The 72,089-nt window shown below is 41.2% G+C and overlaps 1 protein-coding gene across 2 annotated transcripts; it reads right to left on the reverse strand.

The window, feature by feature from the left end:
* Positions 1 to 6,627: 6,627 nt before the first annotated feature.
* Positions 6,628 to 54,897, reverse strand: LOC132824634 (epiphycan-like). Of its 2 annotated transcripts, none has more exons than XM_060839253.1 (7): positions 54,738 to 54,897; positions 53,280 to 53,495; positions 25,937 to 26,084; positions 15,834 to 15,992; positions 13,505 to 13,707; positions 12,129 to 12,224; positions 6,628 to 7,278 (listed from the first exon to the last, which is right to left on the reverse strand). In XM_060839253.1, the coding sequence occupies exons 2-7, from the start codon at positions 53,484 to 53,486 to the stop codon at positions 7,111 to 7,113; spliced, it is 981 nt and encodes a 326-aa protein (XP_060695236.1). In that variant the 5' UTR covers positions 53,487 to 53,495; positions 54,738 to 54,897; the 3' UTR covers positions 6,628 to 7,110. The 2 variants fall into 2 exon arrangements, with proteins under 2 accessions (XP_060695236.1, XP_060695237.1); XM_060839254.1 differs by lacking the exon at positions 54,738 to 54,897 and adding an exon at positions 53,710 to 53,784.
* Between the last annotated feature and the right edge of the window lie 17,192 nt (positions 54,898 to 72,089).

Genomic DNA, 72,089 nt, shown 5'->3' on the forward strand with positions numbered 1-72,089 from the left:
AATTGTAAAACAGAGTATCATGGTGGATCTGGATATACCAAACCGACAATATTGTTTTCAGAAAATGATACTGGTTGAATTGAATCTTTGCTTCGGACTTCACTTAATGTTAAAGCTGCTGCATTTCCTTTGTTAGTATGGAGTGCCAGTCGTAGCTTTATTCATTGCCAATTTCCCTTCCTCACTGAGAGCTGAAGTGTCAGTTCAACATTATCTTGCAAAAAAAAATCATGTAACAAAAGTTAAGACACTCTTGTAAATATCTGTGTCTTTGGGTTCGTCATTGTGCATATGAAGCATCCCTACATGACTTATATTAATGCTGCCGCAGTCATTTCACAGCCCCCAGGATTATAAATGAGCAATGGCTGATCAGAACTACTTTAAAAAAACAAATTGGGGATTTAAATGGAAAGACTAAAACCAGGATATTATAACGGAGTTCAGAGTTGGAAACTGTGCACATTCTACACTTTAGCATTGGATTTTGATTAAATGAATTTCCAGTTTATATTGAAGACTCTTAACAAAACTCCTACTCGATAAAAAACAATTTGTGATTTGGTCAGCTCAGTGGAATATTCATGTAATTGAACAATCCTACTACAATTTCATATATACTACACTAAGCAGATTTGAATCATTTCTGTGACTTTTAAATCTGTTCGTTCTTACTACCTCACAGTGTGATGCCTAGTCACTTGTTCAGTTTCCATCTCATTAAATATTCTTATTACTCAATATTTCAAAATAATTATCTTGAGCTGCATTATCTCAGTTAATTAATTGGCAAGGCTTTATATCTTTCCACATTGTCAGTGATCTGTGTCATTGCCTCATGGATACTTTAAAGCATGGCTGCATTGATTAATATTCAATTGGTGACAGAAGTTATGGCAAGATGAGGAAATATGTCAGTAGCAAAGCAAGTGAAGAACCGTTAAGGGCAAGTGAGATTTTGTGTTCCTCATGCATAGCACTGGCACTGAAACAAGAGGTTGAATAACCTTCTTTGTCTTAGCCACTTTTATTTTTACTCGATAAGTTGACTAGGAGTAAGACAAATCTAATTGATGATATTCTTTACACTACTATTCTGGACAGGATGGAGGCAATATTTCTCTTAGATGTTGAAATTGGATACAGTAATGGCATGTTAAAAAAGGGAACAGGAGAAACAGCATAAAGAAGCTAAAGCTGAATAAGATAAACAAGAGGGGCTAAAGCAACAAAGCTGTAGAGAGAACCTAAGCACTCCTTGGGATTTCGAGCTCAGGTCTGGTGTACCAACCCTGGTTGAGAAGGGAGGGAATGATACCGAAGTAGAGGGGGAATGGGGAGTGTACTGGTGCTTCCCATTGAGCCACCTGTGACTCCATCCCTGCCGCTGTACCCGAGTTCTGAGACAACCTGTATAGCTGATCGGGTTAAGATGTGCTCTAGGAAACCCTGTTAGCTTTGCACTGGAGTTCACCATCTCCATGCCACCCCCCCCCTCCCAAAACTATGCTCCCCCTAAAGATAGCTACTGAACCCCAAGACAGATGAAGAAGATGAACCACCTATTATCGGGTCCATGTCCCTTGGAGACCCCAAGAGATGATCGTGAGAATGAAGCAGGCTCTGGATTGATAAAGATAAACCTGCCCAATTCGTCTAATATGTCCGGTGCACAATTCAGATGGACAATGCAACACCCTAGGATCCATTTGCCCTCTGTTGTGTGGTCTCATCATCAGAAGAAGTTACTAAGTGGCAGGAACAAATTGGTATGGGTACAGGAAGGGACCAGTCCACACTTATGATGATTTAAATGACAGATTCAAAAAGGACACCTCGAATGTCACAGACATATAACATGGATTGGTCTGAAAACACCAGGACACAGATGAAGAGAGCCCTTATTTATTACTGGGATGGCCAGAACGACCCTAAGTCATGCTCTAAAGGTCATACAATAATTGAGTTTGTTCAGTGCCCCACGATCACAATGCACTTTCAGCCAGTACTGATGAATTCCATTGGGATTGGAATACCATAGACCTGCCACTTTGAACATGCGGACTTCACTTTTTATGTGGATGGCAACTCCTTTATTTCACCCACAGGTCAGTGATGCCCCAGATATGCGATTTCTACGGATTCTGAAGTGGTTGAACGTGCAGGCTTTGAGACTCCCCTGTCAGCACAGAAGGCTGAATTGTTTGTCCTCATTCGGGCTTGCATTCTGGCGGAAGGGAGTTGGGCTAATATTTATGCAGACTCTCACTATGCTTTTGGCGTTGCCCATGACTATAGCGTCTTATGGGAGCATAGGGGATCTTTAACCTCCACAGGGTAACGCTGTTTCTGTGCATAATCATTTGCAGGCCTCGCAATTACCGTCCAGCCTAGTAGTGATCAAATGTTCAGCTCACACTGGTGCTGCTGACAGAACCCCCAAGGGCAACACTCGAGTAGATGCCTCCACCAAGCAGGCAGCCTTATACCCCGCCTTCCTGGTTCCGTTGGGCTCACAGCAACACCTTGTTACAAAAAGTATGAGGACAGGTATTCCAGACTTGGGTGAGATACGTCAATTACTGGGGGACACGCCTGCAGAGGAACACAGACTGTGGGTCACAGATGGGGTGTACCCTTGATGTTCATACCAAACTGTGGGACAGGTCTGTGTCTCTCCTATGCTTTTACCAATCTTGGTGGATTATGTCCATAACTGTACACACCCAGGCAGGGAGGGAATGGTCAGCACTTTGCTGCAAACCTGGTGGCACCCTGATGCCCAAAACAATGGCTGAGAAACGAGCCAAAGCATGCTTGATCTGCAAAAAGACAAATGCTGGAAAAGGGATGCCTTGCGGTTCTGGGACTACCCCCTTATCTGGTGGACCTGTCAATTGTCTACAACTAGATTTCATGGAATTACCCAGGGTACAATGGTATAAATATTGTTTGGTAATAGTAAATGACTTCAATTGATGGATTGAGGCAATCCCAACAAGGGACAACATGGCTGCAACAGTGGTAAAATATTGTTGAAGGAAATAATTCCCCGCTATGGACTCCCAGAGACAATGGGCTACACTTCGTGGCTAAAATTTACCAGGGGATCTGCAGGGAGCTAGCAATAAAACAACAATTCCACTGCACACACTACCTAAAAGCGACTAGAGTGGTGGAACAAACAAATGGTACCCTAAAAAATAAGCTGGCAAAGTTAAAACAGGAAACAAGCCTAAGTTGGTGAAAGGTCCTACCGTTGGCCCTGTTCCATGTGAGGGTTACCCCTTCAAGCAAAACTGGTTGATCTTCTGCTGAGGTGGTTTACGGGAAGCCCATGAGGACCTCATGGGAACCTGGGATAGTCCAAACCCTCCACCCCAGGCCCCCGTCCCTGAGAGACTAGATATGAACACCCTGGGAGAGGAGGTGAGGGCATATCTGCAGGGGCTAACCAAATCTCTCCAAAGTTTAGATTCGCAGGTGTGCCAGGCTTACCGAGAGAGTGACGATCTGCCTGAAGAGGGTTACCCTGCTGCCGAGCCAGGGGACTTCGTCCTGATAAAGGACTGGGAACGAAAGAAGCTGGGACCAAGATGGAAAGGACCATTCCAGATTTCCTGATGAAGGGCTTTTGCCCAAAATGTCGATTTTCCTGCTCAAAGTTTGTGAGATCATTTGTAGCTCGGGTGATCATTGTTGTGGTTCTGTTCGCTGAGCTGGGAATTTGTGTTGCAGGCGTTTCGTACCCTGTCTAGGTGACATCCTCAGTGCTTGGGAGTCTCCTGTGAAGTCCTTCTGTGTTGTTTCCTCTGGCATTTATAGTGGTTTGTCTCTGCCGCTTCCGGTTGTCAGTTCCAGCTGTCCGCTACAGTGGCCGGTATATTGGGTCCAGGTCGATGTGTTTGTTGATATCAACACTGAGGATGTCACCTAGACGGGACAAAACATCTGCAACACAAATTCCCAGCTTGGCGAACAGAACCACAACATTTTCCTGCTCCTCAGATGCTGCCTAACCTGTTGTGCTTTTCCAGTATCACTCTAATCTCCAGCACCTCCAGTACCTACTTCTGCCCATTCCAGGTGCTGCTGACCACTCACACGGCTGTGAAAGTACAAGGGCAGCCCCAGTGGATACACAGAACCAACTGCAAAAGAATCAGCATGGAAGCCGACACCAACTGAGGGCAAAGATGTTTTCCATACTTGTGATTTTGGTGACTTTGGAAATGGGGCCTTGGGAACAGATGGATTATAAACTGATACCCCTAGGCATAATACCTTTTTGCACCAACCTATCAGACAGCCCGTGTAATGGGGAGAGACACCCGCTATTGATTATGTGCTCACATGCCACCCCTCTTGGGGGTTGCGGAGGGGGGAATCCCTTTGTGGCCCATACCTTTCTGCTAGCACGAAATGGCTGAATTGATACTGCATCGAAGCCTTTCCAGTGATCTTGCTAACACCGATGATGCATGGGATTGGCAGTTGGCAGTGTATAACCTGACCTCATTCAGGGACTGGTATCGCCCTAATTACAATCGCATAGGCCACCCTCCCTTGTTGTTCTCAACAACACCATTAACTACACCATTTGTTTCAGGTGGGAAGGGAAGCCCTCTAAAGATACTCATGGGAACGAGTGAATGCACCTTTGCCATCCCCTGCGCCAAACCTATTCAGAATTTAAACAGAACCTCAGGCCACCTCTGTAATAACCCTGCTCCCAGGCTGCGGGGATGGGGGCTGCAGTTTGCACCTTGACAGCTTACAATGGCACATACTTTATTTGCCGGTTAAAAGCCTACCCGGGCTTCCCTCCGATTGTAGGGGGTCATGTTACACGGGGTATGTTGTACCCTGCATTCGCTTTTTGGACAACTTACCTTCACCCCAAGACCCAAAAGATCCCTCAATGGGTTCCTCACCTGGTTGGGAATATTCTCTCCCCTGGCAGGTGTCTATTTGCATGCCAAAGAACTTAGCTTGGGACCATATAGGAAAGGGTTGCCAATGATATGGCTAGTGCTTTACCTGAAATTAACATAGAACTGCTTGCAATTAGGACTATGGCCCTCCAGAATCATTTGGCCCTGAACTTCCTCCTAGCCAAGGAGGGTGGTACCTGTGCTATTATTGGGGCAGAGTGCTGCACCTATATCCCTGACGAGTCCACTAACATCACTGACCTCTCTAAACACATCACATGGGAAATCCAGACTGTCCAACCTATTGACAAGGGGATTAGCAATGGCATGGAAGGGTGGTCACTGGAGGGCATCCTCGGAGGTCTGGGAGGCCTGCTAGTACATATCAGAATTACATTACTATTTGTAATATCCTGCATTCTAATGCTGCGGTGCTTATGGCCACTGTTGTCTGAATGTTTTCGCTATAGGCTCTGAGTGGACCTGTTGATCATTGAATGATCAATAGGAGGGAATGAGTAAGTTAGAAAACCACAAAGGGATCAGTTTCATGTTTTACTTCTCTTTAAAGGCATACTGGGGCCCAAGGGTTAAACATTCCACTACCAAAGAGACTCACCACAATATCAATTGCATGTCTGTCCTCTTACAGAATAGACAGAACATCTCAGTAGGGAGGAGGCTGACTGAATCTTAGAGAAGGAATTCACTGGAGGCACACATGTGGATTCCTCTGCAGCCTCAGGCAAAGGTATTTGACCTTCCCAGAAATGACTGATCGCCTTGGCCACAACCCTATTAAACTGCCTCCTGCTTCCATTATCTTGTTTCCCCTCTGTATTAGCTTAGCTATGTGAATCCCTCATTAAGAACAGGCAAAATCCTTCTGTTTTACTCTCTTCCCATCAACACATGATCATGAAGAACACAATAATCAGTCCCTGTAATCCATTCACTTGTTATCATAGGACATCGACATTCACCCGCTTTGTAAGTTTATAATTGCCGATTTTAAACTATGTAACGGCAATCGATCATATGACTGATAGACTTTTTGTTTAATTCCTATAAAAAATACTGTCTTTGTGTGTAAAGCAGAGTATTGTGGAGAAGTGTCACCACAAGTTGACACATGACTGCTTCTGGGGACATTGAGAATTTCTCACCGGCTATCCAAAAATAAAGCATCTACCATTGTACTGAAACTTGTGTCGTCTGGATTTGTGGAACAAAATATACATCAATAACCATGCACCCACCTGCCTCAAATACTATTCGTCCATTGCAGTTTTGCTGCTCTGGCTCAAATTGCAGTGTATTTTAGATCAAGAAAGCAGTTAAATGAGACCTAATAGTTAAACAAAATGTTTTAAATTTTAATTTACATAAATAAATGAATGAACTTAACATCATAAGCTAGATTCCACATCAGTGGTGGGTTTTAAAAATGCAAATCAAAGAAATGATTACCACAAATACGTTTTACTGTTGTTTCAGCTTGCTTGTCCCACCTTAATCAACACCAAAAAGTTCATCCTGATGATTATTGTGTTACCATTGTGTAGTTACAACTAAGTTTTATATTTTTTCCTGTAGGATACAACAAAATTCAATATTTTTCATATTAAGAGGCTTTAAAAATAACATTAATGAGACATTTATTCATGCTGCAAGTACAATTAGGAATAATGTTTACAAGGCAGACGGGGTTCATTATAAATCTAACAATAATGTTAAATGCTTCAAAGAAATGGAAAGGCAAAATAAATTTTTCTTTTTATAGCATCAGGCTTATAACATGAAGGTAAGTTGAAAATGCATTGATGGAGCACATATATTGCTTAACGAATAACAAAATGTTTTTTTAACCAGATCATATTTATTTTATTTGGCAGATTCAATACAGATTGGATTTCGAAGTAGGTTTTCTTATTAAACATTTACAACTTTTCTTTCCTCTTGCTTTACTGCCGAACATTTCAAATAGTTGAATATGTTCTTCCTTTACAGAAATGATTCAATCACTCATTAGAACAAGAGAAATACCATGAATATAGCATTTAATCAGATTCATTGAAAAGGAAGTATTTGCTGTTGAAAATCCTAAGCACAATAGTAAAAGGCTTTGGCCCACTGTGATTTCTTTTGTGTACACTGGGAATAGAAATGGAGATCTTTAATAATTGCCATAGGGCACGTGTGGGAGACAGATATAGGCACTAGGTGTTTTGCTAAGATTAATGGGATTTCCATCCAGTCGAATGAGCTCCAGTGCCTTGCGAACATAATGTATGTCCTTTGAGTTACAGAAAGTGTCGTCATTAATCTGCCGAACATTGTTGTTCTGAAAAGATGAGAAAAATGGCACTTTAGTTTAATAGAATAAGGTTTTATTGTCACGTGTACTCAAGTACAAATAATACAGGAGTACGGTGAAAAATGTACAAAGTTGCAATTTTCTGGCCCTTGTATTCAATGTGATCAGCCGCTGATCTTGGGCTTCAATGCCATTTTCTATCTGCTCTCTGTAGAGGTCAGCCAGGTGGACCTCAAAGAATACGAGTTCCCCAACTGAGGCTGTTAATCTGATCCAATCAGGGAGCCTTGGCTGACTGATATAAACAGGAATGTGCAACACCCTGGAGTTGTTCAGGGAGAGGTGGGCGCCGCAGGGAGTGGAGTGCATTATTTCCCCCTCCAACTCTATTTTGATTTAGTCCCTGCCCTCCCCTTCACTGTTTGTTCACACAGCATTGCCTTTTGACGTGAAGGGCACTGCTTGTCACAGGCCACTCGGGTGTTTTCCTACTTTTCCTGGTGGTGGAAATTGAATAAAGATTTGTACACCTTGTCTCTCACTGTGTCTCACAGCTGCACACACACCATGGGTGCTGGGGATAAAAATAATAAGCACTACCGCTGTTAGGCGGTAGTGTGGGATTTAATAAGAAAAAAAATCTAAAAAAAAGAAAAAAAAGAAAAAAAAATTTAACCAGGAGGTTGATCACAGAGCATTGCCCTTTGATGCGGAAAAAAAAAACAGGAATGTGCAACACCCTGGAGTTGTTCAGGGAGAGGTGGGCCCCGCACGGAGTGGAGTGCATTATTTCCCCCTCCAACTCTATTTTGATTTAGTCCCTGCCCTCCCCTTCACTGTTTGATCACACAGCATTGCCTTTTGATGTGAAGGGCACTGCTTGTCACTGGCCACTCGGGTGTTTTCCTATCTTCCTGGTGGTGGAAATTGAATAAAGGTTTGTGCACTTTGTGTCTCTCACTGTGTCTCACACCTGCACACACATACCATGAATGCTGTAGAAAAATAAGCACTACCGCAGTTAGGCGGTAGTGTGGGGGTTAATAAAAAAAAGAAAAAATAAACAGGAGATTCTCACTGGCCACTAGGGTGCTTTCTTTTGAGAGCTGGATTAGTGTCAGTGTCAGTATGTGCATGTGCAAGGACTGTCCTCGGAAAAAATGGAGAAAAACAAAATAAACAGGAGTGTCCAACACCCTGGAGTTGTTCAGGGAGAGGTGGGCGCCACAGGGAGTGGAGTGCATTATTTCCCCCTCCCAACTCTATTTTGATTTAGTCCCTGCCCTCCCCTTCACTGTTTGATCACACAGCATTGCCTTTTGACGTGAAGGGCACTGCTTGTCACTGGCCACTCGGGTGTTTTCCTATCTTCCTGGTGGTGGAAATTGAATAAAGATTCGTGCACTTTGTGTCTCTCACTGTGTCTCACACCTGCACACACACACCATGGATGCTGTGGAAAAATAAGCACTACCGCAGTTAGTATGGGGATTAATTTATTTTTTTAAAAAAAGAAAAAAATAAAATAAAAAAAATAAACAGTAGTGTCAGAGGTTCCGCTTACTCTGAGAGCTGGCTCTGAAGGAGCTGGCTGAGAGTAAATTACTATGCACGAGTAAATAAAAGGTGATTTGCTGATGGAATACCAGCCACTACAGAGTTATTTCACTCCTCATATCCCTTGGTCTCCCAAGGGACCAAAAGCTTGACTCTTCTGGCTTTAAATTTATTCAATGATGAAGATTTCAGATCTCTCTGGGGTGGAAATTTCACAATCCTTTGAGTGAAATAATTTCTCCTTCTGTTATCCTGAGACTTAGAACATAGAACAGTACAGCACAGTACAGGCCCTTTGGCCCTCACTGTTGTGCCAACCATTTATCCTACTCTTAAGATCAAACTAACCTACATCCCTTCATTTTACTATCATCCATATGCCTATGCAAGAGTCACTTAAGTGTCCCAAATGTATCTGATGATACTTCTACAAGTGGTAGTGCATTACATGCACCCACACCTCTCTGTGTAAAGAACCAATCTTTGACATCTCTCCTAAATCTTCCTCCAATCACCTTAAAATTAGGCCACTTGTGATAGCCATTTATACCTAAGCCAGAAGACTAATTCTCTGACTACTCACTCTATTTATGCCTCTCATCGTCTTATCACCTCAAGTCGCCTTCTTCACTCCAACGGAATAGCCTTAACTCCCTCAACCTTTTTTTAATAAGACATGCACTTCATTCTGGGCAGCATCCTGGTAAATCTCCTCTGCACCCTCTCTAAACCTTTCACATCCTACCTATAATTAGGCAACCAGAACTGAATACAATATTCCAGTGTGGTCTAACCATGACTGTATAGAGCTGTAGCGTAACCTTGTGGCTCTTAAACTCAATCCCCTTGTGAATGAAAGCCAACACACCATATGCCTTCTTAACAACCCTATTAACTTGGATGGCAACTTTGAGAGATTGATAGACATAGACCCCAAGATCCCTCTGTTCCTCCACACTGCCAAGAATCCTGCCTTTAACTCTGTATTCTGAATTCAAATTCAACCTTCCAAATTGAATCACTTCACACTTTTCTCGGTTGAACTCCATCTGCCATTTATCAGCTCTGTTCTGCATTCTGTCAATGTCCCGTTGCAACATACAACAGCCCTCCGCACTATCCACAGCTCCACCAACCTTTGTGTCATCAGCAAACTTACTAACCCACCCTTCCACTTTCTCATCCAAGTCATTTATAAAAATCACAAAGAGCAGAGGTCTGAGAACAGATCCTTGTGGAACACCACTGGTAACCGAAATCCAGACCAAATGCTTTCCATCTACAACCACTCTCTGTCTTCCATGGACCAGCCAATTCTGTATCTAGGCAACAGAATTTCCCTGTATCCCATGCCTCCTTAATTTCTGAATGAACCTACCATGGAGAACTTTATCAAGCTCCTTACTAAAATCTATGTGCAGCACATCCACAGCTCTACTCTCATCAACGTGCTTTTTCACATCCTCAAAGAATTCAAAAAGGCTTCTGAGGCATGACCTGCCTCGCCCCCCGCCCGATTCAGGAAAAGTAGAGAATTGCTCAAGATCGTGTACTGTATAGGAGAACTCTTGGGGGAAAATAAAATTTGAATGGAAGGTAACCTGTTGAGATTTCTGGGCACATAGAATAAATGTTATGAAATAAAGCATCAAGTTAGTAGTATTTACTTCCCAATACCGTAAAAGTTTGCTTGAAATATGAAATCAAGTGGTGTAACTCTTTCCGTTAATAACTGAGCATTTGATTTTTTTTTAAAGTTATTGATTGCCCTAAAGATGATAACATAGGGTAGATACTGAAAAGTTGTTTCCCATCACTGATAAATCTAGAAAAGAGGAACAGAGTCTCAAGGTAAGAGGCAGATCATAGGAACGTAAGATTTAGAAGCAGGATAAAGGCCTTTCAGCCCTTCAATCCTGTTGTGACATTTAATAAGATTGTAGTTGATCTGGTTGTAGTCATAATTCCATTTTTCTGTCTCCCCTCAAGAACCCATGACTCATTATTCGTCAAAACCCATCTGACTTTGCTTCAAAGATCCAGCCTGCATTGCTCTCTGGGGAAGAGAATTTCACTGATTGACAGTCTTTTGAGAGAAAAAAAAATTGACCTAATTTCTGTCGTAAAATTGTCACATGATTCTCTCCAGTAAAGGACAATATCCTCTCAGAATCCATCCTGTCAAGATTCCTTAGGATCTTCTGTGATTTACTCGTTTAGGACTGAGATGAGTGTTTCTTTACTCAAATTGTTCTGAATTTTGGAATTCTCTGACTCCAAAGGTTGTGGATACTTCATTATTAGATACTTATAGGGCTTAGACAGAGATCTTTAGTGTCTTAGAGAATCAAGGGATACAGGCAGTAGGTGAGAAAGTAGAGGTAAGGCCAAGTATCAGCCAGAATCAATATGAACAGTGAAACAGGCTTGATTGGGCTGGATATAGTCTACTGTATTTCCTATGCTCTTCTACAATGTATGGAACATATGTATAATTAAAAGGTGTAAGAATTATCATTATATGATTAGCAGAATGAGAATATTATTGATGCTACATATGGTATGTTTATTTGTTTGTGTAACAGCTAAACTATTTGAAGTCGGTATATGTATGGAAGTTTGAAGTGATGGGCAGGCAGGCATCTATCCTATTATTGATGTGGTACGCTAGGAGAATTATTGGTCACTGAGATTTGAAATAAGTGAGGAAAATGGAACAGTATTTAACTGAGCAGTATTTTCTCTCTTTCTTTCTCTGTTTATGGACTGCTCTCTAGATTCACACTGAGCAATATAACATGTTTTTCTTTATTCTTTCATGGGATGAGGGCATCACTGGTAAAGTCAGTATGTATTTCCCTTCTCTAATTGCCATTGAACTGAAAACTTTTTGCCAGCCATTTTAGAGGACAGTTAAGAGTCAACCATATTATTAGAGTCTAGAGTCACATGTAGGTCAGGCCGGGAAAAGATGGCAGATTTTTTTTCCTGAATGGAATAAGTGTGTCAGTTTTTTTTGTAATGACAATTGATGATAGTTTTATGGTTGCCATTACTGATACTAGCTTTCTCCTCAAGATTTTTGTTAATTGAATTTATATTTCACCAGCTGTCATGGTGAGATTTGAACTTTGAACTCATGTTTATGGTCTCTTGATTATTAGTCTATTGGCATCTCCCTATATGTTTTGCTAAATTTCCTAAGCTGATACTTGAATTTGACACCTGGTCCCTAGCTGTGTTATTTTTGGAGGATGTGGAAATATTAGGTTATCAGGTTTAGCATAATATATAAACAACTTGAGTGGTGTGTGTTATACCTGTAGGTTAATGGAACGAAGGCTCTCAGGCAGAGGAAGTGGAACATAATTCAGTGAATTGCCAGCTAGATATAGGTATTCAAGGTTATTCATGTCCTGTGAATTCAAAAGAAAAGAAGGAACAATGAGAAACAAAGAATCACCAATTATTGAACATTACCAATGAAAACAATGTGATGGGAAAATTGCAGAGACTGTCATCTATGTTTGAGATTGATACTGGGAGCAAAGAACATCTAACCAATTCCTAAGTGCAAGATTATGAAAGCTTCAGTTTTTACCGTTGTGGAGTTCTCACCAAACAGCAATTTTGCTTTAAAATTCATAAAGTTGAAGGTTAATGTAATTGGAGAATTTTCTTTAGACTGCCCTGAATTGGATTGCAGCCACAAAGTACAAGAGCTCACTAGCATTTTGGTATGTAACATTAAATTATGTGAATAGAATAACAAAAGCAAAATCAAGATAATCCTTTAACCAGCACTATGCAAAAAGCTGTAGTCTGAAGTCTCCTCTGCTGCAGATGTGTATCATAACATGTCTGAACAGTTAACTAAAAATATGTACAAACCTAGGGGTTTGAGTTCTATCCCACCTGCCCTCAAGGTGTCTCATAACATGTTGATTAAAATAACAACAATCCAAATTTTATTACTGTTGAGTTTGATCACGATAGATATAGGTATTTTTAATCAACCTATCCAGAGCTCTTATTCCTGGAGCAAGTGGGACTTAAACTGGGGTTTCTTGGACTACAGATAGGGACACTACTGCTTCACCCTAAGAGCCCCTTCAGGGCAGCTATATTATGGGCAGCTAAATTTATATCACTTACTTTATGCTATTTCCCAGATTCTGAATTACCCTCATTAAGACAGGGTCAGGACCATATCTATATGAAGTGGATTTGAGAGCAAATATTTACCATAAAACAAAACTTAAGTGATTGAAAAAAATTGCCCTAGTTCTTCTGCTTGCTTCTTCTGCTTTCTATTTGGGGAAAACAAAACAAGGAATGCACTAACCTGTCACAAACTGCTCTGAAAGCTACTCCAAAAAGTATTTGTGATCGGGTAATAACTACAACATAGTTTAATAGGTAAATTACTTTATAATGGCACTCATAAATGAGAAAATTAACACAAATAGTATGAAAAACACATGAAAAAAATAACCACACCGTGTAAAGAAGTGTGTATAGACGAAAAAGATTTTTAAAGAAACATATCTGCAATATTAAAGGACCAATGATCTGCTGTATTAAAGAAGTTCAATCAACTCTCAAACTAATTAGACCTTGCATCCATATTTGAAAGTTGACCATGCAAGACATTTGTCAAAAAGCATGTACTAAAGTGTATAATGATGGGTCTTACTTTGAATGCTTCATTTTTTATCCCACTGCTGTTCAGTTTATTGTAACTGGCATCAATGCTGACCATAGTTTTGGGTAGCTCTGGAAGCTGCACAAGTTCATTTGAAGCAACCATCAGATCAACCAGTTCAGGCAACTGCCTTAAAGCATCTTCATCAATTGAAGAAATCCTATTACCTGTCACATCAATCCTCTTTAGGTGATCTAGGATGATAATTATTTGCAATTAATATATTTAGGAACAAATAATACCATAATAATTCTATTACTTGTTGTGTCAATTGACTTTCAGTGATCTAAGATGATCATTACTCACAATTAATAAACTTGGAAACAAATAATAAACATAATAGCCCTCTGTTAATATCCATATAGTCCTAACAGTTGCCTGATCGAAGTAAGCAATTTGTAATGTGAAATTTGAACTCGGCGTAATACTGAGATAATGCGCTGGAGTAGAGTGGTGCTGGAAAAGCACAGCAGTTCAGGCTGCATCCGATGAGCAGGAAAATCGACGTTTTGGGCAAAAATCCTTCATCATCCTGTATTCCTGATGAAGGGCTTTTGCCCGAAACGTCGATTTTCCTGCTCCTCGGATGCTGCATGAACTGCTGTGCTTTTCCAGCACCACTCTACCCCAGAATCTGGTTTCCAGCATCTACAGTCATTAGTTTTAACCTAAGATAATGCGCTTCTAAAAAGAATAGATTACACATTTGCAATATTATATGTAATCAGAGTTACCATGCCAAGTATGGACATTTATGTAACTCTTTCTCCCTGTTGTAGAGCTCCTGACCTTTCTCTTTGCTTCCTGAATTTTCTCCTTCCATGCCACATCCAACCCTGCTTCCTTGTTCCACATTACAACCCTGCATACCTCCTTAATTTTGATGATTCTGTGGGTCTAAGAAAAGTGACAAGAGTATTCAGTAACACTGTCTCCAGCAGCGATACACAGAATTGAGTCAATCTGAGTTCTGACATTTTCAGTTGAGAACCCCTGCCACTGTCCCTCCCTATCCCCAACTTTAACAGCTTTTCCACTGGCCTCTACATATCAATTTCCCGCTGAGTCTGCGTTCCCTTGGTAACAGGCAATGGCCTGCCCAGTGGAACTCATCATCCTAGAGCATTACGAAGCAGACTCAAGGATGGATCTGCAGAACCATCTGTTTCAGACTGGGACTAGCTTTTGTATGCCACAAGCAATGGCTCTATTTTAGTGTTCAACAATAATCAATAAATCCCTTACAGTAAGGCTTCCTGAGTTGTTACAACCAATGAATGACCTGGCTCAAATCTTAAGACTATGCTGCCTCCATGATGTTCTTTTAGGATCATAACAACAGGAGCCTGCCATTTAATCCCTGAAACCCATGCAGTCAGGCCAGATAGCTCTTCAAGCCTTCAAGTTCTGTTATTTAATGGAATTGCACCTGATCTGGATATTAACTCTATACCCAATGGCCTTAGGTGAGTAAAATCTATTAACAACCAATTTAACATTACGAAGAGATCTACAAGCTATTGTGTTTTTGTGTGAAAGGAATTGCATATTTCTACCAACTGTTGTGCACTGAAGTGTTTCCTAGTTTCTTTCTTGAGTTGATGACCATAATTTTAAGATTATGCCCCTTAAGTAGCTTCTCCAATGACAAAAGAAGATTATCTGTATATGCTGTAACTGTACCTTTCAATATCTTGAAAACATGTAGTCACAGTTCAGTTGGACCAGGGCTGAGTTGTGGCAGTCAGCCAGCTCAATTGGCCAAATGGCTAAAATGTAATGCTACATAACATTCATGGTGTGTCTTCAATCTTCTAGCTACCTGACAAAGGAGCAGCGTTCCAAAAGCTTGTACTTTCAAATAAACTTGTTAGACTGTAATTTGGTGTTGCGTGATTTTAAACTTTGCCCATCCCAGTCCAATACCAGGATCTCCACATTCTATTTCCATGTTATTCATGTGGCTGCCTCCTTTTCTGCCTATGCTTAATATGAAGTGTCACTCCCCAAGCTATGTAGCCACTTGTCTCTCTCTAACAGAATGAGATATCCATGATTCCTTGTGGACTGTGGATATTATCACCTGATTTGTATCTTAACTCCATTTACATCAGTTATAGCAAATGTTATGAGCTCCTGCACTCAAAACTTTACTTTGTTTACATTCACATTTTTACTCTCATTATACTGCAACCAAGCAAAGCAATCTGATGGTCGCGCAAGATTTCCAAAATAGAACAAGAACACATGTTCCACACAAAGAAATTAACATTGTCTTTCCTTTCTATAATAATAAGGCTGAACGTTCACATTGTCATACTTAGCCCAGAAAAATCTCCTTTCTTTATGTTGGTGAGCTTGTTGAACCGTCCATAAAAGTGAGTGGTATCCTTGGGGAGAGCAGGTATGTTTTTGATATCTGTATCATCACAGTAAACAGATCCACTCAGGCAGGTACAGAGAAGGCAGGTTGGAAGACCTGAGAGATAAACCAGAAAATAAATATTGCCGTTGAAGTTATACTCTTGACCCTTGAACAATAATATTGTTCAATAAATAGTATTCCCTGATAGGAACAGTAAGTAGGCCAGGAAGCTTTTCAAATCTACTCTGTCATTCAGTGGGATTACACCTGACTGTATCTTAACTCACAATAACACTCAACACTGGAGCCCCCCAAAGAAGCGTCCTCGGCCCCCCACTGCACTCCCTGATCACCCATGACTGTGTTGCCAAATTATAAACAAACGCCATTTATAGTTCAACAGGATTATCAAAAATATTGTTCTGCTGAACTCACAAGCACCAGCATTAACATTGTTAGCACTAGCACATTTTACACATTGAAAATTATTTGTTGTGAATCCAGTGTGAATCCATGGTTGTTACTATAATAATTCAGTCGCCTCAATTACTTCAAATTAAGAAGTGAGATTACATAAACTGGATTTGTATGCCTGCGAACAGAAGCGTTCAAGGGGCCATTTGGTTCAGGATTTTAGGATTTTTAAAGGTGTGTTGAGGGCAGATAAAGAGAAATGCTACTGACAGTGAAGCTACATAGTTGACAAAATCTTAAAACCAGAGCAAGGCAATTCTGAAGAAACTAAAGGCCTGTTCTAAAAAAGAAACACTGGACTCAAACGTTAATGCTGCTTTCTCTCCACAGACCCTGCTAAACCTGCTGAGTTCCTCCAACAAATTTTATTTTAATTCAAGAGAATCACGCTTCCACAAAGTAATCAAAGTAATCAATTTTAGGTCAATTAATAATGCTAAATCTGTTATAAATAGATATTTACTCTCTAAGGGAATAAAGTACATGGATCCAAGACCAGTGGATATGATTGATTTGATTTATTTATTGTCATGTGTACCAAAGTACCATGAAAGGCTTTGTTTAAGACCAGTGAAGGCCGATCATAGTAAGCAAGAATGTACAGATCAAAAAGACTGAGAAAGAGGCATACAGGTTACATTGTACAGGTGTGTTAGGTGAGATCAATGTTAGGAAGATCAGCATTATTTGAGGCTAGAAAGTCCACTCATCAGTCCAATAACAGCCGGGGAGGGCTTCAGTATCTTCTGCCTGATGAGAGAGGTTGTAAGATATCATTACCGGGATGCGATGGGTCTTTAATGATGTTGGCAACCTTTCCACGGCAGCAGGCTGTGTAAATGGAGTCCTTGAATGGAAGGTTGGCTACTGTGTTGATCTGAGCTGTACACACCGCCTTCTGTAGTTTCTTATGGGCAGAGCAGTTGCAATACCAGGCCATTATGTACCCAGACAGTATGCTTTCAATGGTGCATCTGGAGATGTCCTGATGGATATGCCAAATTTCCTGAGTTGGCTGAGGAAGAAGAGGCATTGTTGTGTCTTCTTGACTGTTGCATCTACATGGGAAGTCCAGGACAGTTTGTTGGTTATCATTACTCCAAGGAACTTGAGGCTCTGCACCCTCTCAACTTAGTTCTGTTGATGTAGATGAGGGCATGTTCTCATCCTTTCATCCTGAAGTCACTGATCAGTTATTTAGTTTTGCTGATGTTGAGAGAGATGTTGTTCTCATTGCGCCACATAACCAAGCCCTCAATTTCCCCTCTGTATTTTGACTCATCATTGTTAGATATCCATCATATTACAGTGGTGTCAAAAGTTTATCAGTAAGTTATCCAGTTTATGCAATCTAACTTCTTAATTTGGAGTAATTGAGATGACTGAATTATTATAGTAACAACTGTGGATTCACACTGGATTCACAACAAATAATTTTCAATGTGTAAAATGTGCTAGTGCTAACAATGTTAATGCTGGTGCTTGTGAGTTCAGCAGAACAACATTTTTGATAGTCCTGCTGAACTATAAATTAATATAGTTGAAATTCTATACTTCCCCCTCTCTTCTCCAAACTATCAATATTAAAAGAGCCCAAAACATAAGTGCAAAAAATAAGATTGATGTATTTGCAGCAATCTTCAACCAGAAGTGTCAAATAGATGATCTATCTCAGTCTCCTCTAGTAGTTCCAAGCATCACATGTGCCAGTCTTAACAAACTTAATACACTCCACATGGTATCAAAAAACAATGGAGGCCTTGGAGACTACAAAGGCAGTAGTACTGAAGATCTGTGCTTCAGAACTCGTTGCTCCTCTAGCCAACCTCTTTCAGTATAGTTATACTACTGGCATCCACCTAACAATGTGGAAAATTGCCCACGTACATAAAAGGCAGGAGAAATCCATCTCAGCCAATAACCACCCGATCACTGTACTCTCAGCCATCAGTAAAGTATTGGAATGTGTCATCAAAAATGCTATTAAGCAGCCCTGCTCAGTGGTGTCCAGTTTGGGTTTTGCCAAGGCCACTCAACTCCAGACCTCATTATAGGAAGATGGTTATGGTTGTTGGAGTTATCTCAGGTGCAGGGCATCTCTGCAGGAGTTCCCCAGCATAGTGTCTTAAGCCCAACCATCTTCAGCTATTTCATAAATGAGCTCCCCTCCATCATAAGGTCAGAAGTGTGGGGGATGTTCGCCAATGATTGTACAATGTTCAGCACTATTCACGATGCCTCAGATACTGAGGCAGTCCATGTTCAAATGCTTCAAGATCAGGATAAAATCCAGGCTTGAGCTGACAAGTGGCAAGCAACATTCGTGTCATGAAAATGCCATGCAATGACCATCTCCTAGTAAGAGACAATCACCCCTTGATATTCAATGGTTTTATCACCACTGAATCCCCCATTCTCAACATCCTAGGGATCACTGTTGACCAGAAACTCAGCTGAACTCTCCATATAAATACAGTGGCTACAAAAGCACTTCAGCGGCTAGGAATACTGAGGTGATGAAATCTATGATCATTGAATATTTTGAAGGCAGAGGTAGATAAATTCTTGACTAACAAGGGAGTCAAATGTTATTGAGCGAAGGAGGAAATTTTGAAAAAATTTACTCGTGGACATGGACATCGCTGGCTGTGCCAGCATTTTATTGATCATCCCCTTGAAAAAAATGGTGGTGAGCTTCCTTCTTGAACTGCTGCAGTCAATGTGCTGTGGGTAGATCCACAATGCCCTGAAGGAGGGAATTCCAGGATTTTGACGATGCGATATTAAAGAAATGGCGATGTTTCTCCAAGTCAGGATTTTGTGTAGTTTGGAGAGGAACTTGCAGTTGGCAGTGTTCCCATATATATGCTGCTCCTGTCCTTCCAGCTGGAAGTAGTTGTGGTTTTTCAAGATGTCTAAGGATCTTTGATGAATTTCTGCATGCATTTTGTAGATACAGCAAACTTTTTATTAACTGGCACCTACGGGACCAGGAGCATACCAGTTGATCGAATATTTCAGTTGATCAAGAGATCCACATAATCAATGTGAAAACATATACTAAGTAGTAGAAACATTCTACAGGGGGTATACACATCACTATTGCACTTTATTTACAGCACAAATCACTTAAATCCAAAAGGTTTGAGGTTCTTGCAGCCTACATGGACAACAATAGTTTCTGCAGGCAGGATGAGCAATTTGAATTGTGGTGCAGGAAGTCATTTAAGTCAGGGGAAGGATTACCACACAGTCCATAACAAAGTTGCATTCCAATGAGTAGAAAAACACAGCAGTAAAGGTGATTCAACTATTGCTAACAAGAGAAGTTAATGATTATACTGGATCAAATGAAAAGGCTTATAAAGTGCCAAAAATGTAGCACGTCTACTCTGCTTACAAGAGTTTAGAAGCATGAAGTGATCTCATTGAAATATATAGGATTTTTAAGAGGCCTTTTTTGCACACAGAGGGTGGCTTGTATGTGGAAGGTACTGCCTGAGGAAGTGGTAGGTGCAGGTACCATTAAAATATTTAAAAGACATTGGGACAGGTCCATAAAATAGGAAAGGTTTAGACGGATATGGGCCAAAAACAGGCAAATGGGACTAGTTTAATTTGGGAAACTTGGTCTGCATGGATGATTTGGACTGTTGGGTCTGTTTGCATGCTGTATAACTCTATGGCTGTATCACTCTTTGGCTTGACAGGGTAAATGCTGAGAGGATGTTTCCCATTGTGGGAAAGTCTAGGACTAGAGGACATAGTCTTAAAATAAAGGGATGTCAATGTAAGACTGAGATGAGGGGGAATTTCTTCTATCAGGGTTCTGAGTCTTTGGAACTCCTTGCCACAGGGAGCTATGGTGTAGAGTTCTTCTGTATGTTTAAGGATGAGGTAGATAGATAGATCCTTGATTAGTAGGGGCATCAAGGTTATGGGGAAAGGTCAGGAAAGTGGATATGAAGAGTACCAGTCAGCCATGATTTTATTGAATGGCAGAGCAGGCTCAATGGACAAATGGCCTGTTCCTAATTCTTGTGGTCTTATAGTCTTAGTCTGAGGATTGGGAGTATCTTCATATTCAGCAGGGAAGAAACAAAAGTCTGATAAAGAAACGTGAAATATTATATAAAAATAAACCAGTACAAAATGAAGTTTCCAAAGGTATGTAATAAGGAATAGATTAGCAAAGAAAAATACAAATAATCAGTAAGGCGTTCAACAAGGTTCCCCATGGGAGACACGATTACATCTCATGGAATTTGGATTTGGATACAGAACTGGCACAAAGGTAGAAAACAAATAGTGGTGGTGGAGTGTTGATTTTCAGACTGTCACAAGGATCGGTGCTGGGTCCACTACATTTATATAAATGATTTGGATGTGAGCATACGTGGTACAGTTAGTAAGTTTGCAGATGACACCAAACTTGGAGGTGTAGTGGACAGCGAAGTAGGTTACCTCAGATTACAACGGAATCTTGACCAGATGGGCCAATGGGCTGATAAGTGGCAGATGGAGTTTAATTTAGGTAAATGCGAGGTGCTGCATTTTGAGAATGCAAATCTTAGCAAGGCTTATACACTTAATGGTGAGGTCCGAGACAATGTTGCTGAACAAAGAGACCTTGGAGTGCAGATTCATAGCTCCTTGAAAGTGGAGTTGCAGGTAGATAGTATAGTGAAGAAGGCGTTTGTTATGCTTTCCTTTATTGGTCAGAGGATTGAGTACAGGAAATGGGACGTCATGTTGCGGCTGTACAGGACATTGGTTAGGCCACTTTTGGAATACTGCGTGCAATTCTGGTCTCCTTCCTATCGGAAACATGTTGTGAAACTTGAAAGGGTTCAGAAAGATTTACAAGGATGTTGCCAGGGTTAGAGGATTTGAGGTATTGGGAGAGTTGAATAGGCTGGGGCTGTTTTCTCTGAAGCGTCGGAGGCTGAGTGGTGATCTTATAGAGGTTTATAAAATCATGACGGGCATGGATATGATAAATAGATAAAGTCTCTTCCAAAAGAACTAGAGGGCATAGGTTTAGGGTGAGAAGGGAAAGATATAAGAGACCTGACGGGCAACCTTTTCATGCAGAGGGCATATGTAATGAGCTGCCAGAGGAAGTGGTGGAGGCTGGTACAATTGCAACATTTAAAAGGCATCTGGATGGGTATATGAATGGGAAGGATTTGGAGGGATATGGGCTGGGTGCAGGCAGGTGGGACTAGATTGGGTTGGGATATCTGGTTGGCATGGATGAGTTGGACCGAAGGGTCTGTTTCTGTGCTGTACATCTCTATGATTCTATGACTCTAAGGCCCTTTCCAGGCAAAGCAGGACAGTTTATAATGAGGAGTTAGGAAATGGTAGAGAATATAAACAAATACTTTGTGAAGGAAGGTACAAAAAATTTCCCAGAAATACTAAATAACCAATGGAGTATAGAGCTGTACAGCATGGAGACAGACCCGGTGATCCAACTCGTTTATGTCAACCAGATATCCTAAATTAATCTAGTCCCATTTCCCAGCATTTGTACCATATCCCTTTAACCCTTCCTATTCATATAACCGTCCCGATATCTTTTAAATGTTGTAATTTTACCAGCGGCCACCAATTCCTCTGGCAGTTCATTCCATAAAACGCCACCCTTTATGTAAAAAGGTTACCCCTTAGGTCCCTTTTAAATCTTTCCTCTCTTACTCTAAACCTATGTCCTCTTGTTCTGGACTTTTGCTATTCACCCTATCCATGCCCCTCATGATTTTATAAATCTCCAAGATCATCCCTCAGCCTCCAACATTCCAGGGAAATTATCCATAGCCTATTCAGTTTCTCCCAACAGCTCAATCCCTCCAGCCCCAGCAACATCCTTGTGAATTTTTCCCGAGAATGACAAAATGAAACATTTAGTATTAGTATAAGTGAAGTTTGCAGAAATTCTTGGAACTGAAATTAGATAAATCCCTGGGACCTGATGATCTACATGCCACCCAGAGAATTGAAAGATGGGGATGTAGGCATAATGGATGCGTTATGGTTATCTCCCAAAATTCTATTGATCCTGAAATAGTTCCTGCAGATTGGAAGTTAATAAACATAAACCCACTATTTAGGACAGCAAGAAGAAGCGAAAATAGTCAGGTGAATAATCTATTATAAAGGATGTGATAACTGGACACTTCAAAAAATATGAAGAGAATTGGGCAGAGTTGACATGGATTTACAAATTATAATTGACAAGGCTGTTAGAGGTTTTTTGGGATATAACTCAGAATAAATAAGGAGGAATCAGTGGATATGCTGCATTTGGATTTTAAGACGTTTTTCAATAAGATTCCACACAGGAGGTTAGAGCACAAAATTAGAGCACATGGCATTGGAGGTAACTGAGAACTGGATAATGGAAAGAAAACAGAATACAGTACAATTAAATGGGATTTTCTTATGGTACAAGTGAGAGTGAGGTGCCAGGAGGATCAATGCTGGAGCTCCAGCTATTCATAATCTATATCAATGATTTGAATGCGGAGACTACATTTAATATTTTCAAAATTTCCTGACACAAAAATAAGTAGGAATGTGAGTTGTGAGTTGAATAGGCTGGACCAAGGCAGATAGAGTTTTGTATTGAAAACTGTGAAGTTATCCACTTTGCTAAGAAAACAGAAATTCATAAATAGTAAGAGAGTGTTAATAGCCAAAGGGACCTGTGTGTTCTTGTTCATGAGCCACTGAAAGCTAACATACAGGTGCAGCAATCAATGAGAAAGCCAGGTGGTATTTTAGTCTATTTTGCAAGAGCACTTGATGAATAAAGAAGTCTTGCTGCAATTGTATTGATCTTTGGTGGGATCAGACCAGAAGAATTGTGTACAGTTTTAGTCTCCTTACCTGAGGATGCATGCATTTGCCATTGAGGGAGTATAGCAGAGGTTTATCAGACTGAATCCTGGAATGGATGAATTGCCCTATGAGGAGAGGTAAAGGAGACTGGGCCTGTATTCTTTGGAGTTTAGAACAATGAGAGGTGGTGATCTCATTGAAACTTGCAAAGTCTTTACACATGGTAGACAACAGTAGATATGGGAAAAATGTTTCCACTAATTGGAGGATGTTCCAGATCTCAGGTACACAGTCTTAGAATGAGGTATACCATTTAGAACTGAGATAAGGAGGAATTTGTTTACTCAAGTGATAGAACATAGAACAGGCCCTTCAGCCCACGATGTTGTGCTGACCATTGATCCCCATGTAAGGTAAATCTAATGTACGAACCCTCAAATTTCTGTGGCCATATGCATGTACAGCAGTCTCATAAATATCCCCAATGACCTCGCTTCCACAACTGCTGCTGGCAACTCATTCCATGCTCTCAAAACTCTCTGCATAAAGAACCCGCCTCTGATATCCCCTCTGTACTTTCCACCAATGATTTGAATGCGGAGACTAAAACTATGACCCCTCGTGTTAACAACATCTGCCGTGGAAAAAAGGTCTATGGCTATCAACTCTATCTATGCCTCTCATTATCTTGTACACCTCAATTAGGTCCACTCTCTTCCCTTTTTTTCCAATGAAAAAAGTCCAAGCTCAGTCAACCTCTCTTCGTAAGATGAGCCCTCCATTCCACGCAGCATCCTGGTAAACCTCCTCTGAACCCTCTCCAAAGCATCCACATCTTTCCTATAATAGGGTGACCAGAACTGGACACAGTATTCCAAGTGCAGTCTAACCAAAGTTTTATAGAGCTGCAACAAGATCTCACTGCTCTTAAACTCAATCCCCCTGTTAATGAAAGCCAAAACACCATATGTTTTCTTAACAACCCTGTCCACCTGGGTGGCAATTTTAAGGGATCTGTGTACCTGCACAGCAAGATCCCGCTGTTCCTCCACACCACCAAGAATCTTGTCTTTAACCCTGAACTGAAAATGTGTTGCTGGAAAAGCGCAGCAGGTCAGGCAGTATCCAAGGAGCAGGAGAATCGACATTTCGGGCATGAGCCCTTCTTCAGGAATCCTGTACTCCTGTGTCCTGTACTTAGCTTTCAAGTTCGACCTTCCAAAATGCATCACTTCACATTTATGCAGGTTGAACTCCATCTGCCACCTCTCAGCCCATCTCTGCATCCTGTCAATATCACGTTGCAGCCTACAACAGTCCTCTATACTGTCAACGACACCTCCAACCTTTGTGTCGTCTGCAAACTTGCTAACTCATCCTTCAATATCCTCATCCAAGTCATTAATAAAAATTACAAAGAGTAGAAGTCCAAGCACAGAGCCCTGTGGAACATCACTCACCACTGACTTCCCGGCAGAATATTTTCCTTCCACTAACTTTTGCTGTCTTCTATCAACCAGCCAATTCTGTATCCAGCCAGCTAAATTTCCCTGTATCCCATTCCTCCTGACCTTCTGAACGAGCCTACCATGGGGAACCTTATAAAATGCCTTACTGAAGTCCATATACACTGCATCCACTGCTCAACCCTGATCAATTTGTCTAGTAACATCCTCAAAGAACTCAGTAAGATTTGTGAGGCATGACCTGCCCCTCACAAAGCCATGCTGACTGCCTTTAATCAAGCCATGCTCTTCCAGATGGTCATAAATACTATCCCTCAGATTCTAACACCTTGTAGACGACAGACATGAGACTGACTGGTCTGTAATTGCTGGGTCAATCTTTGTAATTTTCTACCCACAGCACAGTGAAGGCTCAGTCATTGAGTATTTTCAGGACAGAGTTTATTCCAGATTCCAGATATTAAAGGCATGGAGGGATATGTGATATGCAGTAAATTTATGTTGAGGTGGAAGATCAGTCATATCTCGCTGAATGGCTGAACAGGATCAAGGGACCATATAGCTCCTTCTGATCCATTTTCCTATGTGCCTATTTTAGATTGACCAAGCCTTCAAGGCAATCAGAGCCACTGGATTATTAATTTGGGTAACATAAACACAATTTTATGTATTTTACATTTTGTCACATTAATTTGTTTAAACAAAACAATGGAAATCTGGATGTCCCGGAGAATATCAATGATTTCATTTCATAATTGGAACAGATTTTCATACTGATCTCCCCTTTAAAACATTTGTATTGCAGGCTCAAGGAATGTAAATCTCCAAGGATTAATTCTGAATGCAATGTGGATGTTAGGTTTGAATTTCATTTGCAATGACACGCAATGGCAGAAATGTACACAAGATATAGAATTTTTGATTGAATTTAAACTCTATTGAATACTTTTTGTCTGTTGTGGTCAAACCATAGACAGCAGGAAGTTACGTGCTGTGGTGGAGCACACAGAGAAATTTTTGAGCCACCAAAATTACAATGAAAGGCAAACTACAAAAGGGCCCTTGTCATTTTTTGTAAATAAAACCATCATTCAGAAATCATGACTCGAGAAGCAAAAGAATTATTATAAACTATACTGGTTTGAAATGATTTTATATATTTACACATTAGTAAAATACTGAGAATGTAAATTGTGGCCATCATCCAAAATTCCATTCAGTGCAAACAGACCTAGATTCTGAATAGAATCTCACACTGCTCCTGCTACAAACCTTCTTTCGACTCAGGGCCAAGGAGACCCGGTACACTGGGAGCACCAGGATCCAAAGGTTCATGGGGAACATATTCTTCTTCCTCATAGTCACTGTCATAGGTAACAAGCTGACTGCTCCTAGGAGGTGTTGGACTGCCGCTCTCGATCTAGGACCAAAAAGTTACGATCCATCAGTTTTCTTTTTAATAAAGGACATTTCATGTTAGGCTAGATTTTTATGTTTATATATATTTATGTAGTTACAACTGAGGCAATGTTGAGTTAGTCTGTATGCTGTCTCCTACCACATGAGGGCACAGAAGGCTGATGTCCTTCTTGGTTTGAAAAGTTTGAAAATTTGACAGACAAATATTTGAGTAACACTTCTGACAGCTGCCGCACATTAGAAAGTGCTTTACAGCTAACGAAATAAGTGAATATCTATCATACTGGCCAATGTGCCAAAATTCTATTTAAGCATTAACGATTGGACAATATTCTTGGGAAAATGTGCAAATTTTTCTCTTATTTTCTATGTATTTTTATACCTTTTCATCAGATATTGTCATTTCCAGAAATTGTTGTAGTAACATCTTTTGGTAGACCTTAAATATTAAATTTATGAATATAACAAAATGCATTTGAAAAATATCACTTCAAAGTGGACCTTTGTTTATAGGCAGACCAGAACAAAAATTAAATCTATTGTAATTCAATTTCCAATGCAACTTGTTCAAATACTTAGAACTCTCTTTATTGGTCCTCATTGTAATAGCAATAACCTAACAACACTGTGGGTACAAATAAGGACTGCAGATGCTGGAAACCAGAGTCTAGATTAGAGTATTGCTGAAAAAGCACAGCAGGTCAGGCAGCATCAGAGGAGCTGGAAAATCGACGTTTCGGGCAAAAGCCCTTCATCAGGAATACAGGCAGGGTGCCTGAAGAGTGGAGAGATAAATGAGAGGGGGGTAGGGAGAAACTAGCAAAGAGTACAATGGGTGAATGGGGGTGGGGATGAAGGTGATAGGTCAGAAAGGAGGGTGGAGTGGATAGGTGGAAAGGAAGATAGGCAGGTAGGACAGGTCATGAGGGCAGTGCTGAGATGGAAGGCTGGAGCTGGGGTGAGGTCGGGGAAGGGGAAACGAGGAAACTGGTGAAATCCACAATGATGCCCTGAGGTTGAAGTGTTTCGAGGCGGAAGATGAGACGTTTTACTTCCAGGCATGGGGTGGTGAGGGAACGGTGGTGGGGGAGGCCCAGGACCTGCATGTCCTCGGCAGAGTGGGAGGGGGAGTTGAAATGTTGGGCCATAGGGCCATGGATTGATTGGTGTGGGTGTCCTGGAGATGTTCTCTAAAGTGCTCTGGTAGGAGGCGTCCAGTCTCCCCAGTGTAGAGGAGACTGCATCGGGAGCAACGGATACAATAAGTGATATTGGTGTCCTCCCTCACCTCCATCCTAGGCCCCAAAGCCTTCCACATCCATCAAAGTTTCACCTGCACATCCACCAATAACATTTCAACCCCATGGCATCAATGTGGATTTCACCAGTTTCCTCATTTTCCCTTTCCCCACATCACTCCAGTTCCAGCCTTCCAGCTCAGTCCCGCCCTCATGACCTGCCCGACCTGCCTATCATCCTTTCCACCTATCCACTCCACCCTCCTCTCTGACCTATCACCTTCATCCCCACCCCCATTCACCCATTGTACTCTTTGCTACCTTCCCCCTCCCTCTTCTCTGACCTATCACCTCCATCCCCACCCCCATTCACCCATTGTACTCGATGCTACTTTCAGCCACCCCTAACCCCTCTCATTTATCTGTAGGCACCCTGCCTCTATTCCTGATAAAGGGCTTTTGCCTGAAACGTCAATTTTTCTGCTCCTCAGATGCTGCCTGACCTGCTTGCTTTTCCAGCACCACTCTAATCTAAACACTGTGGGTACACCTACATTTCCTCATGAACTACAAAGATTAAAAATGGCAGCTCACCAACACTTCTCAAGATGGGTAACATAGAACATAGAACAATACAGCACAGAACAGGCCCTTCGGCCCACGATGTTGTGCCAAACATTTGTCCTAGCTTGAGCACCTATCCATGTACCTATCCAATTGCTGCTTAAAAGTCACCAATGATTCTGACTCTGCCACTCCCACAGGCAGCGCATTCCATGCCCCCACCACTCTCTGGGTAAAGAACCTACTCCTGACATCTTCCCTCTACCTTCCACCCTTCACCTTAAATTTATGTCCCCTTGTAACACTCTGTTGTACCCGGGGAAAATGTCTCTGACTGTCTACTCTATCTATTCCCCTGATCATCTTATAAACCTCTATCAAGTCACCCCTCATCCTTCACCGTTCCAATGAGAAAAGGCCTAGCACTCTCAATCTATCCTCGTACGACCTATTCTCCATTCCAGGCAACATCCTGGTAAATCTCCTCTGCACCCTCTCCAAAGCTTCCACATCTTTCCTAAAATGAGGTGACCAGAACTGCACACAGTACTCCAAATGTGGCCTTACCAAAGTCCTGTACAGCTGCAACATCACCTCACAACTCTTGAATTCAATCCCTCTGGTAATGAATGCTAATACACCATAGGCCTTCTTACAAGCTCTATCCACCTGAGTGGCAACTTTCAAAGAGCTATGAACATAGACACCGAGATCCCTCGGCTCCTCCACCTTACTGAGAACCCTACCGTTAATCCTGTATTCCGCATTCTTATTTGTCCTTCTAAAATGGACAACCTCACACTTGACAGGGCTGAACTCCATCTGCCACTCCTCAGCCCAGCTCTGCATCATTTCTAAGTCCTTTTGCAGCCGACAACAGCCCTCCTCACTGTCCAAAACTCCACCAATCTTCGTATCATCTGCAAATTTACTGACCCACCCTTCGACTCCCTCTTCCAAGTTATTAATTAACATTACAAACAGCAGAGGACCCAGAACTGATCCCTGCGGAACTCCACTTGTAACTGGGCTCCAGGCTGAATATTTACTATCTACCACCACTCTCTGACTTCGACTGGTTAGCCAGTTCTTTATCCAACTGGCCAAATTTCCCACTATCCCATGCCTCCTGACATTCTGCATAAGCCTACCATGGGGAACCTTATCAAATGCCTTACTAAAATCCATGTACACTACATCCACTGTTCTACCCTCATCCACATGCTTGGTCACCTCCTCAAAGAATTCAATAAGACTTGTAAGGCAAGACCTACCCCTCACAAATCCGTGCTGGCTGTCCCCACTCAAGCAGTGTCTTTCCAGATACTCATAAATCCTATCTCTCAGTACTCTTTCCATTACTTTGCCTACCACCGCAGTAAGACTAACTGGCCTGTAATTCCCGGGGTTATCCCTATTCCCTTTTTTGAACAGGGGCACAACATTCGTCACTCTCCAGTCCCCTGGTACCACCCCCATTGACAGTGAAGACGAAAAGATCATTGCCAACGGCTCTGCAATTTCTCCTCTTGCTTCCCACATAATCCTAGGATATATCCCGCCAGGCCCGGGGGACTTGTCTATCCTCAAGTTTTTCAAAATGCCCAACACATCTTCCTTCCTAACAAGTATCTCCTCAAACTTACCAGTCTGTTTCATACTCTCATATCCCAGTCTAGCTTGTGATGCTCACCTCCCATTATCTAATTTTCAAAAAATGTGTAGAAGGGACAATTTCCTAGGTGAAAAGGGTTAGTCATCTGGCTCGAGTGCACTATCCTGACATTTGGATGTGGATGCCAGAGATGACAATGGAATTTTTAGATGGGTAACAGTCTCTGCCCTTCAATTCTCAATATCTATTGGAACCAGGAGCATTGAAGTGCTTCTTGTCTATTATGTGAACTGCAACAATTGCTGCCCCCACCTTATTTTCTAAACTCATTTCCTAAATTTGCTGACTTAGTTTGTCCATGTGTAGCTCCAAGAGGACCAACAGCTCTCTGATGATCATACCCATTTGATAATGAATGAGACCAGACAATGAATACTGAGAAAACTATTTGGTTATCAAGCAGATCTGACTAATGCAGAGATACAATTTTCATTATGATTCATTTCCCAGCCAAGGTTTGGAGCTGCTCTGCTGTGCTGTAGAACCAACACTTACATAATTTTTGGAACATTACAGAGGCTAAAAAGGTTAAATCTCAGAACATGCATTAAAATATTTCTTAATGTGCAAATCTTTCCATAAAGATTAAATTTAACCATATGTACGCATCATTGGTAGACTGTCACATTGAATTTTAAGACATTGCCACCTGATAGAAATCATTTAGTCTCATCAAACCTCTCTCATTCAATTAGAATCAAGGCTGATTTGCATCTGAGCTCCATTCACAACTTTACTCAATTTCTCTGGATATCTTTGCCAAAGAAAATTCAATCAGATTCAGTCTTGAAAGTTCAGATTGTCCTTGGGAAGCAATTCCAAGTATTTAATGATATTTGTGAGAAAAATAGTGAATGGCCTAACTCTAACTTGAAGATTTTGTCCTTTTGTGCTAGGTTTCCCTACAAGAGGAAATAGTTTACTGAATCTATCCTAATTAATTCTTTTAAAATTTGAAATACTTCAATCATGAAGAACACAGGAGGGCACGCCAGCAATAGCACTGGCCACGTTTAAAAGAAAAATGAGGCAGTAGTCTGATGAAACTAAAACACTGAACTGCCAATTATAAACAACAGAATCAGCATATGAAAGACAGAGATAATCAATCCCCAATCAATAGATAGATCCAGGCTCTGCAGTTCTGCCACATCCACTTGCAAATTGTAATGGATAATTAAGCAGCTAACTGGAGGATCAAGGAGACCCCACAAATATTCCCAACTCTAATGATGAGGGGTGGGGTCAGCACCCAGCACATCAGTACAAAGACAAATTTGAATCATTTGTGACCATCTTTAGTCAGACATGCCAAGTTGATAATCCCATGCCATTTTTCAACCAATTTAATTCTCCAGTCTGAGTTTAAGAGGTTATTTTACTGGATAACATCACAGTGAAGTGAAACACTGTGTGGGAATGTATGCAGTCAAAACATTGCTTTTAAACTCACCTACAGCAAACTATTAATCAGGGCCAGGGAAAGGCAAGTACATTCAGAAGGAATGGTTTTAGAACTCTTGGAGTAAATTTAATAATTTTTCTGATGCCATAAACCTCACTTCTTGAAACCATTCATTCTCTCTGGTATCACACATCAGACATAGCAAACCCTGCCCAGCCTTGTTTGCTACTATTTGAGTGTGATAGCTGTTAAAAATTGACTTTTCCAGTCACTCGTTCTCTCATTGTTACATTTCAGTGAACAGAGTAAGGAATACATGTTTAAAAACACACACATCCCACCCCCCGCCACCTCCACCCTTCATTTTCCATGCTGCTGCTTGGAACTCTGAGGTCTAGGCAAGGCAGCAACTTCCTGAATCGGTCTCAATGCATTTGAACTCTGAGCAGCACGCACATATCCTCTGAGTGGCTGCTCAGTCTCATGCTTGGAGAGAACTTTGGTAATGGGTGTAACTATGAATGTGCAGATGGATCACTGTGAGCATAATAATGGCACGACTCTGTTTCCTATATTAGGAACATGCACTCAAGACATCAATGGACAGTGTTTTGCATGACATCTTCCTGGGCTGTAAAATTCTTCATGTTTTGACCAGTTTTAATGTGATTCTTTTGAGGATTTTAATCTAATTTCACCAGAAAAAAAGCATTAATTAGGTTATATGAGCTAATAACCTCCAACCAAAATGGCAGCTACATCAAGATTCCTCTGCAAGTGCCGATATGAAATCTGATCTGATAGGTGTTTGGACAGGAACTTAACGAATCATAGCTAGCTGCTAATAGTATTGCTTTCACATTTCTTAATTAGTGGATAAAATTGGATAAGTAGACAGAGTTTAGTTGAGGTATGATGTATGAATTATAGCATGAACTGCAGTTGAAGTCATGATTTATCACAGTCATACTAAAGTGCACATTGCTTTTGTTAAATATTTTCAGTAAAACATTTTGTTGGTATTTAATTTTGAATTACATTTTGGTTATTTCATTCATTGCTAAAAAGAGCCTGTGCAAAAGACAAATTTTCTATGCAGGCCACTTCTGACTTAGAGACATGGAGATGTACAGCACAGAAACAAACACTTCAGTCTAACTCATCTATGCTGACCAGATATCCTAACCTAATCTAGTCTCATTTGCCTACACTTGGTCCATATCCCTCTAAAGCCCTTCCTATTTATATACCCATCCTTTAATTGCTGTAATAGTACCAGCCTCCACCACTTTCTCTGGCAGCTTATTCCAGACATGCACCACCTTCTGCGTGAAAAAGTTTCCCCTTAGATCCCTTTTATATCTTTCCCCTCTCACCCTAAACCTATGCCCTCTAGTTCTGGACTCCCCCACCGCAGGGAAAATACCTTGTCTATTTCTCCTAACCATGCCCCTCATGATTTTATAAACCTCTGTAAGGTCACCCCTCAGCCTCCGATGCTACAGGGAAAACAGCTGTAACATAGTCATAGTGTCATAGAGATGTACAGTGTGGAAACAAACCCTTTGGTCCAACCCCTCCATGCCAAACAGCATAATCAACCTTTCTCAATAGCTCAAATCCTTCAAACCTAAGAACATCCTTATAAATCTTTTCTGAACCCTTTCAAGTTTCACAACATCCTTCTGATAGGAAGGAGACCGAATTACACGTAAAATGCCTATGACAGTTGTAGAATAGAGTGATACTGAAAGGGTTGATGTTCATGTTGCATTAACTCTATCCATTCTAATGATTTCACACAGTCTGTGGGTGGAGATAAACAGTTATGTGGGTGGCACGGTGGCACAGTGGTTAGCACTGCTGCCTCACAGCGCCAGAGACCCGGGTTCAATTCCCGCCTCAGGCGACTGTGTGGAGTTTGCACATTCTCCCCGTGTCTGCGTGGGTTTCCTCCGGGTGCTCCGGTTTCCTCCCGCAGTCCAAAGATGTGCAGGTCAGGTGAATTGGCCATGCTAAATTGCCTGTAGTGTTAGGTGAAGGGGTAAATGTATGGGTGGGTTGCGCTTCAGCAGGTCGATGTGGACTTGTTGGGCCTGTTTCCACACTGTAAGTAATCTAATCTAATAAGTTATACTCAGCTTTCAGAGAGAGAGAGCAGATGTATCTGTATCAGTTTGATAAGGCCTGAGCAACAATACATGACCAAATGTAGTTAAACTTATTGCTATCATGCAATAATCCTGCTAGTTATTTAAGTACAGACCTCTGCAGGGATATATCCTCTACCACTAATAAAAATCATCACATTCCTACTGGACAATAGGGCTACACTCGCATTGGAGAGGGATAACTGATGGTAAGTTTCATCTGTGGGTCACCATGTCTCATACAAGGGGAAAGATTGAGAATGCTTCTTGGTAACTTCGGTTGATGCAGAAATTTAACCCACACTGTTGGTGCCACACTATGTTGCAAACCAGCCATCTAGTCAACCATGCTAACCAATCCCCAGGCTATTAGTAATAGGCTCAGGACAAAGAAAAGACAAAGAATTGGTAGCAGTGAATGACATTCATCAACCTCGGAAGACTTCGCGACAGCTGGTGGGTAAGTTTGGTCGTTTATTTAATAGTTAAAAATTTAAAGTTTTCTTTCAAAAAAAGCGGTAGCAGACCCGGAAGGCGCGCTAGGTTACTTGGGTAAGGTTTTTTTCCTCCCCTTATTTAAACGCGCGCTCCGAGTTTTAGGCCTCAGTCTCTCGGAAGACTTCGCGACGGCTGGTGGGTAAGTTTGGTCGTTTATTTAATAGTTAAAATTTTAAAGTTTTCTTTCAAAAAAAGCGGTAGCAGACCCGGAAGGCGCGCTAGGTTACTTGGGTAAGGTTTTTTTCCTCCCCTTATTTAAACGCGCCGACCGAATCCTACCTAACCTACACTAGCCCAATAACTTCCAAATAACTGCGGATCATTCGGGAGGCAGAGGAGGTCATAGATCGGAGCTTTAGGCAAGTAGTTACTCCGAAAGTTCAAGATAGATGGGTGACAGTGAGGGGGAGTGGGAGGAGGAAGCCAGTGCAGGGACCCCCTGCGGTCATTCCCCTCAAGAACAAGTATACCGTTTTGGATACTTGTGGGGGGGATGACTTACCAGGGGCAAGCAACGAGGTTCAGGCCTCTGGCACGGAGCCTGGCCCCGTTGCTCAGAAGGGTAGGGTGGAGAAAGGTAGAGCAATAGTTCTTGGGGACTCGATAGTGAGGGGTACAGACAGACGGTTTTGTGGGGGCGACAGGGACTCACGTTTGGTATGTTGCCTCCCAGGTGCAAGGGTACGTGATGTCGCTGATCGTGTTTTCCGGGTCCTTAAGGGGGAGGGGGAGCAGCCCCAGATCGTGGTCCATGTTGGCACCAACGATATAGGTAGGAAGAAGGGTGAGGATGTCAGACAGGCTTTCAGGGAGCTAGGTTGGAAGCTCAGAGTTAGAACAAACAGAGTTGTAGTCTCTGGTTTGTTACCCGTGCCACGTGATAGAGAGTCGAGGAATAGGGAGAGAGAGCAGTTAAATGCGTGGCTACAGGGATGGTGCAGGAGGGAGGGATTCCGGTTTCTGGACAACTGGGGTCCTTTCTGGGGAAGGTGGGACCTCTATAAAAAGGATGGGCTACACCTGAACCTGAGGGGCACCAGTATCCTTGGGGGGAGGTTTGCTAGTGCTCTTTGGGAGGGTTTAAACTAACTCCGTGGGGGCATGGGAACCAGGACTGTAGCTTTAGGGTACAGGACCTTGAGTGTAGGGAGGTTAGGAATAATGCAGTGATCTCGAAGGAGGGTGCCTGTAACCAGAAGGGTGGATTGAAGTGTGTATACTTCAATGCCAGAAGTATAAGGAATAAGGTAGGTGAACTTGCAGCGTGGGTTGGTACCTGGGACTTCGATGTTGTGGCCATTACAGAGACGTGGGTAGAACAGGGACAAGAATGGCTGTTGCACGTTCCAGGGTTCAAATGTTTTAGTAGGATCAGACATGGGGGTAAAAAAGGGGGAGGCGTGGCATTACTTGTCAAAGATAATATCACAGCAGTGGAATGGACGATGGAAGAGGACTTGCCATCTGAGGTAGTTTGGGCTGAGGTTAGAAATAGGAAAGGTGAGGTCACCCTGTTAGGTGTTTTCTACAGGCCTCCTAATAGTCCTAGAGAAGTAGAGGATAATATTGCGAGGATGATTCGGGAAAAGAGTGAAGGTAGCAGGGTAGTTGTTATGGGGGACTTTAACTTCCCAGATATTGACTGGGAGAGCTATAGCTCGAGTTCATTAGATGGGTCGGTGTTTGTACAATGTGTGCAGGAGGGTTTCCTGACACAATATGTCGACAGGCCAACAAGAGGGGAGGCTATATTGGATTTGGTTCTAGGTAATGAACCAGGCCAGGTGTTAGACTTGGAGGTAGGTGAGCACTTCGGGGACAGTGACCACAACTCGGTGACTTTTACTTTAGTGATGGAGAGGGATAATCGTGCGCCGCAGGGCAAGAGTTATAGCTGGGGGCAGGGAAATTATGATGCAGTGAGGCATGACTTAGGATGTGTGGATTGGAAAAACAGGCTTCAAGAGAAGAACACTAATGAGATGTGGGGATTGTTCAAGGAGCAGCTACTGCGTGTCCTCGATAGGTATGTACCGGTCAGGCATGGTGTAAAGGGCCTTGTGAGGCAGCCGTGGTTTAGTAAGGAATTGGAGTCCCTTGTGAAAGGGAAGAAGGCGGCATATGTAAAGATGAGGCGTGAAGGTTCAGTAGGGGCGATTGAGAGTTATAAGGTAGCCAGGAAGGAGCTAAAGAGGGAGCTAAGAAAAGCGAGAAGGGGACATGAAAAGTCTTTAGCTGGTAGGATTAGGGAAAACCCAAAGGCTTTCTATAGGTATGTCAAGAATAAAAGGATGACTAGGGTAGGTATCGGTCCAGTCAAGGATAGTAGTGGGAAGTTGTGTGTGGAGGCGGAGGAGATTGGAGAGACATTAAATCAGTACTTTTCATCAGTATTCACTCAGGAACAGGACACTGTTGCTGATGTGAATATGGAATCACAAATAATTAGAATGGATGCCCTGGAAATATGCAGGGAAGAGGTTTTGGGAATATTGGAAAGGATGAATATAGATAAGTCTCCTGGGCCTGATGGCATTTACCCCAGGATCCTATGGGAAGCTAGGGAGGAGATAGCAGAGCCATTGGCCTGGATTTTTATGTCGTCATTGTCAACGGGAATAGTACCAGAGGACTGGAGGATAGCGAATGTGGTCCCATTGTTCAAGAAAGGGAGTAGGGATAGCCCTAGTAACTATAGGCCAGTGAGTCTGACTTCAGTGGTGGGCAAAGTCTTAGAGAGAATGGTAAGGGATAAGATTTATGAACATCTGGGTAGGAATAACGTGATCAGGGATAGCCAGCATGGTTTTGTGAAGGGCAGGTCGTGCCTCACAAACCTTATTGAGTTCTTTGAGAAGGTGACTAAGGAAGTGGACGAGGGTAAAGCAGTAGATGTTGTGTATATGGATTTTAGTAAGGCGTTCGATAAGGTTCCCCATGGTAGGCTAATGCTAAAACTACGGAGGTATGGCATTGAGGATACATTAGAGGTTTGGATTAGGAATTGGCTGGCTGGAAGGAGACAGAGGGTAGTAGTTGATGGATTATGTTCATCTTGGAGCGCAGTTACTAGCGGTGTACCACAAGGATCTGTTTTGGGACCATTGCTTTTTGTTATCTTTATAAATGATCTAGAGGAAGGACTTGAAAGCTGGGTAAGCAAGTTTGCGGATGACACAAAAGTCGGTGGAGTTGTGGATAGTGAGGAAGGAAGTGGTAGGTTACAGCGGGATATAGATAAGTTGCAGAGCTGGGCGGAAATGTGGCAAATGGAATTCAATGTAGCTAAGTGCGAAGTCGTTCACTTTGGTAGGAATAACAAGATGATGGATTACTGGGCTAATGGTAGGCTACTTGGTAGTGTGGATGAGCAGAGGGATCTTGGTGTCCATGTACATAGATCTCTGAAAGTTGCCACCCAGGTAAATAGTGCTGTGAGGAAGGCATATGGTGTACTGGGCTTTATTGGCAGAGGAATTGAGTTCCGGAGTCCTGAGGTCATGTTGCAGTTGTATAAGACTCTGGTGAGGCCTCATCTGGAGTATTGTGTGCAGTTTTGGTCGCCATACTATAGGAAGGATGTGGAAGCTTTAGAACGAGTGCAGAGGAGGTTTACCAGGATGTTGCCTGGAATGGTAGGAAAATCTTATGAGGAAAGGCTGAGGCACTTGGGGCTGTTCTCATTGGAGAAGAGAAGGTTTAGGGGAGATCTGATAGAAGTGTATAAGATGATTAGGGGTTTAGATAGGGTAGATACTAAGAACCTTTTACCGCTAATGGAGTCAGGTGTTACTAGGGGACATAGCTTTAAATTAAGGGGTGGTAGGTATAGGACAGATGTTAGGGGTAGATTCTTCACACAGCGGGTTGTGAGTTCATGGAATGCCCTGCCCGTATCAGTGGTGAACTCTCCTTCTTTATGGTCATTTAAGTGGGCATTGGATAGGCATTTGGAAGTTATTGGGCTAGTGTAGGTTAGGTAGGATTCGGTCGGCGCAACATCGAAGGCCGAAGGGCCTGTACTGCGCTGTATCCTTCTATGTTCTATGTTCTATGTAACCATCTTGATAAGCAAGGGAATGATAGGTTGTCACTGGGTTGCCAGAATGTAGAGTAATCAGATCAGCTATTATCTTATTAACTTGGAGCAGGCCCGAGGAGTTGGGTAGACTACTATTGCTCCTAATTAATATTTAAAGAAATAATGCTCTTCAACAATTTATTTGTAATTTAATCCAGTTTGTGAAACCTCTCACTCAGATATCAGCCAATGGAATGGGTGGATAAAATGTAGAGAATTGTGAAGTGATTCATTTTGATAGGGTGCTGGAGCAAAGGGATCTGTGGTGTGAGGCACAAATTATTAATGTAGCACAACAGTTTAAGAAAGCCATTAATGATGCATATGCAATTCTGGTTGGCCAGTTTTGGGCATGACACATTGGGAATGATGTGAAGGTTTACATAAAAAAAATTCCTGAATATTGTTGCAGAGATGAGGAATGTCAGTTATGTGGAGTTAGCATAATTGAAGCTATTCTCCTTAGAGAAGCAAGGAGGTTTGATTGAGGTTTTCAAGGTCATGAGAGGTCTGAATAGAATAAATAAGGAGAAACTCTTCCTATTGCTGGAAAGATTGAGAACCAGACATTGCAGATTTAAGGTGTTTGATTAAAGAAAATGGCAGCAATAAACAGAGACACATTTCTCCCCCAGTAAGTGGTAGGGAATGCACTGTCCAAGAGGAAGCAGGTTTAGTCATGTAGCTTTCAAAAAATAATGAGACATCTTTTTCAGGAAGAGAAAATTGCCAAGTAACGGGAAAAATGGTGGGGACAGTGGCACAGTTGAATTGTTCTTGCAGAGACCTGGCATGGACAGGGCAGACTGAATGGCCTTTATTTTTGCTGTCATCATTCTACAATTCTACAGAATTAGTGCAGTTTGTTTACCTTCTTTTCCTAATCTATTGAATCATTTAAAGATTTGCACTACAAATGAACATAGTTTACTTGAAAAATCTGTTTGCAATAAAAGGAATATTTTAAATGTTAAGATCTCATTTGTATTTTCCACTAGTTAATAACTACTAATTTAATGTAATAATTACTTTAAAATTGATTTATCTGTTTGAAAATATTGAATGGTTAATTTTATCATTGTATTTAAAGATTAGTCTGCTTAATCCACAAACTCGAGCCTGGGTTGAGTTCTAAATTCATGTGTGATCATAGTCATAGCAATCACTAGAATTTTTAATTTAAAAACACTTAATTCATTGTAAATTGCTTTGGGATGTCTTGAGGTCATATAAAATGCCACACATTTATTATGTACTATTTGTTTTTAGCAGTATATACCAAACTTTTAAAAAACTTTAAAATAGCTTCTTTTAACTTTTGAAACAATATTATGTATAAAAATATCAATGACCTTGGGGATAGATGGTGCCATATTGGCAATGTCACTAGACTGGTAATAGAGAGAATAGAAATGTATTGTCATGTGGTAATCTAGGAACTATTGTTTGGGGGTACGTGTACAAATCCCACTATGGCAGCTGGTAGAGTTTAAATTCAATTATAAATCTGGAATTGAAAACTAAGTTTCAGTAGCGGTTACTATGAAACCATCTTGATCAGTAATGCCCCTTATAAATGAAAAGCTGCTATCCTCCCTGGTCAGTCCTAATGTGTCTCCACACCCACAGCAATGTGGTTGACTTTTAACTGCCCCTCTGAAATGGAACTAGGGCAATGAGGGTTGGGCAATAAATTGTGGTCCTGCCAGCAATGCTTTCACCTGACGCAATAATGAATATTTTGCCACTAGTCTTATCCTATTTCTTATTATATTGAAATAGAAACATTTCTTTTGAATTCTTTGGGCACCTTGCCATGTCCTTTTTATTTAGTTCATCAGATGTGGCTGTTGATGACTTGACCAGCATTTATTGCCCATCCATAATTATCTTTGAGAAGGTGGTGATGATCTGTCTTCCAAACAGCTGCAGTCTATTGGGTGTTGGTAGAGCCATAATGTTGTTAGGGAGTTCCAAAATGATCCAGCGATACTGAAGGACTGACAATATATTTCCAAGTCAGGATATTGTATGACTTGGATGAGAGCTTGCAGATGGGGTGTTCCCATGTATCTGTTGACCTTGTCCTTTAGAGGATAAAAGTCATGGATTTGGAAGATGCTATCAGAGAAATCTTGAAGAGTTGCTGCAATGCATCCTGTAGATGTTCCGCACTGCTGCCACTGTTCTCTGGAACTGATTCCAAACCAAACAAGCTATAATTTTATGACCCCAGACCGGACCATACTACTAAATGATGCTATCATCTGGTTAGAGACCAGAAAACCTTTATTTTTAAAGCAAAGTGTAAGGTCCAGGGGTTTTGCTAAGAGAAAAAAAAACACAAATTTCAACAGTTTTGAGCAAACAACAGTAACATTTACTATGTAACCACGAACATTAGATTCAATCTATAATGTATGTACAACTTATTCCTGAAGAAGGGCTTATGCCCGAAACGTCGATTCTCTACTCCTTTGATGCTGCCTGACCTGCTGCGCTTTTCCAGCAACATTTTTGAGCTCTGATCTCCTGCATCTGCAGTCCTCACTTTCTCCTAACTTATTTCTAACACCCAATATTAGTGATAAACATGGGGAATATGCTCTGATCAAATACTCTTAAGCACACAAACAATAAATAACAAAGTTTAAAAACATGCAACACCAAGTTATAGTCCAACAGGTTTATTTGGAAACACTAACTTTCGGAGCACTGTTCCTTCATCAGGTGGTTGTGGAGTATAAAATCATAAGACACAGAATTTAAAGCAAAGGATTACAGTGTCATACAGTGATATATTGAACAAACCTGGATTGTTAAGTCTTTTGTCTTTCAGAATGTAGGTTTCAGTTCATTAATATGAATTGAGCATTGTACCACCATGATTAACACCAGAAAGTGTTCAAGGATGTCCTCATAAGAACAAGGTACGATGCTTAACTCATCGATCACCAGTTCCAATATGCCACAGCAAGAAACCGTAATGACTCCTCAGGAGACAGACACTGGTTGCAACAGATAGGGTACCGTTCATTGTCCAGTACTTCCCGTGAGTTGAAAAACTAAGCCATGTTCAGCCTGCAACACATTATCAACACCTTGCCAAAACCTTCTCAACACCTATTACTATTTCAATATTAATGAACTGAAACCTGCAATCTAAAAGATGAAAGACTAAACAATCCAGGTTTGTTCAATATATCACTGTATGACACACTAATCTTTTGCTATAAATTCTGTGTCTTACGATCTTATACTCCACAACCACCTGATGAGAGTGCTGCACTCTGAAAGCTAGTGTTTCCAAATATACCTGTTGTACTATAACCTGATGTTGTGTGATTTTTAACTTTGCCCACCCCAGTCCAACATCGGCTCCTCTACATCATAAGTAACAAGACAGATCCCAGAGATTTTTCAGTAACCCTTCCCCCCCACACCGACATTAAGACACAGTACATAATTAAATGTCATGGAACTTCAAAATAGATTACAATTCTTCACTTTTGCTGATCAGGTCTTGAAACTCCCTTCAAGAGCTATTTGTCATAGACTGTTCCTGTTCTGGTTGATCACTTCCCTATCATAGATTCATGTCTCCTGGACTCCAAAGAAAGCAATCCCATACTTTCTGAGAGGCACACTTCAGGCTTTCACTGACAGCTAGCTTCACCAAGCTCAAGGCTGCTTCTGGGTCTTTTCCCCCAGTTTTTATCTTGCTCAGTTGAAGCAAGCAGACATTACTTAAAGCTTGTTGAGGTGGGGGGGGGGGGCGGGGCAGCACAGTGGTTTACTGCTTAGCACTGCTGCCTCACAGTGCCAAGGACTGGTTTGCTTCCAACCTCGGACAACTGTGCAGAGTTTGCACATTCTCCCTGAATCTGCATGGGATGCTCCAGTTTTCTCGGATGCTCCAGTTTCCTCTCACTGTCTGAAGACATGCAGGATAAGTGGATTGGCCATGCAATCACTTGGCCAATCGAGCAGTATTTGCCATTCAGGATTACAGGGATTGGGGTGGGCCTGGGTGGGATGAATTTCGGAGGGTCAGTGTGGATATGATGGGCCAAATGGCCTGCTTCTACACTATAAGACTTCTATGATTTTACATTTATCTTTCTCACAGCTGCATTGAGGATTTATCGTGAATAGGCATCTTCTGAGCCCTTTACTGCTACTCCCAATGCAGAGCCAGTGACTTTCTCACTTTTGCAATTTCTTCTGAGTCCTAACTCCAATTCCTTGCTGTTAGAGCTTTTTCCTGAGTTTGCTCTAACAACAGGAAGCCACTTAACTGCTCTGACTCATTCTGTGGAAGAGACTAAAAATCAGCCCTCCTAATACAGATTCTGCCCCTGTCTCTGTCGCTTTTCAAACTAGCTGCACCCTGAAACTGCATTTCAGTAAGTCACATGGTGTCAACAGAAATAAAAGGACAGTAAGTCACTCAAGGAAATTACAGACCCATTACGTTGATTTCCATTCTGAAACTTGAAGTAAATAATTAGGTTTACGATTTCCAATCGCTTGCACAGAAACAAAGTCTTAAGGAACTCACAATATTACTCCCAGAAAAGGATCTCCACTCAATCTTGTGGAGCTTTTTAAAGCTGTTCCACTGGTTGATAATCTACATCTTCATCTGCAAAATGCTTTGAACAATATGACATGCAATAAGCTACTGAATAAGATAGGGCTTTGTGGGATTGATAGGCAGATTTTTAGTTTGAATCTCATGTTTAGAAGTTTGTTCATAGTTTACATGGGGATTGATTGCTGCTGGGGGTTCTCAAGCATGCTTAAGCATGTTTCCCCCCACCATCCCATGATCTGGATAAAAACATGGATGTTTGGAGGATGCAAAGATTTGTGCAAATGTTAAATGAGAGAAAAACATCAAGCAAATCGAATTATAATAAAGACCTGGGATGAGATATGTTGGTTGCCATTTAATATAGCAGATTGTAGTATTATGGATGAAGGCCAGTATGTACACATTGTGCAATATAATAAACTTCAGGCCGTCAATGAAAGAATGATCCAGGTTTCATGGTGCATGATTCAATGCAAGTTCTTGATGAGTGCTATGAGGCAGAAGCACAGAGAATCTTAAAACACATTATCAAGGCAACCAACTGAAAAACAAAAAATGCTATCCTCACCCTTTATAAGAACATGGATAGACCTTGCCTGGAATACCATGCTCAGTTTTGGCTCTCCTCATGTTATGGGTGATATTGAGGTAGAAAGTGTTCAGATGACGGTTACTAGACTGATAGCTAGTTTGAAGCTGCTTTCTTACCATTACCGACTAAGAGAACTGAACTGTAAAAGCATAGATTTTGAGGAAGTTCAATTAAAAGAATTAAATTTAATCTATTAGATAGCAAAATAGTGTGTCCACCCCCAATCCTGCATTTTATAAGATAGAAACTGCATTAGGCTCCACTCAACCTGTTTCAATCAGTCTTGAATGGAGGATCAATAAGTCCAGTTTAGATCCTGTTGGGTCAGACTCATCATCTGGGGCTAATTGTTTGAACAGCCAGTGCAAGTTGTACTTGCTGTCATGTGACATTCTACATCTTGTCTTTAAGACAAGTATTCTTGGCAACACTTATTCGTGGATCATCTTCTAACCCTGTTAACTGAACAGGTCCTTTTAAGTGGCACAGTGGTAATGTATCTACCTTTCAGCCAGGAGACCCAGGTTCAAGTTCCATCTGCTCCAGAGATTTCTGAGCAAGTTGACTAGAAAATATCTAGAAAGAAGGGGTAGCGGTTGCCACCTACCCCAGCATTTAGCCAATAGTGATTGCTTCTGCAAATTTCTGACACTATTTCATCATTAATATTCCTTCTGTCATAAGATTTTAAGGATTGGGATTTTGTTCCTTATATACCTGCTGAGTCCGGTGGCTCTGTGGTTAGCATTGCTGCCTCACAGCACGAGGGTCCTGGGTTCAATGCCAGCCTTGGGCAACTGTCTGTGTGGAGTTTGCACATCTCCCTGTGTTTACATGGGATTCCTCCGAGTGCTCTGGTTTCTTCCCACAGTCTAAAGATGTGCACATCAGGTGAATTGGCCATGCTAAATTGCCAAAAGTTTTAGGTGCGTTAGTCAGAGGGAAATGGGTCTGGGTGGGTTACTCTTTGAAGGATTGGTGTGGACTTGTTGGGCTGAAGAGCCTATTTCCACACTGCAGGGAATCTAATCATCAGAAGTGGGGATGTTCACTGATGATTCCAGTGTTCAACACTGCACTAATAATGAAACAGTCCTTTTCCAAATACAGGAAGACCTGGACAACATTCGTGTTTGCCCTGTTAAGTTGCAGGTAATATTTGTGCCACACAATTGTCAGGCAAAATCATCTCCAGCTAGAGAGAATCTCCCTTGACAATAAAAGGCAGTGTCATCTCTGAATCCTCTCTTATCACCATTCTAGGGACCACCATTGACCAGAAATTGAACTGGACCAGTCATTTAAATACTGTGGTTAAAAAAAAACACACAGGAAAGGACTAGGAATTCTCTGGCGAGTAGATAATCTCCTGATTCCCCAGATTTCAACATGGCACAAATCTGGAGTGTGAAAGAATATTCTCCTTTTGCCAGGATGAGAGGAGCTCCAACAATAGCTCAGGATACTCAGCGCCATCTATGACAAAACAGCCCAAACACACTTAATCAGTAATTTTCTCCACCATTGGTGTGTATCAGCAACAATGTGTACTATATACCAGATAGTATATCAAACTATCAGCAACAGCTCATAAGTTTTCTCCAACACCACTGTCCAATCTCCTGACCTCTACCTAGAAGCGACTCGGCAGCGGCTCATGGGAACAGCACCTTCTGCAAGTTTCTCTCCAAACCACACACCATCGTGACTTAGACTGATATGAAAACCCTTGAACTCTTTTTTGCAAAATATTGTGGATGTACACTGCCACCAGATGGACTGCAAGGTTTCAAAACACCACTGCCTATCATCTTCTCAAGGGCAATTAGCAATGGGCAGTAACTCACCAGTGATGCCCTCTTCACACGAATTAATTTAAAACTTGCATTAGATAGGGAACACTCTATCAGAATTACTCATTATCTCAGAGACTTTGACCTACGGAGGTATATCCCTTGCTTGTAGAGTCTTGCAATGCTAATCTACATGGCTTTCCATTATTAATTGGTGCAGGATGAATCACTATAAAGTTTTCAACCTGAGTAACAAGAATTAGTTCATTACATATCAGATTATATTAACTTAAAACTGGAAAAGGCTGCAAAAGGCTGGGTAGGGGGATGGTGTCTTTGTATTGATGACTTGAACCCTGACCTAATAGGAGAGGTTACAGTGAATCAGCAGTTCACTGCACTTGCTGACCACTTAGTGTCCTGGTGAAGTAATACCTCAATTTTGAAACTCTCCTGTTTTGGTCTTGAATGTTCTCCAATTTAATCTTTCCACCATCTGCTGCTGTAGTTTCAGCTGAACAGACTTTATGTTCGAGACCTCCCTGCCTCACCAACTGTCTGATTTCCTCAAAGAAACTTCTTAAAAACTTACCTGCTGTCCAAGTTTGGTTGCTTCGGCTAAAATCTCTTTACTTGACATTTTTATCCATTGATACATTTTTGCCGTGCAAGTTCCTGAGGTACAGAGTTATGCTACAGAAATCTAAATGATTGCCAAAAGTCCATCTTTGAACGATCTTAGAAGATCGTATGAGGAAAGGCTGAGGCACTTGGGGCTGTTCTCATTGGAGAAAAGAAGGTTTAGGGGAGATTTGATAGAGGTGTACAAGATGATTAGGGGTTTAGATACGGTAGACACTGAGAACCTTTTTCTGTTAATGGAGTCAGCTGTTACTAGGGGACACAGTTTTAAATTAAGGGGTGGTAGGTATAGGACAGATGTTAGGGGTAGATTCTTTACTCAGCGGGTTGTGAGTTCATGGAATGCCCTGCCAGTAGCAGTGGTGAACTCTCCCTCTTTATGGTCATTTAAGCGGGCATTGGACAAGCATATGGAGGTTATTGGGCTAGTGTAGGTTAGGTAGACTTTGGTCGGCGCAACATCGAGGGCCGAAGGGCCTGTACTGCGCTATATTTTTCTATGTTCTATGTTCTATGTTCTAAGTCCCAATGCAGATGGAGCAGGTGTAGACCATTTGAGCCCGCGAGCTCCATCATTCATGGCCGATCTGTTTGTGTTTCAAATTCCACATTCCCACCTACTCTTGATAATCTTTGATTCCCCTGCCTAACAAGAGTCTACCTGCCTTCATCTTGAAAATATTCAATTACCCAGCCTGCAATGCCTTCTGAAGCAGAGAGTTCCAAAGCTGCAGAACCCTCAGAGAAACAATTTCTTCACGTCTGTACAACATTGGAGGTTTTCCTGACACACCATCTCAAACAGGATGCCCTGAGCCAGGTTGGCATTGAGTGAACCTGTTTTACAAATGATCTAATGTGTTAGTTTTTCCTGCAGCAGGCATTTTTTCAGTTGCAACAGAAGTGGTTTCATTCATCTAGCATCAACCTGGGTTGAAGAATGTCTTTTGTTTTTGTAATTTTTTGCTCCTAATAAAGTAAATTTAAGGCTTGCCCTCCAAGTGGCTAACTCATAATATAATGTTCATAATTTCTTTTTTAAAAAAATTGTTCTGGGTTGATGCTTCATTCTTGAAATCTTACTCTAGCAAATGGTGAGGCACACAATACACAGCTGTTAACACATGGGCAGAACACATTACAGGATAGCGCAGAGCATGTTGCAACTTCACCCCGTTAGTTAAACCTATTATGCTTGATTTAGATTCTAACATCTTTTACCAAGAAAGTTGTTTGAAGCATGATCTCGCAACAACATGGTAAGGACCACATTTGGTCATTTGAATTTTGGTCATTTGAATAAGGTACATTTTGAATTTTGGGGAGCAGTGGGACAAACAGTGTACTTGCTTGACAAATTACTTTAAAAAAGGAGGTGTAAATGGAACAGATTCAGAGGGAGGATGAAAGAGGAATGCATCTAATATTCAAGTAATGAAAGACAAAGGAGTGAATAAATGATTAACTTTGGGGGAAAAAGAGATAGAAAGGAAAGTAAGAAAACAAATTATTTTAAAGTTGGACGCTGTCATGACTTCTAAAAACAATGCATAGTACTGCTGGGCCAGAGAGGTTCATTAACATTGCATTAACATTGCATTAACAATAATAATAATGATCATGTTATTAAAGAGTACTTGCAATTACTAGGCTTTGCTGTGATGAGTTTTTGGATAATCAATCTATGAACATAGCAAGTTCATAAAATCAAAAGACACTAACAGCAAGAATTGTTTTCGTGAAGTTAACCAAAGGTCTTCAGCTATGTTTGGGGATTTGCAACTCATGTGGTAGTTCTTCTTTTCCACAAGTTAAAAATTGATTTGTATATTAATAATAGCTAATGCCATTTAATCATCATTATTTCTTCAGCAAAATCTGACGTTATATGTCTTTTCCTTAAAAAGGCTAATTAAAAATTCTGATGTAAATATTTCCAAAAATAATCACCTTTCACAAACTACAATTATGTTTTAAATGGTGTATGTTTTTTATGATTATGTTCTGCAACCTTATATCAGGGCATTTTGAACCAGTTTGACCCTGACGGGTTATCATTAATATTTGCTAACAAAGGCAGAGATAGTTTTATATGTCTGAAGCACAGGCAAGGCAGTATGCCTGGCAGGAGGACACTTAGTTGGCAGTCATCCATATGACATCAGTATCGACACCACAAAAGGACCACACTGGCTGTGAAATGCTTTTGAATGGCACCCCAAGGTTTGTAAAACACTAATTGACAGCAGTTTAATTCCTTCTTACTTTCCCACTTTCTGAGGTGGGAGATTAAGCTCCACAAAGTTTCATACCTCATGGCAGAAGTAGTGGTATGGAAGTAAAATAGTTATGTTAGTGGCCTTGTTATCGCAAAGCCTGAACCTATCCAAAGCCAGGAGATAAAATTCCACCTGGCAGCAGGGGAATCTAAATTTAGTTAACTAAATAAAACTGAAATGAAAAGCCATTATTATTAATGAAAGCTGTAAAAGGGCAAGATTGCTCGCCTCATTAAATTATTTGTAGGTAAGATATCTGTCAACCTTCTCCAGTCTGACCTATAAATGACTTCAGGCCAACTTACAGTTGATTCTTAACTGCCTTCTGAACCTTTTACAATTCATTTGTGGAATGTGGACATCGCTGGCGAGCCAGCATTTATTGCCCATCCCTAGTTGTCCTGGAGAAGGCGGTGGTGAACTTCCTTCTTGAACTGCTGCGGTCCACCTGTTGTGGGTTGACCCACAATGCCATTAGGGAGGGAATTCCAGGAGTTTGACCCAGCAACAGTGAAGGAATAATTATGTATTTCCATGGTGAGTGTTTGGAAGGTGTTGTCTGAGAATCTTTGATGAATGTCTTCGTACACCTTATAGATGGTACAAACTGCTGCTACTGAATGTCGGGTGTGGATGTAGTGCCAATCAAGCAGACATCTTTGTGCTTGATGATATCAAGCTTTTTGAGTGTTGTTGGAGCTGCACTCATCCAGACAAGTGGGGAGTATTCCATCACACTCCTGATTTGTGCCTTGTAGATGGCGAACAGGCTTTGGGGAGTCAGGAAGTGAGTTAATCTTTGCAGTACTCCTAGCCTCTGACTTGCTTTTGTAGCCACTGTGTTTATGTAGTGAGTCCAGATGTGATTCTAGTCAATGAAACTCTAGGGTGTTGATAGTGGGGGATTCAGTGCTAACACCATTGAATGTCAAGTAGCAAGAGTTAGATTGGCCTAGTCACTTGTGCTACTTTTAAAGATGATTCATCACCACTTCCACAAGGGCAGAAAAGAATGTGCAGGTTATGCAGACCTTGCCTCCAACACTCAAATTCCCGTGAAAGAATAAAAATTAAACGCCTGCAGGCATTCCTGACCTCACTAGATACGGATGCTCATTTGCAGCAGAGGGCTGCATATCTGAACAGGACCATGGAAACATTACTGATTTCCACAGAAAGTGCTGGAGAAACTCAGTTGGTCTGGCAGCACCTAAAGAGAGAGAAACTAGAATTAAAGTTTCGAGAGTTAATGGGTTGAGTCCAGTTCTAAAGGAGAGTCATAGTGCTCTTGATTTATTTCCACCCGGGAATGAGTCTGCCTTCCCCTAACAAGTATGATTCTGAATTTTTTAAAAAAAAAATTGCAGTGCCCAGGTTCTATAAAGACATAGATTAATTTGAATTTTGAACAACAGTCAAAAAAGTAATTTGTCTTTATTAATCAAAAATTCTAATTAGTTGCTATTTCATACAATGATTTTTCTAATCTCCTCTTTTCTCTGGGAGAGAGTGGTGCTTCGGTCACTCTTGAATGATTCTCCACCCAGAACCTTCATAAGTCTTTAAGAGACTAAAATATAAGCAATTTTGTTACTAGGGTTCAAACTCCCATTGTCAGAGCTTCAGGTTAGTACTTTGATAAAACGCTACAAACGGAGAAAGCATGCATTGTTCTTCCTAAGTTCATATAGCTTTAATAGCAAAATAAAATTGCTTTTGATTTGCAACTTAGGCAGAACTAGTCTTTTTTAGAGAATCAAATTGTAATATTCAAGATTTGACACCAGTTTTAAAATTTCAATTCATCTCTTGCATTCAAGCAGTTCAAACATAACTCATGATGCTTCCATTCAAGGTTAGGCTTTTCACAAATTGCAATTAGATTAATGACAACATAGTGTAGTTCAAAGTTGAAGTAGGGTGGTGGGTGGGGTACAGTATTGACCAAGACCTCAGAATAGTGGCATGGAATTTGTTCCAACCAACTTGGAAAGTAAGGGGACCCTATCATCTAAACGATTTGTTCACCACACTGAAGAGTCAACATATAGAGCTGTGAAGTGGGGCTTGGGATTAGGGTTTGGTGCTTTCACAGAGACAAAGCTGAATTTTTGTTAATAAGTATCTGGAATGTAATCTCATTTCAGCAATTCCATTCAATACAAGGATAAAATTTTAAATCTTCTGGTTGCATAAGGCAGTCATGCTTTTATCTGTTTCCACGACTGGAGCAGGTGACTAAAGCCTGTAGGTCAAGGTTTGACACTCAGTAACAAGTTCAGATGACCAGGGCCTCCTACTTTTACTGCCTGCCATTAGTGTACTGGAAGGATTTACACTCAAGAAACCACCCTGTTCAGTCACATTTTAAATATATCTTCCATGACATCAAGTACTCAGCTGGGAATTAACTCTGGAGCTTCTAACTCAAAGGCAGAGGCATGACTCAAGATTGATGTTGCTCTATAGCTCATCAGCATTGCAGGATCCACACTCTTTAAATTGGCAGCATCAGTGAACTCTGTCCTTATTGTAAAAATCACACTGCCTCCCAACTCTACACAATGCAGTCAATCTGGATTTATTTTTAACCAATTTGAATAATCTTCTATTGGCTTGCCGTCAGCTTTGAGGGGTATCTAGCAGTTAGTGAAGTGATACATTTGATGGGTTCCAGTGGCTTAGTTCTGTTCATTGTCAAAGGATCACCTTGAGACTGGAGCTTGGAGGGTGGAGTTGCAAAGGGGCAGAAATGATGCTGTTGAGGGTGTGGAAATTTGTGAAAAGACCTTTCTAAAATCTCAGCATTCTTTTGTTGAAAGGTGAGATATTACATAAGGAATAAAACATTTTTAAAATACTGTAAAATTAATGAGACATTTGTATGGATTTTTGTTTTAGTCTTAAATTTGTTTCATTTCAGTTTTGTGACATGAATTGATAGCGGTTAAAGCATTGATGTTAAATTTCCATCTGTTTCAGTTGGTTTGTTAATCTGATAAAGAATTAAACAACTGCTGTAACAATAATAAAGGCAGAAAATGACATCAGTCTGTGAAGCAGTGTGCCGAAAGTAGAACAGAGAGAAATCCAGAATATGTTTATGGCTGCTTTATTTGTTAGTTGTATTTGTTGAATATTTCAACCATAATTGCTGATTTTGAAAACAAAGTTCTCATTAGGATTGGTGGCTGCTATGTTGGAGATATTTTGTGGCATTTTTCTCTGCCTTTTGTAAGATTGTGTCAGTTGTGGCAGAGGTGTAGTAATATTGCTTGTGCATCAAGAAAGTTGTGCTTTCAGGTTTCACTTCGGGAGCTGGAGTACATAAACCAAAACTGATACTCCAGCATCAAACTGAAATCATACTGTCCTGTTGGTGGTGTTGATCTTTGTACGAAACACTAACTTATGCTCTGCCTGCCCTCTCAGATGAATGTAAAAAGTCCCTTAGCACTGTTTAAAGAGCATAAGAGTTATCTCTGATATCCAGAACAATAGTTAACCCTCAGTCAACATCCAAAACAGATTATCTATTCATTATCGCATTTTAAAAAAAATTGGCTTCCATATTTGCTGCATCCCAAAAGTAGCTATATTTGAAAAGTACTTTAAAATTATGCTCCCGCAGAGTTTTCAGCAGGGACATAATGGGTTAAATGGCCTCCTGTGTTGTGATTATTGTACAATTCCACGTAATTGGCTGTAAAGTGCTTTGTGACATCCTGAGATTATGAAAGACAGTGTATATATGTAAATATTTTTTAGTGACCTTGCAATCAGTCAGGTAATCACACATTATTATATTTTTGCACTGGAAATTTATTGTGTTGGTGACATACAAGATTAGCAAAAGGCAGATCATCATTGTAAATTAGTTTCTTGAACATAAAACGTGAGATTTAGTGGGTTATCATTTTATTAGGTCCATACTCTAAAGTTTAGGAGTTCTTGTTACCTTGGTGACTTTGCTATGTCTCTTAGCCCGGTATGCGCGGGTTTAGGATTTGGACTGTTTACAAAAGTCTTGTTTGTGGTCATCTTGTTATATATGAAGGATTTGTTGATTAGCAAAACATGAAATGAATATAATGCCACATTTGGTATGAAATGTGTTGCAAGGTAAGCCTCAGATGTTGGAAAGTTGGTATAGTGGTTTATTGATTTTTAGAAGCATATACCCATATGCTTGAGTATCTGAGCTGTTCCTAGAAATAACATGTTGCATTTGTGGGCAGTTGTTTTTCTTGATGACCAGAGAATTTTCCTGACATTTGTTTAATGCTAATCTCTGTTGGTTCAGGATTTCAATCAAATGCCTATTTCAACTTTTTTTTATGTTTAATAGTCGCACACAGCATTTTAATGTCTTCAAGTTATATGTTTTATATGTATTATGTGAGGAGTCTTGAGATACTTAAACATTTCAATTTATTTTATTTATTTTGTTCGAAATGTATGCAGCTTCCCTGCATTTTGGATATAATGGGTGTAAGGACTTTTTAAAAAATACATCTTCAAGCTGGTATCATCTCTTACTTTTGTTGCGTGAAGACAAAGGTTGTAGTGCTTGCTAATGAGAGTGTAATCTTGGCCAGGTTTGCTACACAGTTTACAGTACTTTGTAACTACATTTCAAAATCAGTCAAATGAACTCTTCTTTTGATATCACATTCTTTTACTTGGAACAACTTACAACTTGGAAGCAACAAGTACTTTATCATAAAGATATTTTTCAACTATAATCTATAAAGTTTATCAAACATCTGATGCAGCCACCTACCAGAAGTGGAAGGTTCATTCTAATTATTTTTCTTAGATACATGGGCAATGGGAAACTGTTGCTTTGTTCCACCTACTGATTGAAACTGCAGGCATTCAGTCTGGTGAGCTTAATGATAGCCTGTGAAGCAGGAACGTCTAACTGTCTGTAATTCCTGAGCTGTCTGTAGGCAGTGAATTAAACTTTGCCATCTTTGGTTCATTAGTGTTGAGCCCATCATGCTGGTCAAAAAGGTCACATTCCAGAACCAAACTGTTGAAATCAGGTTGGGGAAAATTCAACTGAAGCGACTGTTCGAACAACAAGCTCAGGACTCAGCACTCTACTCAGTTCATTAGGAAAAGTTTCTAAAATAGAACTCTGAGTAAACTAGACTCTAATAGAATTATTTTTAAAGACTAATGCATTATATTAAATAATTGTCCAAAAATACATTTGTTCCACAAGCTGAAAGGAATAAAATGATTGTTGATGAGTAGAACTGTCACATGCTGTAGTATTTACTTTTCTATGGCATCATGATCATGAATGGAAAAAAAAATCAAAGATCTCCGACAATAGATCCACAGAAGTTAAAAAGATTCTGTTTTGAGACATTATCAAAGGAAAGGTGATATATTCAGTCAAAGCTAGCTTCCAACACTAAATGATTCATTAACTTTAACCACCAATTTCTTACTGGAACCAAGGCTAATTTAATAAACAACACCGACATAGTGCAAACTATATAATATTCCCTAGAAGCCATTGCCAGTATCAAAATGGGATAGGTATATTTGGCACAGTGACAATGCTTAAAATTAAATAGTTAAAATGATAGGAACTTAATTTTTGCAGAGTTAAAAGCAGAAGTATGTAACAGATCATTTGTCTTTGGAAAAGATAAAACCATTCATTACCAGTGGTTCGTCAATAATCAGCCCATCCTCATACTCAAAGAAATTTCTTGGATCCTGATTCACATAACCGTGTTCTTCTAAAAGATCATTAGGTAATAATTGTATCTGTTTCAATTTCCTTGCTTTCTCTTCATTTCTTGTAGGGGCAGCAAGAACAACTTCCAGCATTAGAAGTCCCAACAGTACTATAGAGGCAAAGGTCTTCATTCTTGAATGCTTGAAGAGATAAATAAATTGTTCCATTAATACTTCAGAGAATGGCAATGCTCTATTGCAATAATTTACAAGAAATCTATTCATAATTTGTGCAGCTAAAATTTCATCACAGTTTTATTTTGCTGTAGCTTAATTACAATCTTTTCATAATGAAGTACTTATTCTGTGCAATTTATAAAGCAAGAATATAATTATACTGAAGGAAAGAAGCTACTTCAGACAAAGCTGATATAATTCAAGTGCTTGTTTCTTCAAAAAAGTTACTTCCATCTCAAATAACACCTTCTTGTATACATGCATAGCAAACTATATTCAGCCGGTGCAGGCTGGCTGCCTTTTTTTCATTGCATTTCTATTTACAGTCAGAATTTTCTGCATGAAAGCAGGTCTGTGTATGGTGTTTCTCTAGTCATGACTATATGAAATTCCTTTGGGAGCAGAGGACTGCTGTGCAACCCATGGCTTTCACACAAGTTTCCTTTTCAGGCCTCTTCACATAAACTCTGAAGCCAAAAGGTAAAATATTGAGACAGACAAGCTACAGTGAAGCCTTGTGACTCTTAATAGCCAATATACTCAATGTGGCTCAAGGACTGTAAATGGAGTCAAACTAGCACCTCAAAGACTGCAGTCAAGTCAACTTTTAATTTAATGAACACCTGAGGTTACCTCAGATTCAGAAATAGTTTCTATTTTTTGGTGTAAATAAAATGGGTCAAGCTTATCAGTGATTTCCTTCATGGTTTTTTGCGGGAGCATTAGTTTGTCTCACATAACCCCTTTAGCAAATAAAGAGAGTTGAGATAATTAAAGTTTCAAAAACAGGCAAGCAATGTTACTTTGTTTAGTTCTCCACATCAATCTTATTTTACATGGCTGAATGAAGCTCCTGGCATTCTCCCTGTTAGCTTAAAAGGGCAAACGGTTTGCTCTTTGTTCTTCCTTTTGTCCTTGTGTAGAATTTAGTTTATAATGGTCAAGCACGATTAAAGTCATTAACTTTATTAATAATGAACAAACGCCATCACTTTCAGTTTTGGCATTTGCCATACAAAAAGAATTACCTGGACTGATTCACTACTGCTGTCCTTCATGCAGGATGATGAAGAATTTGATGCCAAGAACAGTTAAATAAGACTGACACTTGAGCAGTTAATTGCTTGGCTTGTAATTTTACATTGATGAAAGCCAAAGAATGAATGTCTTTAGATGCTTTAAAAAATCCAAAGACCAAATACTCACCCTCCGCTGCTACCCTCTGAAATGGTCCAAAGTAACAAGGTGTAGATTAGTGATGATGGAATTCAGGACTCCAAGAGGGAGGCTCATTTATCTGATGCAGGAGCTTCCCTTGAATGAGGTGGCTCTTGACCTGGTATGTGGCTGCTGCTGCTGCTGCTGCTGCTCCTGAGTGGTGTTTGGGACAAAGTGTTTACTCTCGTGTAACTTAATACTACTGTATTACGTCTGCAAGTGTCCTGGCACAAAAAGCCACACAGCATCGTAAGATTCTCAAATGGGTTGTGTTCCATGAAATAAAAAGCTGTCCCAGAATCTGCAGTGTAACACTGGCATGTCCTTTTGTGGTAAAGCTGGAAGAGCTGTGTAACGGGAACTTTATTGACTTTGACCCTTCTGTCCAGAACAAATAGGATTTAGCTGATGACTGCTCATCTTCATTCCGATATGTTTAACTAAAAGGCAACCACCTCAATCTGACACCCCGTATCCTATGAAGGTGACTTTTATTCAGATATTTACACAAATTTTATTGTTGTATTATCTTATGTAAGCTGTTACGTTCCAAAATTATCTGGATGTTAACCACCTTATGTCACATTAATTCAAACACTGACAGGAAAGTTCTTGTCGTACAGATGTTGTTGTAGCTCACTGTTAACTTTAAGCTGAAAATCGGTCTCTGATTTTAAAAATTCTGGATAACAGCTGGATTCTGTATAAGGAAGAGAGGATGCAGGGGAGATTTACCATGGTATCCATCATATTTGAATCTGGCTCCACGCACCATTCCCTACCCAACACACCACTTAGAGGATATCCTGGAAAAGTAACAGGTTTGTCTACTTTCATCTCTTTTAATACCTGCCTCTGGGTGGAAAACAGCCTGCAGTGGGGCAAAAATTTGCAAGACATGCACTGGACTGCCAATATTCTGCTCCTCAACACTTATTACAAGAGGATTCTATGCTCCAAGCAGGCAAGAGACTGGTATCAAAGGCTGCCCTTAACTAAGTGAGCATGAAACAATGACCCAATGACTTAGCTGAGCCCTGCTGACAACTCCAACAAACTTCCTTTCTTTGTGCTTGAAGGCAAGGGAAGCTGAAGTACTCTAAGTATAGAATATTCTGGCTGAGGGGGTAAAGAGCAAAAAGGCAAAGCAATGCAAGAAAGGCAATACTGTAAGCATCCAAGAGTTTCAGAGAGATTATTTTAACCAATAGTGAACAATTTCATCAAGAAATCATCCTGAACGATCTTATCCATCTGACCTATTGTTTATCCATGTTGAATTAAGAATTCGCATTCAGAAAATTAAAGGCAATGCTATTAACTGGTAAGACCATTTAAAATAGAAAATTGGATTGCATGGCTATAGATATGGAACATGAATTTGGAATTTGATGGAGAATCTGCATTATAACAGCGACTTAGAATACTGTGTAAAATTCTGGGCTCGATGGGATTCTATGATTTTTTTCTATTACTCAATGCTATCAACTAAGTACCAAGGTAACAGAGAAGATATAACATATAGTGCAATTATTAAACTGTCAAATCAGGAGCTTCATTAGTTTACTTTCAGAGCTCTATAATTTGTCCAATGTTAAATCATTACTCCTTAGCTGCTGTCACTGGATTAATGATGCCAACTAAGATTTTGTATGTGTGTTATTTGGACTCCCAAATGAAGGTCGAGGTAGATCATTAGGGTTAACTGTTCATAAAATCACAATTCTGAGCATGGTTGTCTACCATGAAGAGGACTTATCATTAGGATTGACCCCAAAGGGTACAGTGGGTGGTTTGTGGAAATACAGTTGCAAAAGAAACTTTTAATTACAGAATGCTTTTTTTAATAAAGAAGGCATATAGCCAAAAGATGACTGCGGATGTAAACTCAGAGACTGTCTGGCAAAGTCCTGAGAGGAACCAAAAGCTGTCACACCAAGAAAAGTGCAAAGACAACTGTGAACAACACTCCTAAATGAGAGATGCAGTTCAAAATAAACTGGAGTGCGATCTCCTGTGGCCAAATGCTCCAAAGCAGAAACCCATCTCATGCAGATTACGTTCCAACGGAAGCCTTTTTTTTGGTGTTGTTTTTCCACAAATACACAGAAAATGGTTAAAAGCCAGTTGCAACCCTTCATCTGTATGTGTCACTGACTGATGTGTTGGTGTGGACTAGTGTGCTGTGAAGGTCACAGCTTGAGGACAGCAATTAAACACCTCTGCACTGTAGGTGAAAAAATGCTGCTCTCTCTCACTGCTGGAAGCCAGACAAGCCACTGAAGTCACCATCAAAAAAGAGGCAGGACAAAAGTCTGTTGGCTAACTTATGAAACAAAAATCTTGAAAGCAGCTATTTCTCTACCAGTATCTGCATTACCATTATCATCCAACTGAATAGCTGAAATTTGCACTACCTGCTCTTCTTGGAACTGAGTAATTGATTTTTATCTCTTTTTAAATGTTTCTAATCTCTCTAGGTGTGTTGCAATTTATTATTTTTTTCATGTTTACTAGTTAATAAATGCAACCTCTTTGTAACTCAAGAAAGCCTCATTAATTTGACTCCTTTTTAAGCATAAATACATCTGGACTGGGAAAAGGTATCCATGAAGGAAAGAATTCTTTCCATATTAACCTTGCTGTAACCAGTTAAGAGCAAGGTTGTGTAAAAAGGAGGAGCAGTTCTTCCCTCCTCACCTGGGAGCACAACCAGCTGTTAATGATTAGATTAGATTGCCTACAGTGTGGAAACAGGCCTTTCGGCCGAACAAGTCCATACCGACCTTCCGAACAGTAACCCATGCAGACCCATTCTCCTCTGACTAATGCACCTAATACTATGGGCAATTTAGAATGGCCAATTTACCTGACCTGCACATCTTTGGACTGTAGAGGAAACTGGAGTACCTGGAGGAAACTCATGCAGACACAGGGAGAATGTGCAAAGTCCACACAGACAGTTGCCTAAGGCTGGAATCGAACCTGGGTCCATGGTGCTGTGAGGCTGCAGTGCTAACCACTGAGCCATTGTGCTGCCCAATGATGATGATCTCTGTAATCGCCAAAAATACTCCACAATTTCCACATTCTTCCAAGTCAGACCTCTTGCCCGGCCCCAGTTTTCATTGATTCACCATTGCTAGTCATACCTTCAGATGGCAAGGCCTTAAGCTTTGGTTTTCCCTCCCCATATCCACTTTGCCACTCTGACTTTCCACTTTTGGTCCATGGAGGTGGTTAGAGATTCCACTCCCACACCATGGAAACTGTGCCTTGAAGCCATCAGATCAAGGTGGCAACAAATCTGTTGTTGTTTTGAGAGAATCTACAGTAGTAGACAGCTGGCATAGGCATGAAATTTCATCATCAGCTTTTCCTACGCTATCAGATTTGTCTATGCATTATTCTGGATCACATCAAGCATTCACACTATGGACATGGATCTCAGCAACAGGACAGTTGCTAACCTCCGATGCCAAGTGCGGCACTGGGGCATGATTGGTTAGAACTATCTGAATGTACATATTGACATGAAAATTAAGAGCAGGAGTAGGCCATTCAGTCACTTGGGCCTAGATTAGAGTGGTGCTGGAAAAGCACAACAGGTCAGGCAGCATCCGAGGAGCAGGAAATCGACATTTCAGGCAAAAGCCCTTAATTAGGAATAGAGGCAGGGTGCCTGCAGGGTTCTAGCACTACTCTAATCTAGACTCTGGTTTCCAGCATCTGCAACCCTTGCTTTTACCAATCAGTCACTTGGGCCTACCCTGTCATTCAACAGAATATGATACATCCTATTGCGGCCTCAACTCCTTAAATACTACCCATGATAAGCTTTGTTAATTGAGAAGCTATTTCCCCTGCCTTAAGAATATTCAATGACTCTGCTTCATTCACTCTCTTTAGAAAATACCTCCAAAGATTCTCAATCTTCCAAAAGAAACAATATCCTCTCTTTTCCGTCTTAAATAGGAGACCCCTTATTTTTAAATTATATCCCTTAGTTCTATTCTCTTTCACAAGGGGAAACATCCTTTCACTTGGTTAAGTCTTTTCAGAAGTGTATATGCTTCAGTAAGAACACCTTTTATTTTTTTAAGCTCCAACAGACACAAGCACAACCTGTTAGACCTTTCCTTGTTAGCCCTATGCCACCAGTCAAGTGAATCCTCTCTAAACTTCTTCTAAGTCATGTAGATTGTTATAACCTCAGCTGACAGTAACATTGGGTAAAAACAATGACTGCAGATGCTGGAAACCAGAGTCTGGATCAGAGTGGAGCTGAAAAGGCACAGCAGGTCAGGCAGCATCCGAGGAGCGGGAAAATCGACATATAGTACACTAAGTGAATGGGGGTAGGGATGGAGGTGATACGTCAGAGAGGAGGGTGGAGGAAGGTAGCAAAGAGTACAATGGGTGAATAGAGGTGGGGATGAAGGTGATAGGTCAGAGAGGAGGGTGGAGTGGCTAGGAGGAAAGGATGAGGCAGGTAGGACAGGTCATGAGGGCGGTGCTGAGCTGGAAGGCTGGAGCTGGGGTGAGGTCGGGGAAGGGGAAATGAGGAACCTGGTGAAATCCACATTGATGCCCTGTGGATGAAGTGTTCCGAGGCAGAAGATGAGGCATTCTTCCTCCAGGCGTGGGATGGTGAGGGAACGGCGGTGGAGGAGGTCCAGGACCTGAATGTCCTCGGCAGAGTGGGAGGGGGAGTTGAAATGTTGGGCCACAGGGCAGTGGGGTTGATTGGAGTGGGTGTCCCGGAGATATTCCCTAAAGCCTGCGCCCACACGTCCTCCCTCACCTCCATCCAAGGCCCTAAAGGAGCCTTCCACATCCATCAAAGTTTCATCTGCACATCCACCAATATCATTTATTGTATCCATTGCTCCCGATGCGGTCTCCTCTACATTGGGGACACTGGGCGCCTCCTAGCAGAGCGCTTTAGGGAACATCTCCGAGACACCCGCACCAATCAACCACACCGCCCTGTGGCCCAACATTTCAACTCTCCCTCCCACTCTGCTGAGGACATGCAGGTCCTGGGTCTCCTCCACTACTGTTCCCTCACCACTCGATGCCTGGAGGAAGATCGCCTGATCTTCCACCTCTGATCACTTCAACCCCATGGCATCAATGTGGATTTCATCAGTTTCCTCATTTCCCCTTTCCCCACCTCACCCCAGTTCCAGCCTTCCAGCTCAGCACCGCCCTCATGACCTGTCCTACCTGCCTAGCTCCTTTTCCACTTATCCACCCCACCCTCCTCTCTGACCTATCACCTCCATCCCCGCCCCCATTCACCCATTGTACTCTATGCTACTTTCTCCCCACCCCCATCCCCCTCTCATTTATCTCTCCACTTTGCAGCACCCTGCCTTTATTCCTGATGAAGGGCTTTTGCCCGAAATATCGATTTTCCTGCTCCTCGGATGCTGCCTGACCTGCTGTGCTTTTCCTGCACCACTCTAATCCTGACAGTAACACTGAACAAGTCATATTCCAAAATAAAATTGCCTCGATGTGTCGTAAGTTTTCCTTTTTTTTTCCCTTTTCTTTATTCAGTGGTTTAAGTGATTTCACGAATCCTTATAAGATTCTGTAAAGCCTTTTTTAGAAATAGAATCAGTCTGAATACTAGGGCACAGACGGCCTCACAAAGGGCACCTCACACCTTCAATACATTATCTGAGCTGACATGGCACCTATTGTCAAAGTTCATTTGAGAATGTAACTTTAGAAAAGGTTCTTGGATTTACATATCAAAGAATTGAAACCAACATGATCATTCTAAAAGATGAGAGACATAAGATGAGAGATGAGAGGGGCGGCACGGTGGCATAGAGGTTAGCACTGCTGCCTCACAGCGCCAGAGACCAGGGTTCAATTCCCACCTCAGGCGACTGACTGTGTGGAGTTTGCACATTCTCCCCGTGTCTGCGTGGGTTTCCTCCGGGTGCTCCGGTTTCCTCCCACAGTCCAAAGATGTGTGGTCAGATGAATTGGCCATGCTAAATTGTCCGTAGTGTTAGGTAAGTGGTAAATGTAGGGGTATGGATGTGTTGCGCTTCGGCGGGTCGGTGTGGACTTGTTGGACCGAAAGGCCTGTTTCCACACTGTAAGTAATCTAATCTAATAACAAACAATCCAAGTCTTTTTCAATATATAATTTCAGTTACATCACACTGTAAACCTTTGCAATAAATTCTATGTCATACGATCTTACACTCAACAGCCACCTGATGAAGGAGCAGTGCTTCGAAAGCTTGTGCTTCCAAATAAGCCTATTGGACCTGTGTGATTTTTAATGTGGTTTAGGTGGTCTTTTATATGGAGGTCAACCATTGAACATAATCGTAAGAGGCTGTCAGGGTATTTTTAACAGATGATAACAAAAGTTAATTACACAAAAGTTAAAACACAACCTATTGCACTACACAAAAGCTAATGAAATCATGTCATTACAAACATCAGAAAGATTCATCCCTTTTATCTCAGCAATAATTTAATACACACTAAAATGTCAATGAAGAATCACCCTTTTCTTCAAACTAAAGCTTCTTGCTCTGCTGGCGTGGCTGTAATCAGTTTCCTTTCAGGAAATTTCTGTGCATTTACTCAGTGGTATTGTCTTCAGTTAATTTAGCTCCCTGAGACACTTAACACGAACTGCTAACTCAGCTCACTTTTTACTTAATTTGGGTTCCCTAAACATGAGCCTTCAAAAGGCTTTTGAGATGTCTTCCTCTCTAACACTGTCATAGCCTTCTGCTTTTGGAGTTTTCTTCTTACTGACTGCTTGGAGATCATAAGACCTTAAGAAACAGAAACAGGATTGACTGTTTAGTTCCTTGAGCCTGCTATTCCATTCAATAGAATCGCTGCCGATCTAATATTCCTCCCATCACTTTCCTGCTCTTTTCCTGGAATCCTTGATTCACCAACTGATCAAGAATCTATCTATCTCATTCTAAGTATACTCAAGGAGTCTGGTCCCACAGCTCTCTGTGGCAAGGAGTTCCAGAGACTCAAACCACCTGAAAGAAGAAACTCTACCTCATCCAAATCTTAAATTGGTGCTCCTTTATTCTGAGACGATGTCTTCTGGTCTTAGACTGTTCCGTGAGGGGAAACATCCTCTCAACATTTATCTTGTAAAGTCCCTTAAGAGTCTTACATGGTTCAATGAGATCAGTTCACGTTCTTCTAAACTCCAATGAGTAGAGTCCCAATCCGTTTATCCTTTGCTCATAAAATATCCCTCCATACCGTGAATCATCTGAATGAACCTTTTCTGAACTGCCTCCAGAGAAATGCTATATTTCCTTAAGTAAGGGGACCAAAACTGCTCACAGTGCTCCAGATATGGTTTCACAAGCCCCTTGTACAGTTGCAGTGGGACTTCACTACTGTTAGACTCCATTTCCCTTGAAACATGGGCCAAATAAACCATTAGTCGAGAGTGTGTAACCATCTCCAGGATCTGCAGACCTCACTTTCTCCTTGCCAATAAGCCATGAGCCTTCCTGGTAACCTGCTGCACTGGTGTGCTAGCTTTCTAAGTTTAATTTGTAAGTCCTGTTGTCTAGCAGCTTTCTTCAGTTTTTCTCCATTTAAATAATGTTCTGTCCTTTTGAAATGAAACATTTCACATTTTCCCACATTATACTCTAATGGCAAACCTTTTGCCCATTTAACCGATGAATATCTGTCTGTAAGCTGTTTTGTATCTGTCTCACAACCTGTGTTTCCACTTAGATTTGTATTGTCTGCAATTTTGGGTGCTAATTGCTACTAACAGCATCATTACTGCAATGAACCTCTGCTTCTGACCCCTTTTCTCTGTCCTTCTTTGGATCATGAGACCCAAGTCAGCAACTACCTGAGCAATAATCTCTCAGGTGACTTGGTGGTCGCTTAGCTGAAATAACATGATTCCTTGCAAGTTTTGAATTCAATGTCAAAAATGGCTTTCTGACCTTTAATATTGAACAAGTCAGATGTTCAGAGAACTAAAAACAACGTATCAATTTATCCTCCATTTTGGAATCCAGTTTTTCAAATGATAATGGTATATTACCATCCTTCATGACAATATCCTTCCTCAAATTAGAAGATCAAAATTGTAGAGCATACTCCAGATGTGGGTGTCCCCAATGTTCTGTCTAGTCATGTTGAAGCTGTACGGGACATTGGTGAGGCCATTTTAAGAATACTGCATACAATTCTGGTAGCCCTTCTATTGGAAGGATGTTGTCAAACTTGAGAGGTGCTGAAGATTTACAAGGATGTTGCCAGGTCTGTATGGTTTGAGCTATAAGGAGAGGCTGAATAGGCTAGATGTTTTTCTCTGGACCATTGGAGGATGAGGGGTAACCTTGCAGAGGTTTATAAAATCATGAATGGCATGGACAGGGTGAATAACCAATGTCTTTTTCCTGAGGGGTGGGAATGGGTGCTAGAGGGCATAAGTTTAAGGATGAGTTGGAAATATTTAATAAGGTCCTGAGGGATAACATTTTCATGCAGAGGGTGGTGCATGTATGGAATGAGCTGCCAGAGGAAGTGGTGGAGGCTGGTACAATTACGATATTTAAAAGTCATCTGGAAAGGTAATGGGATATGGGTCAAATTCTGGCAAATGGGACTAGGTCAGATTGGGATGTCTGGTAGGCGCAGACATGTTGGACCGAAGGATCTGTTTCTATGCTATATAATCTATGACACTATAACTGTAGAAAATAGTCAATACTTTTATCTTCCATCCTTACATGATAAATTACAACATTCAATTTGTCTTCATTTGCAGTACCTGCATTCCAACCTTTTGTAATTTAAGTCTCTTTGTAGTGTAGAGTTCTCCAAATTCTCTTCATTTAAATAATGTGGTGCTTTTCCATTCTTCCTATCAAACCGGGCAAGTTCTCATTTTCCCACTTTCTGCTCCACATAATCTATCTATAGGTATATTCCTTTGCAAAAACTGCCCAACTTACCATATATCTATTTACAAGTCATCAAGTCAGCGTTAAAAATTGGATCTCTTCATCAAAATCATTGAGGTAAATTCTAAATAGCTGAGACCCCAGCACGGATTCCTGTGGTACTCAGCCTGGCTTTCCTCTATATCTAAAGAGAAAATAGTACAAGATATACATAACATACCTGAAATTCTTATCATATTTCATCTGGGCTATATTGCAACAGTCTATTAGAGTGTCAAAAACATAAAAACTTCATCAGTAAGCTGAAAGAATGCTCTGTAACCTTTCTGATGCACCCTGTTTACATCTAAATGTAGGGATAGTATGAGACGATGGAAAGAGCACCATTAGGCTGCTTTTCAAAAGGTATTCAGCTTTCCCTGTCCATTAACGAACAGCAGACAAATTTTGATGTGTGCTACAAATGAAGCTTGAAGGATTAACCTAGAAGCCAGCTTTCTAATATTTACTGATGAACTTATCACATTGGCGAGCTAAGCAAGAGTTTATTGCGCACAAAAGAAACAAGGAATTTGTCACTAAGATAGATAGGTAATTAGTGTATTGAAAAATCATCACAGAGGCAGGTCCTGAATTGTGAATGTACAAATGACAACAGGAATCATAATTCATATCGTTTCATGAACAATAATTTTTTTAAAAATCCACAACTATGAACATTTAGTATATAAATAATTGTAAAACATTACAAAATGCAGGACACTTTAATTTACAAAATAAAAATAGAATACTTTTTTTTTAAAACACACACGATAACCTCTTATAATGCTAAGATATCCTAAAGGTCTTCTTGTCAAGTTTTGAACGTGGAGCCAATGTAAAGTGGAAAACCTGACAACCAATTTGTGCACAGCGAAGTTTAATAAGTATGAAAAGCATGACATTTTCCAGTTTGGTTACTTTTCTTGAGGGGTAATTAATGGTTTTAATACCAGGAGACAAGCTAACCGTTCTTCAAATATTGTCATAGGATCATTAATGTTTGTCATCCTTTTCAAAAGACCACACTTCCACCAGTGCAACTCTTCTTCCTAGTCCTCTGGAGTCTCTGGCCTGACATTGAACCTCTGGCCTTCTGCCTCAGAGGTGAACATTCCTGTTAATACAGTGGGAATTATGTCCCAGCTGAAGAAGAATCTCTGGACTCAAAATATTCCCCTGTTTTCTCTCTACAGATGCTGCATAACCTGCTGAGTTTCTCCAGCAATTGCTGTTATTTTGTTTCCAATCTCCAATATCCTCATGTTGTTATTTGTTTTACAGATGTCATGTCTGAAAAACACCCTTCTATTCCTACTGTCTGTCTTCCATGACCAAATCAGTTTTGTATCCAGCTCACTGCAAATCTCATGTGATTTCGCCTTTTGTATCAGGTTGCCAAGAGGACCCGGCCAAAGGCTTTGCTAAAGTCCCCATGGACAACATCCCCCGCCCTGCCCTCATCACTCACCTTTGTCGCTTCCTCAAAAAAATTCAGTCAAGCTTGTAAGACCTGATCTTCCCTCACACAAAGACATGCTGCCCTAATCGCTAATAAGTCCATATTTTTCCAAATGTAAGTAAATCCTGTCCCTAAGATCTTTTCCAATAATAACCCTACCATTGATGTAAGGCTCAGTGGCCTATAATTTCCATGTTATTCCTGTTGCCTTTCTTAAACAAAGGAACAACATTGGCTATTCTCCACTCCTCTGGGACCTCTTGAGTGATTAAAGAGAACACAAAGATTTTGTTCAAGGCTTCAGCAATTTCCTCCCTCACCTCCCTCCTTATTCTGGATAGATCCCATCAGGTTCTGGGGACATGTCTTAATGCATTTCAAAACACCCAACACCTCCATTTTTATATTCACAGAATATCGCATCCTCCTCCCTCGACTCACTATCCACTATGATCTTCTCCTTTGTGAATACAGGTGCAAATATTCATTCAGGACATTACCCACTTCCACTTACTCCATGCATAAATTCCCTACTTTGTCTTTGAATGGAACTACTCTCTCCATTGCTACTCTCTTGCTCCTTATATTGGTGTACAACATCTTGGAATTTTCCTTAATCCTGTTTGCCAAGAACATTTCATGGCTCTTTTTATCCCTCCCACTTCCTTGCTTAAGTTCATTTCTGCTTTCTTTCGATTATTCAAGGGGCTCTGCTTGTCTCCAGTTTCCTAAACCTTACATGTACCTCCTTTTTCTTTTTCACTCAGTCCACAATTTCTCTTGTCATCAAGGTTCCTGAATCTTGCCATCTTTATCCTTCATTTTCATAGGCATGTTCTGGTTCTGAGCTCCAATCACCTGACCTTTAAAAGATTCCCATATGCTAGATGAGGATATACTCTCAAACAGTCACCCACAATCTACATTCCCTAGTTCCTGCCTAATACTATTGGAAGGCCTGTAGTAAGATCCCATCAAAGTAATCGCTTCCTATTCCTGAGCTCTAGCCATATAGCATACAGATGAGCCCTCCAAGATGTTCTCCCTCACTACAACTGTGATATTCTCACTTACCAGTAATGCAACTGCCCCACTTGTAAACCATCAGAGCTATGTCACTAATCCAATCATTAAGATTTTTTCACGCAGAGGATGGTACGTGTATGGAATGAGCTGCCAGAGGAAGTGGTGGAGGCTGGTACAATTGCAACATTTAAAAGGTGTTTGGATGGGTATGTGAATAGGAAGGGTTTGGAGGGATATGGGCCGGGTGCTGGCAGGTTGGACTAGATTGGGTTGGGATATCTGGTTGGCATGGACGGGTTGGACAAAAGGGTTTGTTTCCATGCTGTACATCTCTATGACTCTATGACTCTATATTCCTCACATTAAAATAAATACACCTCGGACTACCAATCTTGCCATATTTCATAACCTTCCCCATTTGTTCTTCTTCGTAGTCTCATTGGCCTTAGTCTCTAACTCCTCCTTGGTCATTTTATTCGCTGACCTTCTGCACCAGTCCCCACCTCCCAGCCACACTAGTTGAATCCCTCCCCTCCTCTCCCAAATGGCACTAGCAAACCTCCCTGCCAGGATATTGGTGTCCCTCCAGTGTGGTCAGCACTGCTGCCTCACAGTACCAGAGACCCGGGTTCGATACCAGCCTCAGGTAACTGTCTGTGTGGAATTTGCACATTGTCCCCATGTCTGCGTGGGTTTCTTCCACGTGCTTTGGTTTCCTCCCACTGTCCAAAGATGTGCAGGTTAGGTGGATTGGCCATGCAAAGTTGTCCTATAGTGTTCAGGGGTGTGTAGTCTAGGTGCATTAGTCAGGGGAAATGTAGGTTAATTGAGTAGGGGAATGGGTCTGGGTGGAATACTCCAGAGGGTCGTTGTGGGCTTGTTGGGCCATACTATCGGAATTATTATGATTACTTTGATTCTATGATTCTAAGGTACAACCTGTCCTCCTTGTACAGACCCCGCCTGCCCGAGAATACATCCTAAAGATCCACACATCTGAAGCCCTCCCTCCTTCGCCAGCTCTTTAGCCACATATTTAACCGTACTATCTTCCTATTCCTAGCCACACTGGCACATGGCATGGGGAGTAATCCAAAGATTACAACCCTAGAGACCCTGCTTTTCAATGTACTACCCAACTCCCTGAACTCCCTTTGTAGGATCTCCTCACTCTTCCTGCCTATGTCACACGTACCAATGTGTACCAAAATCTTTGGCTGCTTGCTCTCCTTTTGAGAATATTCTATAGCCACTCAGAGACATCCTTGAACCTGGCACCAGGGAAGCAACATACCATCCTGGAGTCTCTTTTGTGGTCACGGAAATGCCTGTCTGTACCCCTGATTTGAAAGTCCCCTATTGCAACTGCTTCATTGCATTTTGACCCTACCTGGGTGGTACCACAGCTCTGGTTGCTGCTGTCACCATCCCTTGATAGGCTATTCCCCCCAACAGTAAGCAAAACAATATACTTTTTAGAGAGGGGATAGAAATATCTGCCTGCCCCTTCTAGCAGTCACCCATCTCTCTGCCTGAAACCTGGATGTGGCCACATCTATAAAATGCTGTTCATGATGCTTTGCACCTCTTCTATGCTCCTAAATCTGACCAATTACTGCTCCAACCAATCTATGTGGACTGACAGGAGCTGCAATTGGACACACTTCCTGCAGAAGTAGTCATCAGGCCTGTTCAAACTATATCCAATTTCTCAAATTTCCCAGGAGAAGCATACTACCCTGCCTACTGCCATTCAAAATGAAACAATGCTTTATTTCATACTCACTCATGAGACATGGGTATCACTGGCTGACCAGTATTTATTGTCTTTCCTAGTTGCACTTGAGAAGGTGATGGTGAGCTATGTTCTTGAACTGCTATTGTCCATGTGGTGTAGACACACCCACAATACCCTTAGGGAGGGAATTCCAGGACTTTGACCCAGCGACTGTAAGGGAACGGTGATATATTTCCATCAGGATGGTGAGTGGCTTTGAGGGGAACTTGCAGGTAGTAGTGTTCCCATATATTGGTTGTCCTTGTCCTTCCAATGCAAGTAGTTGTAGGTCTGGAAGGTGCTGTCTGAGGATCTTTGCAGAAATTCACCAATGTATCTTGTAGATAGTACACACTGCTGCTACTGAGTGATGGTGATAGAGGAAATGGATGTTTATGGATATGGTGCCAATCAAGTGTGCTGCTTTGTCCTGAATGGTGTCAAGCTTCTTGAGTGTTGTTGGAACTGCATCCATCTAGGCACGTGGGAAGTATTTCAGCATGCTCTTGACTTGTGTCTTATAGTTGGACAGGCTTCGTTGAGTCAGGAGGTGAGTTACTCACCACAATATTTCTAGCCTTTGACTTTCTCTTGTAGCCACTGTGTTTATGTGGTGAACCTCTGGATATGGTAAGCCCAAGGATGTTGACAGTAGGGATTCTGTGATGGTGACACCAATGAATGTCAAGGGACAATAATTAGATTGTCTCTGGCTGGTGATAGTCATTGGTGAACATCCCACTTCTGACCTTATGATGGAGGAAAGGTCATTGATGAAGCTGCTGTAGATGGTTAGGCCTCGGTCACTCGCTTGAAGAACTCCTGCAGAGCTGTTTTGGAGCAGTGAAGTTCTGGAGCTGAGATGACTGACCTCCAGCAACCAAAACCATCTTCCTGTGTATCAACCAGAGGAGAGCTTGCTCCCTGAAACTTAGCTTCCAGTTTCACTAGGCAGCTCGATGCCAGGTCGAATTTGACCTTGCTGTGACCTGGGACAAATGGTACCAGTCACAGTCTTGATATATTTGTGGGTAGAGAATTGAAAAATTCCCTCACAGGTCTTTCATGGCTCCCTGAAAGGTGCCAGCTGCCAAAAAATAAATCAAAGTAGCTGTTAGCTTGACAGCCACAGGGATAGAGTGGCCACCCAGTCCTTCGGGTTTCAGGTCCCACCCCATGGGGCTTGGGCCAGCATCGATATTACATCTCATTCATGAGGCAGAAAAGACATCAAAGACTCTGATCTTCCTGTACTTCTGGAAACTCCTGAGGGGACCCCCAACTGTGACCTCTTCATGTGATGAAAGCTGTCCATGACTGCTGGTCCAGGGTTTGGTACTGCATCTATTGTGCCTCCATTGCCTTATATGTTTGGTACATCAAAGCAGTGATGCTGATCACATCTGCTATAACTGAGTCTATCAGTCCCACTTGGCAAATAGTCTGTTTTGGGAACATTAGGAATAGAATAGATTTGTAGCAATGAGAACAGTTGACAATTGTATCCATCACAAATGACAGTTGACATGCTTCTCCATACAGTTAAAGATGGAACATTCTGGTAAGGAGGGTTCTGCATTGAGTTATCCAAGCACTTTGACAGAGGACTTTATTTATAGTAGTGTTCCACCATTCATTGAGCATATACGTAGTAGAACAGTCTAAACACTACGTGTATAATGGACCTTTTTCCTCTTAGCCCCAAATCACCAAAGCTTGATACCATTGCATATATGAGAATCTTTCACTGTAGTTGTAGTTCAGGTGGAGAGGGAATCAGTTCCCCACCTCCTTGCTCCCTGGGGTGTTTTGTATTATTTGTATAGATTGTGGCCTGCAGGTGCCTTTTATAAGTGTAACTATGTCTGTGTAATCAAGATGTTTATCTATAATTTGAAAGAATCAATGACGTGGTCAATGTTGCTTGTCACAGCATGTGCAGTATTCTATATATTTGATTTATTATTTATTATACTCACATGTACCGAGATACAGTGAAAAGTATTGTTTTGCATGCTAACCAGACAAATGTAACTTACATAAGTACATCAGAGTAATAGAACAAAATGTAGAATATAGTTTTACAGCCACAGAAAGGTGCAAACACAGATCAACTCGAATATGTGAGAGGTCCATTCATAAATCTGATAACAGAGGGGAAGGAGCTGTTCTTAGAATTGTTGGTATGTGTTTTCAAGCTTTTATATCTTCTGCCAATGGAAGAGAGTGGAAGAGTGTATAACCAAGGTGGGAGGTATTTTTGATGATGTTGGCTGCTTTCCCGAGGGAATGGGAAGTATAGACAGAGTCAATTGAAGGAAGGCTGATTTTTATGATGTCCTGGGCTGTGTTCACAACTCTGTAAATTCTTGCGGTGTTGAGCAGACCAGTTGCTGTATCAAGCTGTGAGGCATCCAGATTGGATGCTTTCTATGGTACAGCGTTTAAACTGGTAAGAATCTAATGGACATGCTGAATTTCCTTCATCTTCTGAAGAAGTTGCGGCATCAGTGTGCTTTCTAGACTGTAGCATTGATGTGGATGGACCAGGATAGATTATTGGTGATATTTATTCCTAAGAGCTAGATTCCTCTTAGCTATCAACAGATCATGGATCATGGTGGATACCATGAGAACCTGGCATTAGGTGCGCACCCTCTGCCCAGAGATTCCACAACCTTCTCTACCTGGCAGTCCATTGCTGGCTCACTTTGACCAAACCTCACGTGTTCCCATCTCCCTTCTTGAATTGAAACTCCAATTTTCTTCCTTACATCCTGAGCCCTGACATTTCAATTTAATGACATATACCATCATGGTGCACAGTTCCCCATCTGACTCCCCCCTTCCTACATCACTCCATATCTTTCCATGCACTACTGGCTCCCCTAGTATCGAGGTTATCTTTTTCATCATTCTTGTCCTCTCTGCATCCTAGCTGATGGTCTACAATCCTAATCATTGATACCTTCCATCACCTTACCCCTATTATGCCTGATGATACATCCCCAATACTCATTCCGTGGTCATCGTGGACCAACCATGTCCACTCCATGAACTGTACTGTGAAGGACCCCCTTACTCTGACCTACTCAAGTGGACAACTGGCTATGCCTAAAGCCGTGGATTGGGAATGGATTGACTGCACCGGAGTCTCCTTGACTGACAACAGCCTTCCCTGTCCTGACTGAGAACTACTCCCCTTAATGTCTGAGATATGGCCATTTGGTTGATGCATGTGCAATGCATTTGTTGCATAGATACTGATACATGCTATAAGAACGAGTTTGGTACAGTGACATGACCTCCCATCGACTGGTAAGTATTGAGAACCATGACAAGTTGCCTCGCTTTGTGTCTGTATTTGGCAGCAAGGTAAGACAAAGTAACTGTGGGTTTTTCAGGTCTGGCTGAGGGGTCAAGGTGTAAAAAGGTAATGCAAGGCAAGGCAGGGATGTTTTGTACTGTCAAGTAGGTTCTAAGTGAGTGAGCACAAAGGGATCAGGTGAGAAGTCCCAATATGCTGCCCCATCCAATCCATGAGCTGTATGTCTGTCCCTGTGTGCGAGATGTCCTTACAGCATTTTTCCAAAGTTGTGCCATGATGGTGCACGAAGGCTGGCATGAGACAAATGCCATTGTCTCTGGATGTGGGGTGCATGTGGCTTCTGCCTGAGGAGCATACCCTGAGATGCCAGTTATCCTTGGTGTAGGTTCCAGAGGAGCAAGTGGCAAATGACAATCGGCAGGTTCCCACTCTGGCTCTCATGTCCGGAATTCTTGGCATCTAGTCACTATCCAGCATGGGAACCTGCATATTAATGAAGTGCGAGGTGTAATAATGAAGTTGATAATGAGTGACAATCTCCATTTGTAGCATCTTACTGCTCACAGACATGAGTTTATCTAAACATTCGGAACCCTGTTGGACAATGTGCCTTAATGCTCCTGACATCAAGAAGCCTTGCTCAACTTCTCACATAATTCTGCTAGGTTTCCTGCGATAGCTCACGCCTTCAGGCCCTGCAAAGATTCCACCCAGGCTGTTTGGTGACATTTATCACTAAGAAGTTTAATTTAGTTGTTTCGCT

This window comes from Hemiscyllium ocellatum, chromosome 19 (assembly GCF_020745735.1).
Source record: "Hemiscyllium ocellatum isolate sHemOce1 chromosome 19, sHemOce1.pat.X.cur, whole genome shotgun sequence".
NCBI lineage: Eukaryota > Metazoa > Chordata > Chondrichthyes > Orectolobiformes > Hemiscylliidae > Hemiscyllium > Hemiscyllium ocellatum.

Bases quoted from the DNA above. Each gene is read 5' to 3' on its own strand.
- LOC132824634 (XM_060839253.1), bottom strand. From the start codon at position 53,486: ATGAAGACCTTTGCCTCTATAGTACTGTTGGGACTTCTAATGCTGGAA. The intron at 15,993-25,936 runs GTTTGTAGCAGG...TTTATCTCTCAG, and splicing joins TGGCCCTGAGTCGAAAGAAG to GTCTTCCAACCTGCCTTCTC. The intron at 13,708-15,833 runs GTATGACAATGT...TTATCATCCTAG, and splicing joins AGGAGATTTTTCTGGGCTAA to ATCACCTAAAGAGGATTGAT.